Consider the following 72089-nt stretch of genomic DNA (forward strand, 5'->3'; position numbering starts at 1 on the left):
ATGCCTCGTGACCAAAACATAAAACAGAAGCAATATTGTAACAAATTCAATAAAGACTTTTAAAAAATGCTTCACATCAAAAAAAGTTAAAAAAAAAAGGAAAGGGCAGCCTCACTCCTGACTTGGGTCCATCCTGAACTGGAGTTGGTGTTGCCCATTCCATCCTGACCATCAACATTCCTTTTACCAGGGCTGCTTTGAACAGGTTTTGTGTCTCGGCTTGAATGGTACGGTGTGGGAAGGCTTTGTCCTCACCCCTCATCCCTGCATCCCCCTCTTACCCATTCCCCAATCCATCCCCCGCCTCTGCCTTAATCCAGGTGCTCTTCCACCAGCTGCTCCCCCTGCATTTGCTCTCCCCTTCATTTCATTGTCCACACTGTGGACAGTGGTCTTTCCAACATGACCCTGCCACGCCCTTGCTTTACGTCTGTGGCTCCTCATAGCTCAGCCTCCAGGCCTGTCTCCACCGTGCACTCCCTCCCTAGCTAGGTTCCTGACCTGCCCTCCAGCCACCCTGAGAGTAGACAGTCACACCTCTGTGCCTTTGCACATGTCCAGACTTGTGCGTACAAATACACCCTCCACCCCTGCTTCCCATGTCTCCTCCAAGATCAAGGTCAGGGGACATCTCACCCCCACCCTGACCTTGGTTCCCCTCTCCTTTGGCCATGACAGCAGTTCATGAGGCCCTGTGCTGGCATCTACCTCATTGTGTTAGCACCACGCTTTGTGTCCTTGTCACCTGGCACTGTGCTTGTGGGGTGGATGAATGAATGAATGAATGAGTGATTCTCTAATAATAAACCTCATCTGACTTGATAGGATTTTGTTGGGAGATTTGGGTGTGAGGAGGGGGCTTTCCTTCCTGGGAGATTAGCCTCGGTCTAGCCTGGACGGGGGAGTCAGGTTGTTTTTTGAGGCCTTCCTGCCTCCTGCCCTTAAAGACCATCCCACCTGCCTGCTCCCCTGGTGACGTGGGGACAGCCTCACTGAAACTGGCCTTCTTGTCCTCAACACTGAACAGAAATTCCCCAGGAGCACTTCTCTGTTTTCCTCTTCTGGACAAGAGGCACACAGACAGAGCCAGAGCGGAGGGCAACGAAGCACTCAGATTTGAGAAACAGGCAGGAGATTCCAGAAGCAATCAGGGGAGAAAAGAACCTACATTATCCCCCGAATTCACAATGCAGCCCTCACAAGCTGGAGCGCCTGTGATTGGATCTTCCCATCTTCCCGTGTCTCCTGCAGCCCAGGATTAGCCAGTTCGGGAAAGGATGCAGTGATGCCCACACAGCTAGCCAGGGCTTCCCCGGGGACGTGTGAGGGCGATGTCTGGGGACTCCTGGGAGCCAGGTGGTCCTTCCTGGGAGGGGAGGGCATTTATCAGGCCCCCAAATATGTCTGGTCACAAAGGACCTGAAGACAAAAGGCTGCAGACCCCTTCTGATGGCAGAGGGGCAACTTGGAAGAGATTCCTCACCAGAACCCGACCACACTGGCCCCCTGATCTCAGACTGCAGCCTCCTGAACTGTGAGAAGTAAATCCTGTTGTTTATGAGCCCCCCATTCTATGGTATCATGCTACAGTAGTCCCAACGGACTAAGACAGAAATAACCAGCACCTGTTAAAACTTACTACCTGCCGAGCACTGTCTTAAGCACCTCATGCACATTTATTTATTTAATCATTTTACCATTTCTCTAATAGGTACCATTATTCTTGTTGTCCCCATTTTACAGATGAGGAAACTGAGAGCAGGGACTTTGACTCTTTTGTCCACTGTTCAACTCCAGCACCCAAAACGGCAGGAATTCAACAAACTCATCCACTGAACAGCACCAAAATTGCTCTAATGTGGAGCCTGGGGGCCAACAATCTCCCAGATGATGATGTAGTGGGACCTTGGAGATGCACAGAGGCTCTGATGCCATTCAAGAGGCTCTGCCCCTCCCTCCTGCCCTCTTTCCTTCCATACTTATTTTTCAAGGGCTTCCTATATGTAGAACTTGTGCACAGAGAGGAATCAGATTTCCCTTCTGCCCCCAAGTGGGTTATAATTACAGTGTAATAAGCAGCAATAACCTATGCAGAAAAATTCCAGTAAAGTAATAAAAAACACAAAGAGAAGCAAACAGTGTGCTGTAACAAGTTTGTCATCCGTCCATCCATTCACTCATCCGAGGAGCATGCATTGAGCTAAGCCCTGGGATGCTGGGATGAATGGGATGTAGGTCCCCCTTCTGGTGGGTGAGGCCGTGGCTGCCTCCCTCAGGGAAGCAAAGGCTTGAGGAGAGCAGGCTCCAGGCTTGAGGTCTGCCCGCTCCATCTATCTCTGCTCTGCTCCAAGGGGCGCTTTCCCCAGAGCTGGCCCAGCCCAGACTGCAGGCTCCAGGGCTATGGCCTGTCGAGAAAAGCAGGTCAGTAAGACTTGTCCCCAGGCTTTGGGCTGACTGTCCTCTTTCAGTGTCCCTCTGGCCTCCCTCCCTCCCTCCCTCCCTGTGGTGCCTGGCAGAGGGCCTCGGGCTCCCGGCTGAGCCACTCACTCACGCACTGAGCCATCCGCACAGAGGGCGGCCGTCTCCCCCCGCCGGCCCCCAGAGCTCTGCGGGGTGATTGATGGGGCTACTCTGTTCCTGGTCCCAGAGAGCTCCTTTGAATAATAACTTGACAAAATTACTCTCTCTTTTTTTTTTTCTTTCCCTATTTTCTGATTCATTGGCTCTAAGTCATTCATCTCTTTTGAGTTAGAGGAAGAAAGAAGAATGAGGAAGAGGAGAAGGACGTGTCCCAGAGGTACAAGGGACCCTGAGCCCCACCTCCTCATTCTACAGGGGGAGCTGGAGGTGGAGCCCACCTCTGCCGTTAGGATTTCTATATTAATCCTGACCTCCGCTTGTAGAAGAGAAGCAAGTGTGGGAGGGATGGGAGGTGGGGGAGGCAGGGATCTTTCTAGGGCCCCTGCAGTTGCACCTTGAAGGCAGCTGCCCACTCTATCCACATGTAAGTCTGGTCCAGTCTGCCTGCAGGGATATTGCAGTTTGCTCATCCTTGAGGGGTCACAGGCAGAGCAGGTAGGGAAAGGAAGGAGACACAGGGGTTCGTTCAAGTGAGTTATGTCAGCTCATCAACACCAACACTTGATCACCTCCTATGTGCTAGGCACAGGGGAGACAAAGATGCATAAACCCTGTTCCTGCTCTCAAGGAGTTCACAGACATGCATAGGTAAAGCCAGTGCCTGCGACAGATGCTCTCGTGGAAGTAGGTCCCATGCAATCACACCGAGGAGGCTGTTCTTCTGCGCTGAGAGGGACCAGCAAGGAAGTCTGCATAGACGAGCTGATAAAGTGTTCTGAGATCTCAATCTGAAGGCGGGGAAGCGTGCTCCAAATGTTAGGCACCGCAGAAGCAAAGGCTGGAAGGTGTGAAATTTCATGGTGGTCGGGGAAACTCTGAGTTATATGGTGTTTTTAGAGTATGAAGGTGAGATGGATGTTGGCAAGACACAGGAGGAAGGGCCAGTAATGATACCGGCTGCAGATCTTAATCGAGTGCTCATGTGGGGAGGCCTGTGTGCCGGTCTCAGGAGTTCGATGACTGCGATAGGACAGTTATCCAACAGGAAGGGGTGTAATCAGATCTGCAACAGTGTGGAGGATGGATCAGACCCGGAGAGACTAGAGAAAGGAAGACAGCCAGGGGGTGGATGTAATTAGTCCAGGCAAGAGGCGATTGAAGGATTGAACCAAGGCCGGGCCGATGCAGGAGGGAATGGATTTGAGAAACGTGTTGACATGCTCGGTGGCTGGCTGAAGGCTGAGGATGGGGAGATAGAAGAGTCAAGGGTACCTCATGGGCCACCAGGGATCATAGCACAGAAACATTCACGAACAACTGCCAGGCACCTATTAGATGGTAGCGCCATTCCCGGCACAGAGGCACAGAGACAAATAATTCATGTCCCTTGGACGTACTTCACGGTTTCTTTAAGACAAGCTTAATCTGTATACACAGACATCCAACCAAGTTTGGGGGAATCTCAGAACTTTTTTCTTTTACCAGAAAAATAATGCACCCTTTCCCCTCCACCACACTGAAACTCCCTTCCTATTTTATTTTGTTTCCTCCAGGAGGTGACACTCACACAACTGGGATGATTCCAGGTGGCCCCACTTGTCCCGGGGTAGGATCAGGGCAGCTCATTGGGGGCCACTGCCACGTGGCTGAGGTTGGGAGCGCGAAGCTTCCTTGAGAGTCGAGTCTTTCTCTAGCCATCTCTGCCTTTCAGCTGGAGTCTCCTTCCCCCTGGGATGGATTTCCCCATAAAATAAATGTCTTGTCTGAATTAATCTGATTTTTAAAAGGAGAAAGTCATCATATTGTAAAGACAGATCATAAAAAGACGCATCAGTCTGTCAGGAAGACTGGTTAATATGAATATTTGTTTAGCAGAGACAGTGCACCCGAGGCAGCCTTTCTGGACCAGCCCTGGGCCTGGAAGGGGCCTTTCATTTGCATACTTAGAGCATCTAGAGCTGGCAGCTTTGCATTCTGAATACGGGCGCTGTAGCAGCCACACTCTGCAGAAGAGGCCGGGAGAGGCCCCCCAGCTGGAGGGACGGTTCCCTCAGTCCCAGCCATGCCCCAAACCCTTCCATTCGAGAACTAATCAATATGAGGGATCTTCAGAAGACACCTCAGACAATCTCTCCATTTTGTTTCATTCTTTAAAAAGTGACATAGGCCATCACATAAGTATGTAGATAAAAAACGAGTAGTATATGAAGTACATGGTATAAAAATTCTATGCTGTGAAACATTACACGGGTAACACATAAACACACGAAACAGAACAGAGAAAACCACAAAAGTGCGTTTGCCTTTTGCACAGGTGACCACTGTGAACTGTTTGGTGTGCATCTCAACGTCTTCCCATACATTTCTATCTGTCTCCTGCATGATACACATACACTGTTTGGTTTTTGTGAGATGGAATAGAAACATCAAAACTTGGTACTTGAATTTTTTTTTAATTAACATTCTACTTTGGGTTTCTTTTTAAAAATAAAGCTATAAAACGAATACATGTTTATCACAGAAACTTCAAAATCGATAGAGGGGTAGAAAATGCAAAGTAAGAAAGAACCCTAAAACCCTAAAAAGAAAATCTTTTCCTTCCTTTCTCTTCATTCCCACTCCCCAGAGCAAACAGATAAAATATATTTTTGTGTATCTTTTTTGGAAATGACTATGCACGTACAGGCATTTAAACACTCACATCCTCCATCTGTTCACTGAGGAAGTGAGAGCTCGGAGAGGTCACAGGGCAGATCCAAGGTCACACAGCTGACTGGGGCAGAAGCAAACGCAGAGCCGGGCGCCCCAACTTCAGAGGGCAAAGGCCTTTCGGCGGCACATTTCCAGGGAGTTTGCCCAGAGCCAGTCTCAGCTGGTGTGGCTAATCCTAACCTCCACCTCGTCTGCCAGGCGGTGACACTTCTCCATACCGCCCACGTCCCCCCGCCCCGTTCCCCCAACACTGCTGCCTCGCAGTGTGTTAACGGAATGCACTTGTGCGGCTTGCTCGGGGCGGGGGCCTGACGGTTTGTTTCACTAACACTGCTGTCTCTGCCAGAGCTGTCGTCACGGCAGAACAGCGTCATGGAGCCTCCTGGCAAAGCAATTCGTTCAGTGAGCTTGTGCCTGCGCTTTTGTTCCCCAGATTACAAGTGACAGTTACAGGCAGAAGACCCTTCCCGAGGATGATTCCATTTAAGTAATCCCTTGCCCTGGTGGGAGCTGGTATCCGGTTAGGGCTCTTGCCCCTCCCTCTACAGGAGGCTATGGGGCCACAGGCCTGCCCCCCAGGAGCTCACAGCTTGATGGAGGAGGGCAGCACACACCCTGATACACCCACCGCTGATCTGCAGGTCGCCTGTGTTCCCCCTCTGTTCTGTGTGTGTGTGTGTCGACCTTGGCCATCTTGGCCCCAGATGTGCCTACAGCATTGCCAACATCTGGGTGGAAGGAGAAAAGTCAGCCAGCCATCGGGATGTATTTGTTTCTGGTTGACGGCAGGATGGCCCCCATCTGGGCATCTAGGAAACATCTAGACGGACAGCCCGAGTAATCTGTATACCCACATATTTGATCCTGCCACCTATGACAATGTGAGGTGGCAGAGCCTGGACCAACGAACCCCACCCTCCAGCCAAGCCAGGCCTGTTCTGACCTTGCAGACAGAAAAGAGGGAAGCCCAGAACCCGCACACTGGTACAGGGATGGGAGGGGTGTGTGTGTGTGTGTGTGTGTGTGTGTATGGGGGCGGGGGGTTGGGAGGGGAGGGTTGTGCATGCATTTATGTGTTGTGGTAAGGGGCTGGCAGCTAGAGAAACTCTGATCTAGAAAATGAAGTCTCTGGACTTCACGGTTCTGCTCGAGTCTGGGGCTGCAGGTGTGGGCCAGGGCCGGGAGCTTTGGGGTGGGGCACGGTCTTCCCTGGCTCTTCCTGATTCACTACCATTCAGCAACCAGTGTCCCTCCCAGCAAAACAAAACCTCCCGAGATCGCTGGTTCCGCAGTGCCCTCCAGTGGGCAAGCAGAATATGTCTGGAGAGAACGCCTTCGCCACACGTGGTCACAAGTCACACGTGTGGACCCTTCAGGCATTTTAGAATCGAGGTTCAAGTTCCTCCACCTGCTTCCATGCCCTTTGGAAGATAAGGTTCTAAATGAACAGTTGGCTGTTTGTATAGAGGAGTGGGAGACCGGTAGAAGTCTGTAAAGAGAGAGCAAGGGACTGAGGACTGGGGCACCAGTGTTTTAGGGCATTGTGGACAGAGACTGGATGAAATGTAAAACAATGGTGACGTGTGTGTGTGTGTGTGTGTGTGTGTGTGCGTGTGTGTGTGTGTGTGTGAAGTCCTGTGCTAAACAGACTCTGCCCTGCCAACTCCCCCCGTGACTTTGCTATATCCTCTTTAGATACCCCAGCGCATCAGGACCTCCTAGCTTACCTCTCTACCCTCCGTAGAGTGACAGTTGTTTCTTGTTTTTGTTTTTTTTTGCGGTACGCGGGCCTCTCACTGTTGTGGCCTCTCCCGTTGCGGAGCACAGGCTCCGGACGCGCAGGCTCAGCGGCCATGGCTCACGGGCCCAGCCGCTCCGCGGCATGTGGGATCTTCCCGGACTGGGGCACGAACCCGTGTCCGCTGCATCGGCAGGCGGACTCTCAACCACTGCGCCACCAGGGAAGCCCGACAGTTGTTTTTTGTTCTTGTTCTTGTTCTTGTTTTTGTTTTTGCTTTTCCAAGCCTTCCCAAGTCTGATTACGAGGGGAAAACACAGACTCAGCAGGAGGAAATGGGTTCCAAGAGTGTTGCCAGTTAAGCCGGTAACAACTTCTCTTGGTCTGGGTTTCTCCACGTGAGTTGGGCGCCTATCCCAGGCTTGTTGGAAATCAAAGACGATCATGCACAAGTGCCCCAACACGAGGCCTCCCAGATATGCTGGCTCCCAGCCCCAGGAGAGGCTCCTTGAGCCCAGTCCCCCGTCTTCCTGCCCTCCATACGGCACGTGGTTGCCTCCTTCACCACAGAGCTGACGGCTGGGTCCCGCTCTTCCTCTTGTATTCTTCCTCCAGCTCCTCCCACATCTTGAATATGATGTCCTGTGTCCCGTCTTTCCTCTGTCTCAGTCCTCACTCTGCGTTGCACCCTCTGCCCCAAGATGCACATCAACATCCTCATCCACCATCCCCTTTTCTTGCTGCTTCTTTTTGAAAAGAAATTCCCACCGACTTTGTTTCATTGTCATCCGCAAGATGACTCCAAGGGTCGTCTCTGCTCGTCCTCTGCACTCCCCTCACTGGCTGCATCCAGCCGCCCTCCCCCTTTGATGCCCAGCCCTTTATAAGGGGTGTCACCATCATGGTTGTCACCAGCTTCTTTACCTGTTCTACGCCAAGTACTTCCTACCCACAGAAAAGAAAGGTACAATCGACAATCCCATTGAAAAGTGCCTGATTCCAACCCGCTGAAGGCAGCTTTGGGGAGGAGAGTTTAGGCTGCAAGGTCTAAACCAGCTGCAAGGCAGAGGATGCCCGGGAACAGTGGGGTCACCAGGGGCTTGCAGTGTGGGGCAGAGAGAAGACGCCCAGCTCGGATCCGACAGGTGAGGCTAGCCCTCCTGCGCCTGCCTGCCACCTAGGACCCCTCCTCCCCCAAGAGTCTCCTAGGGGGGCTTTTGTATTTTCTGTCCTTGCCATCCACTCCTACCCGGACAGTGACAGATGCAGACAGAGGCTGGAACACAGACCAGAGGGAGCTAGGGTGCAGAGAGAAGACGCAGAGACTCAGATGCCTGGAGCAATAAAGAGCCACCCAGGGACGGAGGATGAACGTCCTGGGCACGAATGGTGGTATATCATCTCACCCTCAGCAACCGTGATCAGGGAGGACGGGGCACCGGGCCCATACTCCAGATGAAGAAACAGGCTCAGAGAGGTTGCCAGGGCCACGTCACTGGGGCATGGCTGAACTGAGCGTCAAGTCACAACCTGCTAGATTCCTGGGCACAAGGCCTTTCTGTGACCACCATGGAGAGACACACACAGAGACGCTGTCTCCATTACTGCTTCTCTAATGACTCAGTGTGTGCAGAGAAGGGAAAACCGTCATGCAGAGCAAGGGAGGGACACACACAGTGGGGAGACACAGGGAGAAAGGCAGACAGAGATAAATAGGGAGAAAAGGGACACAGATGAATAGGGAGACGGGAAGACAACGACATAAGGAGAAGGGAAAAGTAGCTGCTTCTCTCTCCCTATGGGAATGGATTTGGGATAAAATACACATTCCGCGTCTCACCCCCTGATCTTCAGAATCGGAATTTCTGGGAGTGGGACCCAGGAATCTACATTTAAAGAAAGCTCCTCGGAGTAGCAAAGTGTGCTTTGAAATGCATCAGATAAATGGGATAGAGCTGTGCACGGCTAGAGGGAGGGATAGATGGAAAATTCCCAGTAAAGCAAATACAGCAAAATGTTAACCGAGGAATCTAGAAAGTGGGTAACACTGTCCACTGCACAATTGTTTTAACTTTCTGTATGTTTGAAAACTTTCATAATAACATGCTGAGTGTGTGGAAGTTCCTGAATGATCCTGATGATTAGGCAGGTCTGGGACCACTGTAGTAGGAGGGAAGGCATCCTCAGAGGACTTCTAGAGAAGCTGTTGCCCTGAGAAGGCCCCCTGCACTCCCCAGCCATGTCATCTCCATCCCCCGCCCCCAGTCTGACCAGTCCCACAGCAATCCCAGAACTCACAGCAGCACCGCACAAGGCCCTGCCCTTCTCCCTGGGCTCTGAAGGAAGTCCATCGGTCCCCTAGGGCCTCCTGTTCTGCACGGTGAGCAGGATTTTCTGGGTCGTCTGAGGCTGGTCTCTGCAGGGCCCTGGTAGCAATCCGATCCGGCTGGTGGGCAGTGCGGGTTTGGGCAGAGCTTGGAAAGGCAGGGCTAGAAGTTCCCTTGGAAAAACTTGAAGCCGAACTGCTTACAATGGTCCTTGAGCACCTTGGCCAGAGCTGGGAAGCCACAGAAGAAGACCTGCACCTTGCCCTTCTTCTCAGTGGCTAACTTCTGGAACACCTGGACTGCACAGGGCTGGGGGAGAGCAGAGGGAGAAGAGGGGGGACCGTGGACCCGCCCAGCGACACACCCAGTGGAGCCGAAGACGTAAGGGGCCAGGATGGCTGTCCTCCCCATGAGGAGCCCCAGGGCACAGCTGCTTGGCTTCAGCCATTAGTTTAGGAGCCGTTTGCTCAGTGAGTAACCTGACTCCGACCCCAGGGAGGGGCTGGACCAGAAAGAAATAAGATCCAGGCCCTCGGTTCAAGGAGCTGCATCCATGGGGGAGATGTGCACTAAACCAGCTGCAGTGCTGTAGCCGATGGCAGAGCCCAGAGGGTACACTGACCTCCAAAGCCCCAACCTCAGGCTAGCCCACGGGCCTCCATCAAAATGCCGCTTTCCTGAAGTCAGGCTTTCTCCCCCGGCGAGGACCCTTTTCCACCCCAAGTTCTGCTTAAGAATTGCCTTTGCCTAAAGTTCTCTTGGTGCTGAAGCCCCGCTGGCATCCCGCTCCCCCCAGACTCTCACTATCTAAACATGGATCATCTATAGCAGTTTGAAAAGCAATACCTTCTAGTCACTTCAGGCAAACTCTGCACCCCAACTGGTAAGTGCTCAGGGAGGAAAAATAATAATAAAACCAATCTGAGGAATAAAGTAGAAAGACTGCAAACTATTCTGTGGCTCTGGGCCTCAGTTTCCCTGTTTGTACCAGGAAGGGATAAGACGATGCCTCCCCGGGACTCTGTCCACTGGGGTCTTCAGACTCTGGTTTGCAGGGGGTCAGGGCTGGGAGAGGCCTTGGAGGTTATATGGTTATAACCTCCTCTGTGATCAGATGGGGAAACGGAGGCTAGGGGTGGAACAAACGGTGCTAGTGATGGAGCCAGGATGTAGGTCCCCTGCCTCCCGTTCCAGCCCTGAGATCCTGGCTGGACTCGGATGCTGGCCTCAACCTTTGCCCCTGCTTGCTTGGCCCTAATCTCCCCAGTCACTGCCTCAGACTCTCAGACCCACTAGTCCCTGCAGGCTTCAGGGCTCCAGGTGGCCTTTACCTCGTTCCAATCTGGCCGCCCAGGCTGGCTGCGTGTCTGGAGGCCCGTGATGGAATCCTTCTTCTCCTTCTTGGCCTGGAGATCGAGGGCCATCTGCAAACCAATGGCCTTCATGTCATTCTTGCCCAGCACGGAGGTCATATACATGCGCAGCTCCAGGAAACGGCCTACGTGGGGGAGGAGAGGGCAGGATTGAGGGGCCAGCACCCATGATGGGGACAGGGCAGGATGCCAGCCACCTTGTCCTGGGGCTTGAAGGAGGACTCACACTGTCGGCCAACCATATTCACCCAGTACCTCCATTTGACCAGTGCTGTAGAGAGGAAAGATGGCTCTCTTGAGCTGCTCGAGCACAGATGAGTTATCATATAGCCATTGTCTAATGTAAGTCTCACAACCACCCCAGGAGCTGGACCTTATATTTACAGAAGGTAAATGAATCCCAGGGCAGCGTGGCTGTCCTTGGTCTCTGAACTCATGCCCTTCTGTGCCTCATGGTGTCTGCTCAGCCTAGCTGGGGACACAAGCTATGCACACATGGAAAGACCGCTGAGACCAGAGAGTCAAGGGTTGAGTGAGTGGATCAGATGGCAAATGCTACTGATATACAGGGCAGGCTGAAGCACACGCAGCCGCTTCCTGGGACGGTGGGGACTGGGCGAGGTCTTGGAAGAGGGCTGAGACTCAAAGGGGAGGTGAAGGAAGCACCCTAAGAAGGGAGTAGCATGAGACAAAGGTGGGAGGCTGGAGTTTGTGGGGCATGATGTGACTGCCCGGCTGGAGCAGAGCATCCTTGAATGGGTGCAACAGCGGGTAGGAGTGGATACACAGTGAGGCCAGAATGTGAAGAATCTGGAATGCCCAGCTAGGGAATGGGGGCAGGGAGAGGGTACTGGAGCAGGGCATGATGAGATGAAAAGAGCATTTCAGGGAGGGGAGTCAGAGGACTGAAGGGACAGGGCAGAGACTGGCATCTAGGAGACCCATTAGGCCTGAGCGTCCACAGCTCTGTGTCTGCAATGGGACAGGTTTGTGAGATACTGATCCCACCAGCTCTAGGGCAATCGGTACATCCAGGTGGGCACCTCTGTGCTCAGGCAGTTTCCTCCATTCTCCCAGAGGTGGCAAACAAATGTTGTCATTTTCCCAGTGTGCCATGATGGGGAGAAGACTGGCCAGGGCTGCCCCACACCCCCGCCACAATGCAGGCCAGAAACGGCGGGGCCTGATCTACCACGTTGGATTCATGAGCTGACAATCCTTTATCCTTAAAGGATTCTCTCTCCCTAAAGGATTCAGGCCAGCCCAGCTTGTTCTCTATTGTTTCATACACCACGATTAGCCCACTTTTCCTTTGGCTCAAGATCTCAGCCATTGTTAAAATGCAAATGGCCCTAGGAGGGACACCACATTTCATTTCACACATCACTGAACTTGAGTAGTGTGGTGGTGCAGGAGGGAAGAAGACGTACCGTAAGGGATGCCCACCTGAGACAGCCCTGGCCCTTCTTCCTCAGAGTCACTGCCCCCCCATTCCCCCACACAGGGGTAAGAAAGGAGAGAATGAGACATCAGAGCGGGAGGGAGAAGGAGGCGCTGTGGAGGTTTTCGCTCTCTCCAAGACAGCGTGTTCCAGACAGTCCTCCCATTTCTGGGACACTCTCTTAAGGAAATCATCCAAAGGAAGGGGAAAACAAAACTATGTGCTCATGCATATTAATTGCAGCTTTATTTATGATAGCGGAGAATTAGGAATAAACAAAATGTCCAGTAGTAGGGGCATGGTTAAATAATTTACGGCAAACCACCGTATCCTTCATTACATAGCCATTAAATACTACTAGTACTGGTACTACTCTTACTACTAAATTTATGGAGCAATTCCTACTACTACTATTACTACTTCTGCTACTACTATTAAATTTATTGAGCAGTTACTACTACTACCATTACTACCACCTCTACTACTATTAGTACGACTTCTACTACTGGTGAATTGACTGAGCAGTTATTAAACTCCAGCCCTTATTCTAAGTGCTGTACAGATGATCTCTCACCCAATCCTCACAACAATCCCATGAGGTAGGTACTTAGTAGTATCCATATTTTTCAGATGAGGAGATAGAGGCAAAGCAATGTGCCCAAGGTTCTATACCTATTATGGGATAGAGTAAAAGACTCAACTCAAACAGCACAATTGAAGCTTAAGCTATAGAAATTAAAAATTATAAACCACAAATTCTTTGACTCAGACCTCGGTATATGATTAAAGTTGAAATCAGAGGCCGTGTGCTTCAGCTGCAATGAGAAACCTTGGAAGAAATTTGAGGTAACAAAGTTGTTGACTCAAGTGGCTTTGAGAATGCAAAGCAGTGGGTTAGCTGTTACCCTTTGCTTACACAGATTAGGAAGAAGCAAACAGCAAATATTTATATACCAGTAACTAGAAAACTTTAATTAAATCTAAACTTCTCCCTTAGGCTGTCATCATAAAAGCAAGTTTCTTATGAATTAATATACTTAAAAGCATTTAGAACAAAGTCAATGCTATATAAATATTTGCTTTAATTGTTATTTACAAGAAAGGGCAAGAAGCTTTACTACAATATTCTAGGGTTTATTTGTTCTCTTCCAAAGACTGTTGACTGGTGCTTTAAGGCTTTGGATGTTTCTTACAGTAAACTATATGTGTTTGAATGTTTTTTGTAGAAAACTGTGTCTGATTACTTGAACTTATAAACTATGTTTAGCATAGGAATTTGAATTTATTCATGGCAACCTTGTGATAATTAACCAGCCAAATAAGATCTAGTTCCAGTGGACTCAACACTGTAAAAAAACTCACCAATTCTCTTGAAGTTAGAAACATATCTAGAGATATTCCTCCTTATCTAAGATCTTCCGTAAGTAAAACATAACAAAACAAAATAATGACTAACAGATTAACTTTAAACATAGGACAAAACCTCAGTATTCCACAAAGATGTCGCATGAGGACTATTAAATAACCCAGAGAAACATGTTATCATGCAATGCTTAGTAAAAAATGTAGGATACAACACTTGCTGGGCGGGGAGGGGAGACTGCAGGGACTGGGGAGAGGACATTTAAACATTCCAATTTAATGAACGCATAAAAGAAGGGACCAAAAGAATTCGTACAAATTCGTACAAATCAGCAAAAGAATTCGTACATGCCAAGCTGTATAATTTTTATCTTAGACCATTTTCTAAACTTTTTGATTGCTACCTCATCAGGAAACATATTGAGCACACACCCCCAATAAATATATGTTTGTTCACATGTTCATTTCTACTTACAGTTTACGTCTATTAAAAATTTTATGCTTGAGTAAAAGGAACCATATTACTCTCTCACCTTGAACAACTAGAAAAATAAGCAAGATATATAAAACAATGGTTTCCAGACATTGGTCAACAGGTCATGTAGGACTGTCATTACTGAGGGAGGAAACACTGAAGTGAGCCTTACAATTACCTGGTGTTGGCCTCACTGAATTGAGGAGACAGAAATTGGAGATCAGGGAGCCAGGACAGCTACAACGTGCCAGGCACAAAACTAGAATAAGGGCAACTGCAGAGAGGAAGAGAGACCGAAGGAAGAAGAGAAAGAGGAAGGGAGGATGAGGGCTCACTAGCTCTGGAAATCTGCATAAAGTTCCCCCTCAGTCTTTGGCTCAGTGTTAATCTGTACACTTGTGAAAGAAAATTACCAGAAAACATGAGGCTTCACAGTACCTGGAGCTCAAACAGAGCTGGCAATAGTTTGTCTTCCACCATCAAGAGTGCAGAGACCTTCTAATATATAAGGCAGTAGGATGAGTCCTCAGAGGTGCAGCACCTTAGCCCTGAGGCTGAATTAGCCCCACAATAAAGCCTGCTCTGGACTCTCCCTAACAAAAGTTAAAAGCAAGTCTTGAAAGTATCCAAACCATCCTAAACAATGTCACTGTGCACCAGAGCAAAGTACAGTGCTATTTAAAGAAGTACCACAAAATCCAGAACACAACATGCAATTCACAGTACCTGCCATCCAGTAAACAATTACCAAGCATGTAAAGAAACAGGAACATATGATTCATAACTAGGAGAAAATTCGTCATTAGAAACAGACCCAGAAATGACAGAGATGATGGACTTAGACAAAGATGTTAGAGCAAATATTATAAATGTCCTTGAGAATGTAAAAACAAAACAAAGCAGCTACGATGAGAAGAGGAATGGAAGACATAAAAGATAGCCAAATGGAACTTCTAGAGAAGAACAACACAATAAGAGAAATGAAAAATACAATGGATAGGATTAATAGCTATTCTAGGTGCTTTGGTTTTTCCCTATAAATTTTAGAATAAGTTTCTTGATATCTATATTTCAAAACCTGCTGGGACATTTATTAGGATGGGAAGGATAGATAAGTTGCTGCAGAAGAAAAGATGAGTGAACTTGAAGACACAGCAATAGAAACTATCTGATATGAGGCACAGATTGAGAGGAAAAAACAACAACAACCATACTCACAATAACCTGTGAGATATCAAACAGTCTAAGATCTGTGTAATTGAAGTGACAGGAAGGAGAAGGGGAGACAGGAAAAAAACATGTAAAGAAAGAATGGCTGAAATTTATCCAAATTTGATGGAAACTATAAGCCCAGATGTCCAAGAAGTTCAATGAACTTCAAGTACAAGAAATATAAAAAAACTGTTTCTCAGAAATGTTTTGTAGTTTTTAGTATACAGATCTTGCCCATATTTTGCTAAATTTATCCTTAAGTATTTCATGGTTCTTAAAATTCTATTTAAAGATTTTCAAATACTAATTATTTGTTGTTTGTAAATAGAAATAGAATTGACTTTTGCATATTCACCTTATAACCTGGACCTTGTTGAACTCACTATGAGACTGATCTAAATAAAGAGCTAAAACTATAAAACTTCTGGGAGAAAACCTAAGAGTAAATACTCATGACTTTGAGTGAGGCAAAGGTTTTAGTTAGGACACAAAAAGCATGAAGAATAAGGGAAAGAAATCTGATAAATGGGACATCATTAAAATTTCAAAATTTTGTTCTTCAAAAGACAGTTTAAGTAAATGAAAAGACAAACCACAGACTGGGAGAATATATTTATAAAATGTACACCTGGTAATGGACCTGTTTCCATAATATATGAAGAACTCTTACAATTTAATAAAAAGAAGAAAAATATCTGGATTTAAAGAGCAGACAAAATATTTGAACAGACACTTTACAAAGAAGGCATACAAACAGCAAATAAGACCATAAAAATATCTTCAGCATCATAATTAATTAGGGAACTGCAAATTAAGAGCATATTGAGATATCCCTATACACCGCTAGAATAGTTAAAATTAAAAAGACTGCCAACATCAAGTGTTGATGACTTGGTGCTTTGTGACCACCTAGAGGGGTGGGATAGGGAGGATGGGAGGGAGGCTCAAGAGGGAGGGAATATGGGGATATATGTATATGTATAGCTGATTCACTTTGTTGTATAGCAGAAACTAATACAACATTGTAAAGCAATTATACTCCAATAAAGATGTAAAGAAAAAAATGTTGATGAGGTTGTGGAGCAACTGGAACTCCACTGCTGATGGAAATACAAAGTGGTACAGTCATTTGGGAAAAATAATTTGGCAGTTTATAAAACTTAGCACATACCATACTACCCAGCAATCCCAATTCTAAGTATTTACCCAAGAGAAGAGGAAACATATGCCCACACAGAGACTTTCATAGTCAAAAATGGCTAAAAAGTGGAAATAACTCTAACATCCATCAGCAACTGAGTGGAAAAAGATTGTGGTATATCCAGAAAATGGAACACTTCTCAGCTACAAAAAGGAATTAACTACTTACTTTAATTTAACATGCAACAGCATGGATAAATCTCAAAGGTATTATGTTTAGTGAAAGATGTTAGAAAAGACTACATACATATTATATGATTCCATTTTTATGAAATTCTAGAAAAGGAAAAACGATAGTGATCGAAAGCAGATCAGAGGTTGCCAGGAGCTGCAAGTGGAGAGAGGGCATTGAGCAAAGTGAGATGAGGGAGCTTTCGGGGGTAATAGAAATGTCCCATGTTTTGATTATGGTGATGGTTATAAAACTGGACACACTTGTCAAAATCCCATTGTCTTTACTGGACACTTAAATTGATGAATTTTATTGTATGCAAATTATCCCTCAAGGAAACTTTAAAAAAAAAAGTGTGAATACAAATCGTCTGAGAATCGTGTTAAAATGTACCTTCCCGGGCCCTATTCCCAGACAATCCGACTTGGAAGGTCTGGAATGAGGCCTGGTTATCTAACTTTTTAATAAGTGCTCATTTTGAATAAAAAGAAATGCCATAAAAAAGAGAAATGGGGTGGGGGAGGCTATACATTTTTATAAAATGTGAATAAGAAAAAATATCAGAAGGAAATCCTTTAAAATGCCTGGATACCTAGATGGGATTATGAATTTTTTTTCTCTTCTCTCTTTTAAGTTTCACAAAATATTACATTTTATTGGGGGAAAAAAGCAGGCCCCTCTCCCCCACATTTTTTTTTTTTTAGGTACGTGGGCCTCTCACTGTTGTGGCCTCTCTCGTTGTGGAGCACAGGCTCCGGACGCGCAGGCTCAGCGGCCAATGGCTCACGGGCCTAGCCGCTCCGCGGCATGTGGGATCTTCCCAGACCGGGGCACGAACCCGTGTCCCCTGCATCGGCAGGCGGACTCTCAACCACTGCGCCACCAGGGAATCCCCTCCCCCACATTTTTGATAGAATAATCTAAACACTTTCTTAAAAAGACCCCGAAACCCGCTGCCCCACCTCCATCATCCTCAGGCCCCGCCCCTCTCCTACCCTCCTGAGTCTCCTCGGCCTGGTCCATCTCCATTCTGGTCAGACTCACAAACCACTCGAAAGACCGCTAGTCTCGGTTGATCCAGATGGAGTCCACCTACGGAGAAGGGTCCAGTTCAGAGGGGGCCTACCTCATTCACTCATATCTGTGATCCCCAGGGCCCTGGTGTAACCACCCTGCTGTGAGCAGGGCACACAGTATCGCCCCCATTTAAGGGAGGGGGAGACGGAGGCTCGCAGAGGTGAGGAACATTGCCCAGGTCACAGAGCAGCATGGGATCAGAACTCGGGGTCCTGACAACCAGGTCAGGATTTTCTCTAATAATCTATTGTTTACAGCAAGCAGTATTCTGAGATCTTAAGTTTAGGACAGCCAGAAAAACATTACTTCATTGTTTTTTTTTTAGAAACTCTTTGAAGGGGCCTACACAGAATAATAAATTTTCAAACGGCAAACGTTTTCATTTTTAAAACCACCGTCAGGTCACGGCTAGCAAGCATCGTGGCTGTAACTGAATCCCGGCTGCCTGACTTTCAGGCTCCGTGTTCTTTAACGAGATGCCTGCCTTTAGGGCCCAGAATGTCTCTCTGGGGGAGCCCTGAACACAGAGATCAATGGATCCAAGCCGGGGAGGGGTCATCTCTCCCTCCCCTGCCTCTGCACAGGGGGCATGTAGCTCTGGTGTCTGGGGAGCTCCCCAGTCCTTCCTGCAGGAGGCAGTGCTCACTCACCTTGTGGAGCTTCACGTCAGCATCCTGCACACACACCCTCCCTCCCGGAGTGCTGGCAGTGGGGGCAGATGTGCGTTCTCTTCTGGTGCCTGAGGGGAGAAGAGAGGAGGGGCTCTTGAGTTTGGGGTGAGTATGAGATTTCTCAGGACCCCAGAGAACAGTGCAGGGCACAGGGAGGGAGGTGGAGTGGCAGGGCCCACCCCATGAGGAGGGGGAGGGGTGAGACCCGAAAAAGAGCAGGAGAGGAAAGAGAGAAAAGGGGAGAGGGAGCCAGGTGAAAGGAGGGAGAAGGCAGGGCGGGGAGGGGAGGCCGTCTCTCAGGACTCTGCCCTGGGATGCAGGCAGGGCCACAGCCTGTCCACCCACCTGTACAAGATGCTCTGCAGGATGGAAGCAAAGGGGGTGATGCCGACGCCTGCCCCGATGAGCACAGCATGCTCGGAGGCGAATATCCTGTGGTTGGGGGTCCTGTAAGGGCCATCGATGTAGCACTGCATGCAGGAGGGGTTAGAGGAAAGACAGGATGGGTGGGTGAGGGAGAAGCGGACCCCGACGCTTCAGGACCTCCCTTTATATACAGGCAGTCATCTCCTGGGCTGGAACCCAGGAGTAAGTGGCTCCCACTCAGAGCACATTCTACACGCTGTGGTCTGAGCCAGAGTCTGGGAGAGCCCTAGAATGTTCACATGCAGAGCTGGTGAGAGCAGGGCCCAGCCAGCACTCCCCGTGTGCCCTGGGAGGGCAGGGGTTTGGTTCCGTTATCTGGAGACCTGGGAGTCAGACCGTGGGGACTGTGGAACCCGGGTACCAAGAGCCACAGCAAGCCCTCCCCGTGGGCAGAGGCTTCGATTCCTCTGCTTGGGGTCACCCCCTTGAGCCTCTCACCTTGATGTTACAGAACTGGTGGTTCTCAGAGGACACCTCGGAGACCTGCAGGGAGTAGAGCAGAGAAGGTGGGTCTCTGGGAGTGGGCGGGCCAGGCATTTCTCAGAGGCTTCCTCACCCTTGCCAGTCTGAACAACCTTACAGAAAGGGAATTGCCTTTTCTGCCCCAACCATTCCAGGGAGCATGGGGCACTTTTGAGGGAGAACATCAGTGGTGTGCTGGTACACGGACTCCTCAGAAAAAGAAAGCACCACCACCAGCAACGACAAACTCCTGATTTTTAGTGTCTAGATTTCCAGTGTAAACACTGCCATCACGGCTCCCACCAATGACTGTGCTTAATAACTGGCTCTCAAAATTCCTGAAAATGTAACAATCGCTCTAGAGGTCCAACACAAGTCAGCTTCAGGGTGTGATGGGAGAAGACTCACCCCAGCCGCCTCTTGGGCTCAGCCACTCCCCGATAGCTTTCATGTTTCTAGACACAGCCCCGGCCTTGAACGTTCTTTCCCTGTGCCTAGAGCACGCTCTCCTCTTGCCCAGCTGGCAAATTCCTGTGCATCCTTCAGTGTGCAGCTCACTTGGAGTGGCTGCTCCTCCTGGACGCTTTGCCCAGCTGCTCCAGGCAGAAAAGCCACGAATGGGCCTGGTTCAGAGTTCGCCCCTGCCCTTGGGACCCTGCTCTGGGCTTGCTGACAGGGAGCTGCCTGAGGGCAGGGAAAAGGCCTCCTCTGCTCTGCCTAACTCCTCCAGCCCCGAGGACAGGCAGACCAGATTCCCTGAGGTCAAAGTGCTTCCTTCCTGAAGATGAAGGAAACAGAACCTCCCCCCACTCAAAGGGCTGCAGGGGCCTGTGACAGTTTCTCTCTGGTGAGGAGTGACCTTCACAATCATCCAAGCAAATCCCTTATTTCACAGAGAGAAGCCGAACCCGAGAGTGTGGAAATGACTGGCCCAAGTTCCCACAGAGCTCGGGGTGGAGCCTGGGTCTCCAGCTGCCCATCCTGCACTCACCACGTCACACCACGTTGCTTCTTTGGCGGCAACCGAATTCTGTGTCCTCCACAGTGCTGGATGTGAACTACTTGTGAGGATTATTTTAGGAAGTACACTGTGAGAGGGATACTTCTCTTACAATGTTTTAAAATCCTTCTGATTGCAAGGAGAAAGCCTTACACCATGGTTATTATATCTTTAACATCTCTCTAACACTTACTAATCCCTCCTCCTTTTTTTTTCTTTTAACAATCTGAGAAAGAAAGAGATGGAGAGCATGACAGAGAGAGAGAGAAAGAGAGAGGGAACAAGCAGTGGATGCAGCTCAGGCTCAGAGCCTCACTTAGCAGGCAGCAACATCTGGCAAGCATTTAATTACATCGTTTTTGCTTTCAGAGTTATCTTCTGTTTACGGCACGTGATAACTGGTTCTTCATTAAACATGGCAATCTAAAGAGTCCTTTTAAAATACGATTAAGTTGAAAGTAATGTTGGGATGTAAGGAGAAAGATTCAGTAGGAAATATCACCTGTGGGAAGTAAATACGGCAAAAGTTATGAAGGTGCCATGCAGGTGACTGGCTACAGGAACACCACATGGCGTGTGGTCCTTCCTGAATGTGGCCTGCCCTTGAGGCCTTCTCTTCCAAGTTCCAAGGACCCACCCACCGTTCCTGGGAAGAAAAATCATTGGCTCTCCACGCTCCAGCTCCAGCTTCCTCAGCCCTATCTGGCCCAGGTCTTCAGCTGCAGCTTCCCACTGTGCCTGAACCCCGTCCTTTGTCCCCACGTACACCAGGCCTTCATCCCCCTGCTGTGGAGTTCCCTTGGGCCTGTAGGGCATCACCTCCACAGAGACATCCTTTTTGGAGTCCATTGCACCTTGTGCCGAGGCTCCAGAGTGGATGGGCTGGGGCTGCAAACCCTGTTTGGTTTCAAAAAACCCAGTGCTTTATGATTTAAACCTCAAGATCAGTACGTGTTAGTTTTTTTTAAAAGATTCAGAAGCTACAGAACTTTAAAGAATAATGTAAAAAAGTACCCTGAATTGGAAGACACAACTTCTCTAAACATTTTCTCTGTCCTTCCAGATCTTTTTCACACACACACACAGTTTCACATAAATGGAACGTACTGTTTTGTAATTTGCCTTTTTCACTTACTACATCTTGACCAGCTTACGTGCTAATGCATATACATTCACATAGTCTTTTTTAGGCAACTTACTATTCTATTAGACGGGCGATCAGTAATTTCTTTAACTGCTTCCCTACCGTTGGGCATTTTGGTTAATCTCATTTTCTCATTCTTGTTAACAACCACGGTATATTATATAAATTAGCTCTTTCCCTTTACCCTGATTTTCTTCATAGCATTTATTACCACGTGACACATTTTATATCTATTTGGGCATTTACTGTCTATCTCCCCCTCCGGAAGGGAAGCAGTGCCAATGGCTATTTTGCTTATTGACATATCTCCAGCATCTAAAACAGTACCTGGAAAACAGTAGATCCTGTGCTCAATAAATATTTGCTAAATGAATGAATGAACAAGGTGGTTAATGTACTTCTTGTGTATGTGTCCAATCAGCTTGTTAGGCTAAATCCCTAAAAATGGCATTGCTGGGCCATTGGGTATAGATATTAAAACGCTGACACATATAGCCAGACTGCCCACCAGAAAGATTGTGCCAGTTTATTCTTTGGCAGCGGTGCTTAAGACCCCAAGGAAACACTGCTTTTAGTGTATCTAGCCACCAATCTCTGTGTGCCAAGACTCGCCCGGGTTTGAAAATCGGCTTTCTCCTTCGGGAGGTTTCCCCTGATTAACAGGAGAGAACATTCTGCTTGTTTCTACCTACCTCTCCCTTTCCCGGAGCTTTGCTCTTGGCACTGTCCTAGAAGGTCCCTCTGGTCTGACCAGGCAGGATTCCACATGGTTTTCTCCCCTGGACTTTAAATTCCACAGGGGCAAGGCAGGGCTGGGCCAGGCCTGGGGGCTTTCTTCCTTTGACCTTCAACAGGGTTTCCACATATTAACCTGTCTCCCGGCTCAGTGGTACAGCCTACTAAGTGTTCAGGCACCCTCAGCCTCCTACATCTATCCCTGCTTCCTCAGGTGCTGCTCTGATCTCTCTGTATTCCTCACAAACCTCCCAGAACCTGTATTCACTCCAGGCACTGGCAGATTGTCAATCTTGTGCAGTTCATCAGGGCTCAAAAGATAACAATGCTGATGGTGACGGTGATGGTGGCGGTGATGATGGTGATGGTGATAATGAATGATCCCTCTGGACCATGTTGCTTAGTTCACTCAATACTTGACATGCATTCATTCCATTGGTCCTTAAAAGAATCATGTGTAAAAGGAAAGCCAACGGTGGGAAGCACGTCCAGTTTGTAGATGAACAACTTTGAGGCTCAGCAAGGCTAAAAGATGTGCCCAAGGCTATACAGTTAGAAAGCGTTAGAGCAGAGAGGTGGGGGTGGGTTTTTCTCAACTCAATTTCCCCCTCTTTGCATTGTCCCCTTCTTTCTAATGGAGCACACTGGAGCGGGGAGGATCTGGCGTGGTCAGGCTTCGAGGAGGCTCTTGGACCCCACAGTCTGTAGTTGCCTCGCCCTGTGTGCCACCGTCCAGCCGGTGTACACGACAGCTGCTCAGTGGTTGCCAGCTAAGAAGGCAACTTGGTCCCCATGGGTTTGTCACCATGGTGGAGCCTTACTTCCCTGCAGTCACTTCCCTGCGGCTTCCTCTGACTCCTTCTCATCTTCAAACTCCTTGAGAGCCTCTCGGAACCATAGCCCACTGGGTCTGATTTCTTGAAGGACTCATACAGCCTGTTTATCCACTGGCCCTGGGACCGGGTGTGTAGCCAGATGGTGTCTGAGCAAGAGACAGGGAGGGAGGAAAGGGTTCAGCACTGTTCTCCAGCAGGGACAGGCCCGTCTCACTTGGAGGGATTGGGACTGGGTGTCCGCCCCTTAAGTCCTCCTTTGAATGTCCTTCCTCAGGCCCAAACTAGCAGCCACAGTCATGGGACTTGGAGAGCCGAGCTCTCTGTGCAGATCTGGCAATCTTGCTCAGTGAGGTCAACCTAAGGGTTCAGTCTCCTTTGCCAAGGCAGGGGTCAGAGTGCCCCTAAGCACACTGGGAGCTCCCTAGGGGTGGGGGCCAGGCCTCCTCCATCAAGCCAGGGTCTCACCAAGGTGGGGACCCTCTCCCTCCCACATTCAACCGGGTGCCTGACAATGGCTCTGCACACAGTAGGTGCTCAGTCAATGGTGGGAACCACAGCTTGCACTGCCCCCAGTGTCTGGGATGCAGGGGTTGCTTACTAAGGTTCCTTGTTGAGTGGATGACTGATGGAAAAGCCTGGGGGGGCTATCCCTCTGTTGAGGGGTACCAGAAAGAACCCACATGAGAGTAAGGAGGCCCCTAAGAGATCTCCTGGTCTAGGGTTCTCATCCTTTTTCTTTTATTTTAAACCACGGACTCTTTTTGGCAGTCGTATGAAGGAAATGGATAGACTCCTTCTCAGAATGTTTTTAAATACATTGAATAACATATGTAGAAATGAAACCAATTATAATGAGACAGTTATCAAAATATATCTTTTAAAATTTTGATTTAAGAATACATGTGCGTTTTTGTTAATACATGAAATACTGAGATGCAGCAGGAGTCACATGGCCACTGGAAACGTGAATTAGCAATAAGCATGAATGATATCCGAAAGTATGGACAGCAACCGTAATGTGATATGAAGAAGAACCCATGGTTTTCATTTCGAAAAAGGCACACGGGTTGGTAATGCTACTATGCATTGTTACCTGCATTCATACCTGAAGAAAATGCTAAATTTTAGTTAGCTGTTAGTGAAATCAAGATGTCACACTTTTTTGTCCACCTAAGTTCCTGAATGGACTGGTTGGACCCTGTGTTTACAGAGAGGTGAGGCATGCTCTCACAGCTTTGTGAGGAGGGGACTGAAAAGTCACGTGCTTGGATCCCTACTCCCATGCGCCTTCCTGGCGCTTCCTCACCCTGCAGGGTGCAAAGAGGCAGGAGGGCTGGGCTATGCCCTGTCGCACAGATGCACCCTGAACTGCCTCACACAGTGACTCATACGGAGAAGGTCTCTTAAATGTCAGCTGAATTCAATCAGCCGCACCTGCCAGCCTGAGTGCCACTCCTGATTCTGTAAGCCACCTCTGCAAACAAAGTTGGAGGATTTACCAGCCCCCATATAGACTCACTCAGCTCACTGCAGGGGACTCGGGCCAAGATATGGGCAGATTCCAAGTTGAGACCCTGAAGAAACCCCTTCAAGAATTGGTCAAATAAATAATACATCCATAAAATAAACATGGTCATTATAATCATATTAGTATTGATACACTGGAATAGTATGCAGCCATAAAAAGGAAAAGTTCTTCTTTTAAGAGAACTGACATGCAAAGATTTTCATGACATACTATTCATGGAGAAAAAGTGGGCTTCGAGACAGTGTGAACAGTGATCCCTTGCATGCAGCATTATCTCTGCTTCTGATTATCCATGGAGATGTATCGAGATCTGGAAGGCAATGGTTTTATTTTTTTTTTCTTTTTAAAATTTTATTGAAGTATAGTTGCTTTACAATGCTGTGTTAGCTTCTACCATATAGCAAAGTGAATCACTATACGTATACATATATCCCCTCCTTTTTGGATTTCCTTCCCATTTAGGTCACCACAGAGCATTGAGTTCCCTGTGCTATACAGTAGGTTCTCATTATGGAATCTATTTTATACATAGTATCAAGAGTGTATATATGTCAATCCCAATCTCCCAATTCATCCCATCGGCCCTTTCCCGCTTCGGACAATGGATTTCTTTGGGTGGAATTACTTGAGGGATTTTAATTTTCTTCAGGACATGTTTCTATACTGTCTGAATTTTCCAGAAGCATATCTGTTCTTTACAAAACAGCAAAGGAAAGAAAAATAGGAAGAAGGTAACCCACCCTCTCTAACCCACACCCTCACCCCATTGTACCTCCAGGCCACCACTCACATGATTCCAGGGTGGGTGTTGTGCAGCTCCGGGTGGGGAACCCTGGACTTGGGTCTGCGCCCTGAGCTGAGGGAGCTGGGCCAGGGGGTGGGAGGCATCCTGAGTGAAGCTACAGCTTTTGATGGGGGTGGGTCAGAGAACCCTGGCAACCAGAAGCCTTTATCCCTCATGAAGCCGAGCAAGGGTCTCGCTGTAACAGGCCACGCAAGGCCTCCTCTGTCAGAAGCACCGCTTGAGGTGGGAGGGCCAACGCCTGGCCAGGAGGTCAGAGGTCCAGCTTGTGGCCCGACCAACAGCTCAGGACCAGAAGGCAGGGCCACGCATGGTTGTGAGTCAGAGGACAGCTGGGCAAAGGGAGGGTCCGCTGAGCAGTTCTACGGGCGCTGGGTATCCAGAGGGAATAGGGGTGGTCCAGGGATGGGGGAGAAGGGTGCGAGGGTTTCTGCTGCCTTGACGCCCCATAGGGCTCATGCCCACATGGAGTGCGGAAGCCTGGCTTCCTGTCACAGCCCCTTTGGAAACGACCTGGTCCCCTCTCCTCTGAGCCGCTGTTCCTCCGCTTAAGACCCCTGCGGGCTCCCAACCGCCTGCGCCATCCTGCGTTCCACTCTGCGTTCGAAGTCTTTCACAGTCCCACCCTGGTTCTCATCGACTTTGCCAGCCACTCTTGTCTGCCTTTGGTCCCTTCTCTGACCCTCTCTCCCGCCCCCACTGCCCCTACTTCCTTCCTCCCTACTCCACCCAACTCTCAGCCCAAACTACAACAGACCCTCCTACGTTTCCATGTTTTCATGCTTCTCCCTCCGCCTCCACCCCCTCGTCCTTCCCTACCTAGGAAACTCCTACAAACCTTTCAAAGTTCAGCTGAAATGCCACCCTGCCCACTTCCCCCACCAGGCCAGGCCCTCGCCTGTGACAGTACAGCCCCAAACACCCCATTCGGTCAGCATCTGCACGGCTGCCTCTGTGTTCCAGAGGGAGCTTTGGGAGGTTGACTTTGTGTGTCTGGTCTTGTGCACCTCTGTGTTCCTGGTTCCCAGCCTTGCTTGGCACACGGCAAGGACTCAGTAATACCTGCTGAGTGACCAGTGGGGCTGGCGCAGGCCTACCTTTCTGCTCGGGAGCGCTGCTGATGGTGAAGGGGTGCCACTTGTGGTGCGCGACGGTGGGGATGTTCAGTTACAAGTAGTTGCCAGGCCTGTAGTGGAAAGGAGGGGGCTTCTTGATGACGAGCTGAGTGACCTGGGGAGAGAAGAAAGAGACCAGGGTCATCTGTGCAGGCCCAGATCTGCCAGGGGCCCCAAGGCCAGAGGATGGAGGCTGGGCCATCTTTCTCCACCATAAGCCAGGTCGGCCCCAGACATGAGACTCTTCTGTGCCTGTGAGCACAGAAGACTCTTCTGTGCCTGTGCCAGATGTGCCCCTGCAGCACATCTGCCAACCAGGGGGTGGGCAGTGATCAGAGAAGGGAAGTCAGGCTGTGTCTGAAGTGGGGCTCATGGTGTGATCCCACTTCTTGTGGTGTAAATACTGCTTCTCAGTGGCCCTCCCACTCTGTGAAGCCCCTGACTGCTCCAGCCCCTTTCTTGGAACTTCTGTGGCACCTGGATGGTATTCCAACCGTGAACGGGCATCTCCCCAGGATACAACTGCCTCCGGGCTAGTAGCTTCGGTTTATTGAGCACTTACTGGGTGCCAGAGCTGTGTGGAGCTCTTCTAGTGCTATCTCTAGTCCTCACAGCGACTCTCTGAGATGAATGTCATTCTTTCTCCACTTTACGCAGGAGAGGCTGAGGCTCAGAGAGGTTAAATGACTTGCTCAAGGCCACCAGCTAAGAAACCACGGGATTTGAATCCAACCACTCTGTCTGATGCCAGGGTCTAGACAGAAACCTCAGCCTCTTAGTCAACTTCTGTGTCCTCACTCTCAAGCTGTCCAGAGTCAAACCCACGCAGAACTGCCTTCCCTTTCTCCAAAAATGGCCCCAGTTACTCAGGCACCTGCAAGACAGCCTAGACGCCTTCCCCAGCTCAACCGCAAATGCAGCCAGTTACCTCTTGAGTCTTTCTGTGACATGCCCCCTCCCCACCCAGTTCAAGGTCAAGGCTCCCGTGAGCTCTCATCTACATGTATGCAACAGCCTCCCCAGTGGTCCCCTCCAAGCCATCTTCTACAGAGCGAGTAAAGAAATGCAGCTGGATGGAGTATAAAGCACCTCAATACCACTGCCCACCCATCCCTCACCCTGCTCAAGGGTTTCCCATGGCCTGCAGGGTGAGGCCACTCACCCTTAGGTCCTGCCCACCCCTCCAGCTTCTCCCTGGCACCTTGGCTCCAGCTGTGCCAAACTACCTGTAGTCCCCCAAGCACAGTATGCCCTTTCATAACTCTGTGCCTTTGCCCATGCTGTTCCTTATCCAAGCAAACCCTTCCCTGTCTTGTCTATCCAACAAACTGCTATTCATCTTTCAAAACCCTGAAAAGGCAGCTCCCCTCTCATTCTGAAGCTTCTCTGATCTCTCAAAGACAAAGAGTTTCAACACCTCCTGGGATTCTTCTCTTACCAACACAGCCCTGCACTGTAACGGAAGGGCTGCTCTCCTACTAGCCTGGATGCCCATGGAGAGCGGGACAGTGGCTGAGCCTTCTCTGCATCTCTGTCACCTAGTGCAGGGCCTGCCACCTTGCAGACACTAATATATACTTACTGAAGGTATTCTGTGCACACTGGCCTTTAGTGGTACCCTGCTTACCTGTTATTCCCCTTCCAGAAGTGTCACTCCCGGAGGGCTAGATCGAGTCTTGCACTTTGCTTATCTTCTCCACTGTGATGGGGTGCCCCATTTCCTTGGGAGCGGGGGTCTAACAGAGTACTCAGCTTCTGCACCCCACCACCTGTGACTCCCCTTGGCTCGTCAGGCCCCCTTTGCACCTTGGAAGGGAGGAGATGACTTCCACGATGCACAGGGCCTCCATGAGGGATGCGGCCAGGCCAACGGCCTTCTCCAGGAAGAACAAGATGCCAGGGACCAGCAGCTACTTCCAGAAGTTGGGCCCGTGCAGACATGGGAGGTAGGACAGGTGGGTCCAATAGAACACCTGTTGGGGTGGGGAGTAAGTTGCCAGAGTCAGGGCCTGGGGGTGGAACAGAGCCAAGGTTCACGGCCATCCTTAAAGCCAGGACTGTGCCCAGAGCCTTGGCCACACACACCCTCTCCTGGGAACAGGCTTGGGTAGGAGGTTGGGGGTGGGAAGCTTCGTTGCCTCTCTGTTCTGGGGGCTTGGTCCAGAAAGTCTGTAAGGGAAGATTCTTGGTGCTAGTGGCAAACATCTGGAACATCTGCCTGGGGGTGCTCTGGGCAGAGTGAACTGCCCCCTCTGATGGGCTCATGAGCATCAGTGTCTCAGCCCACTAACCCTTTCTCAGCAGGAAGGAAGGAAAGACAGCAATGGTGTTCTGGGAGTGGAGGAGAAAGAGCAAAGCCCTGAGGGTTTTTTTTGGTTGTTTTTTTTTTTGCAGTACGCGAGCCTCTCACAGTTGTGGCCTCTCCCGTTGCGGAGCACAGGCTCCGGACTCACAGGCTCAGCGGCCATGGCTCACAGGCCCAGCTGCTCTGCGGCAATGTGGGATCTTCCCAGACCGGGGCACGAACCCGCGTCCCCTGCATCGGCAGGTGGACTCTCAACCACTGCGCCACCAGGGAAGCCAGCCCTGAGTTTTAATACCTGCTCTGCTACTAGCTGTGGGACCTTGGTCTGGTAAGTTACTTTTCTGAGAGTCAGATTCCTCATGGGTCAAATGAGGATGCTGATTCTGACTTCAAAGGATCATTGCTGGCCCCAAGTAGGTGCTGTGCATATGTATACATATATATGTCTACTTCTGATGTGACCAGATCAGTCCAAGGGACAGTTCCTGTCTCCCAACCAAATCCTCTGCGACCTCTTGTATCTCGAGGAGGCTAGAGAGAGGAAAGCAAAACTAGACCTAATACTTTTGGACTGACCATGTGCCAGGTGTGTGTAGTTATTGGCTTCACATGTATTATCTCATTTAATTCCTAAAATATTAATAACTCCTAAGGTAGAGAATTATAGCTCCGTTTTACAGATGACGACAATGAGTGACCCGTAAGTAGTGGGGTGGGGATTAGAATCCCGAAAGCCTGTGTTCCTTCCCCTCCCTGTGCTCAGTTTAATCCAATTAGAGCAAGGGGATAAGCCAGCAAAAAAGCCAGAAGAATCTTCTAGAGCAGAACATTTTCACTCAGCAGACATAAAACTACTGCCCAATGGCAGAACCCCAAATCACACATCCATAGTACGCAGACCGCCTGGAGCTTCCTGGGCTCTGGAGTAATTTAGAGGGAACGCAGCATGAAATGAAGTTGGGAGCCCAGGATGGGACAGGCAAAGGGGCAAGGGCTGGGGCGCCTCAAAGTGGCCGCTCCTGCGGACACAGGAGCTGGAGCAGGCGGACATGAGAAGCAGCAGTAGGGCTTCCCTGGTGGCGCAGTGGTTGGGAGTCCGCCTGCTGACGCAGGGGACGCGGGTTCGTGCCCCGGTCCGGGAAGATCCCACATGCCGTGGAGCGGCTGGGCCCCTGAGCCATGGCCGCTGAGCCTGCGCGTCTGGATGACTGTGCTCTGCAACTGGAGAGACCACAACAGTGAAAGGCCTGCATACCACAAAAAAAATAAATAAATAAAAAATAAAGAATGTTACAAGAGACAAGGAAGGACACTACATAATGATCAAGGGATCAATCCGAGAAGAAGATATAACAATTATAAATATATATGCACCCAACATAGGAGCACCTCAATATATAAGGCAACTGCTAACAGCTCTAAAAGAGGAAATTGACAGTAACACAGTAATAGTGGGGGACTTTAACACCTCACTTACACCAATGTATAGATCATCCAGACAGAAAATTAATAAGGAAACACAAGCTTTAAATGACACAATAGACCAGATAGATTTAGTTGATATTTATAGGACATTCCATCCAAAAACAGCAGATTACACTTTCTTCTCAAGTGTGCACGGAACATTCTACAGGATAGATCACATCTTGGGTCACAAATCAAGCCTCAGTAAATTTAAGAAAATTGAAATCATACCAAGCATCTTTTCTGACCACAACGCTATGAAATTAGAAATCAATTACAGGGGAAAAAAGGAAAAAACAAACACATGGAGGCTAAACAATACGTTATTAAATAACCAAGAGATCACTAAAGAAATCAAAGAGGAAATAAAAAATACCTAGAGATAAATGACAATGAAAAACACGATGATCCAAAACCTATGGGATGCATCAAAAGCAGTTCTAAGAGGGAAGTTTATAGCTATACAAGCCTACCTCAAGAAAGAAGAAAAATCTCAAATAAACAATCTAACGTTACACCTAAAGGAGAAGAACAAACAAACCCCAAAGTTAGCAGAAGGAAAGAAATCTAAAGATCAGAGCAGAAATAAATGAAATAGAAACAAAGAAAACAATAGCAAAGATCAATAAAACTAAAAGATGGTTCTTTGAGAAGATAAACAAAATTGATAAACCATTAGCCAGACTCATCAAGAAAAAGAGGGAGAGGACTCAAATCAATAAAATTAGAAATGAAAAAGGAGAAGTTACAACAGACACCGCAGAAATACAAAGCATCCTAAGAGACTACTACAAGCAACTCTATGCCAATAAAATGGACGACCTGGAAGAAATGGACAAATTCTAAGAAAGGTATACCTTCCAAGACTGAACCAGGAAGAAATAGAAAATATGAACAGACCAATCACAAGTAATGAAATTGAAACTGTGATTAAAAATCTTCCAACAAACAAAAGTCCAGGACTAGATGGCTTCACAGGTGAATTCTATCAAACATTTAGAGAAGAGCTAATATCCATCCTTCTCAAACTCTTCCAAAAATTGCAGAGGAAGGAAAACTCCCAAACTCATACTATGAGGCCACCATCACCCTGATACAAAAACCAGACAAAGATACCACAAAAAAAGGAAATTACAGACCAATATCACTGGCGAATATAGATGCAAAAATCCTCAACAAAATACTAGCAAACAGAATCCAACAACATATTAAAAGGATCATACACCATGATCAAGTGGGATTTATCCCAGAGATGCAAGGATTCATCAATATACACAAATCAATCAATGTGATACACCATATTAACAAATTGAAGAATAAAAACCATATGATCATCTCAATAGATGCAGAAAAAGCTTTTGACAAAATTCAACACCCATTTATGATAAAAGCTCTCCAGAAAGTGGGCATAGAGGGAACCTACTTCAACATAATAAAGGCCATATGACAAACCCACAGCAAACATCATTCTCCATGGTGAAAAACTGACAGCATTTTCTCTAAGATCAGGAACAAGACAAGGATGTCCACTCTCGTCACTATTATTCAACATAGTTTTGGAAGTCCTAGCCATTGCAATCAGAGAAGGAAAAGAAATACAAATTGGAAAAGAAGAAGTAAAACTCTTACTGTTCACAGATGACATGATACTATACATAGAAAATCCTAAAGATGCCACCAGAAAACTACTAGAGCTAATCAATGAATTTGGTAAAGTTGCAGGATACAAAATTAATGCACAGAAATCTCTTGCATTCCTACACACTAATGATGAAAAATCTGAAAGAGAAATTAAGGAAACACTCCCATTTATCATTGCAACAAAAAGAAAAAAAATACCTAGGAATAAACCTACCTAGGGAGACAAAAGACCTGTATGCATTAAACTATAAGACACTGATGAAAGAAATTAAAGATGATACCAACAGATGGAGAGATATACCATGTTCTTGGATGGGAAGAATCAATATTGTGAAAGTGACTATACTACCCAAAGCAATCTACAGATTCAATGCAATCCCTATAAAATTACCAATGGCATTTTTTACAGAACTAGAACAAAAAATCTTAAAATTTGTATGGAGACATAAAAGACCCCGAATAGCCAAAGCAGTCTTGAGGGAAAAAAACTGAGCTGGAGGAATCAGATTCCCTGACTTCAGACTATACTACAAAGCTACAGTCATCAAGACAATATGGTACTGGCACAAAAACAGAAATATAGATCAATTGAACAGGATAGAAGGCCCAGAGATAAACCCACGCACTTATGGTCAACTAATCTATGACAAAGGAGGCAAGGATATACAATGGAGAAAAGACAGTCTCTTCAATAAGTGGTGCTGGAAAAACTGGACAGCTACATGTAAAAGAATGAAATTAGAACACTTGCTAACACCATACACAAAAATTAACTCAAAATGGATTAGAGACCTAAATGTAAGACACTATAAAACTCTTAGAGGAAAACATAGGATGAACACTCTTTGACATAACTCACAGCAAGATCTTTTTTGATCCACCTCCTAGAGTAATGGAAATAAAAATAAACAAATGGGACCTAATGAAACTTCAAAGCTTTTGCACAGCAAAGGAAACCCTAAATGAGAGGAAAAGACAACCCTCAGAATGGGAGAATATATTTGCAAATGAATAATCGGACAAAGGATTAATCTCCAAAATATATAAACAGCTCATGCAGCTCAATATTTAAAAAACAAACAACCCAATCCAAAAATGGGCAGAAGACCTAAATAGACATTTCTCCATAGAAGACATACAGATGGCCAAGAAGCACATGAAAAGCTGCTCAACATCACTAATTATTAGAGAAGTGCAAATCAAAACTACAATGAGATATCACCTCACACAGGTCAGAGTGGCCATCATCAAAAAATCTACAAACAGTACTTGCTGGAGAGGATGTGGAGAAAAGGGAACCCTCCTGCACTGTTGGTGGGAATGTAAATTGATACAGCCACTATGGAGAACAATATGGAGATTCCTTAAAAAACTAAAAATAGAACTACCATATGACCCAGCAATCCCACTATCGGGCATATACCCTGAGAAAACCATAATTCAAAAAGATACACATACCACAATATTCATTGCAGCACTATTTACAATCGCCAGGACATGGAAGAAACCGAAATGTCCCCAATAATATTGTTGCATGATTACAAAATTATAAACATTAACTGTAGAGAATTAGAAAAATACCTAAAAGCACACACACACTTTAAAAAAGATTTTTTAAAAAATCACTATAATCTACCTACCCAAATAAAATCACTGCTAATGTTGAACATCTATTTCTAGTCACATGCAGAAGGTAGCCCAGCCTGGGATTCAGAGGGGGGTTGTGTGTGATGGACTCATTCACATGAACTGGTTTTGAGGTAGGAGATAAATGGGCCCCTGGGCTGGACAGCTGGTACGTGTCAAGTGGAGGAAAACTGAAGCTTTGCTCTCACCCAGATGCTCCAAGGACAAAGCTAGTGGCAGAAGATGAGCTCTGCTGAAGTAAAGAGATAAGATGACTGCTCCGGAGGTCAAGGAAAACTTCCCTGTCTGCACATGGGCGGGAAGGCTCCTTGGGGGTCAAAAAGGGAGGGGGCGCCATCCCATAATAGGTGTGGAACATACCGCCACAGGCCTCTGCAGTGGGAACCATCTTAGCAAAAAGTTGGCAGGCATGTTGGGGAGGGTCCTAGGGCAGGTCAGGTGTGGAAAAAGAAACCAGATATTTGGCCAAAGGTAAACAAAGACCAGGAAGAAGTGTCCTATGTAAGTGATTTAAATCACCTCTTTCCTGCACTCCTCCTCATTAGGAAGGATGGCTATACCCTTTCTCCCTGGGTGTGTATTTCTGCCTTGCTTCTGACTTAAATAAATACACTCTTTCTCTGTGTGCTCTCCCATACATTGGGCTGTGTCTCTAGTAATAAACTTTGTACCTATTTTGCAGTTTTTGCCTCCTTGAAACATTCTTGCTTTCAATGGGGGAAAGAGCTAGAGGCACTTTGCTTCTAGCCTCTAGCCCCTGGTGGACTAACGGCTTGGATTCCTGGTTTTCATCCAGGCTACCCAGGTTCAATTCCTATACAGGGGAACTAAGATCTGTCTCAGAACTGCTCACTGCTGTCTCCTAGAAATCAGTGTCACCTGTGTGAAAGGGGCCACTGAGGAGAACACTGTAAGTGGAGGGCTTGGGGGTGAAACCTGGGAAGAAGGAGAGGGAAGCACGGGTCTGTTCTTCAGCTCTGCCCTTGAACTCTGGTCTGAGTTCTCTGAAGAGATAGGGAAGGCAGGGAGATCTTTGCAGGGACTGCAGGAGACTCCGGTACTGTTTGGACTTGGAGGTCTTGAATGTTTGGAAGTCCAGGAGATCACCCCTCTACTGGGAGGTGCTAGGACAGTACAGCCAGTAGGAGGGCCGCCAGGTAGTAGACAGCTCCAGGAGCACGAGATTGGTGGGATTTGAGCAGGCTGGCTCGTGAGCACATGTGAGACACCCAAGTACCTGGGGAAAATTGGGAGTGGAGTAAGCAAAGCAGTTAGCAAAAGGTGGGCATGAATGCTAATGACACTTCTTCATAGCCACAAGCCAGAGTCAGAAAAGTAAGAAGCTGAGACTTGGGACTTCTGGTTAAGACGGTATTACATTCACTCTTTGAGGCCCCCTCATCTGTACCACATACAAAGCAATGATAGATAAAAAAATTTTTTTTTAGTTTAAAAGACCAACTGATCTCAAATAAGATAAACATCTCTGTTGACCAGAGATGAAGCAGAAACATGCCATGCCCCTGCTTATGGGAGAGGGCTGGAAAAAGCTGTGTCTGACCATTGCCTGGGACTGTGATTTATATTTTGTACTTAGCCTCCTAGCCAAGAGCTGGACCACAACAACTGCTGCTTGGTGACTGGACCCATGGTATCCTCAGCTCTCCCTGGATGGGAGCCCGAGGCCACCAAGGTAAGACTAATGTTGAACTGAGGGGACCAGGAAGCTGGGTGGAAGCAATGCAGAACTTCTAAAGAAGGGCTGAACACAAACACAACACAACACAACACACACACACACACACACACACACACCATTCAAGATGAGTCAACAAGCTGGTATTCCAAAAGACCTCAAAAGAATGACTGCAAAGAAGACAGCCAATCAAACCAATAATAGGGGGAATTCATTTTGTAAGAAGTGAAAATAATAGACATTAAGCATATTTAGAATTCTCAAAGAAGGAAAGGAAAGAAAAACATTCATAAAAAAAAGAATAAGAACTTAAATAAAAATGGGCAGAAATGAAACCAGCCCAGCTGGTATGAAGAAAATGCAACTAGAAATATGGAGACACATATGGTTATTAAAATTTTAAATAATTCAATACATAATTTTTAGTCTAGACCTAATTGAAGAGTGGATGTACAATCCCTAAGATGGAATTGAATAATTCACTTGGAATAATTTTGTAACTTTTTTTCACTTACCAACATATGTTAAACATTTCTCCATATTATTAAATATGAATGTGTCAAAAATGTTGTAAACTAGTCTTCTATGTTTGGACAGTTAACTTTCTTATATTTATTCCATTACCATAAACAAGTTTTTGAGAAATCTTGTTATTAAATCTTTGTCCAAGTTTCCAATGGTTTCTCTAGGCTGGATTCCCAAAAGAGGAATTACTGCGCCCAAGAAGTATGAAATTTCCTAAGTCTTTTGGTTACAGCCAATAGCCAAACTGCTTCTCAAAGATCTTGAACCAATTTTTCACTCCCACCCATGTTTTAAGAAATGCCTGTTTAACAGAACATTTTTGAATACTAAGAATTATCCCTTAAAATATTTGTCCACTTGCGTTTCCCTCCCTCCCACCCTCCCTATCCCACCCCTCTAGGTGGTCACAAAGCACCGAGATGCAAGAGGGAAGAGATATGGGAACATATGTATATGTATAACTGATTCACTTTGTTATAAAGCAGAAACTAACATAGCATTGTAAAGCAATTATACTCCAATAAAGATGTTAAAAAAAATGAGATAACAAGACAAAAAAAATATTTGTCCATTTGGCAAAAAATGATATTTTCGATTTTTTTTTGTGGTACACGGGCGTCTCATTGTTGTGGCCTCTCACTGTTGTGGTCTCTCCCGTTGCAGAGCACAGGCTCCGGACGCGCAGGCTCAGTGACCATGGCTCACGGGCCCAGCCACTCCGCTCCACATGGGATCTTCCCGGACCAGGGCATGAACCCGTGTCCCCTGCATCGGCAGGCGGACTCTCAACCACTGTGCCACCAGGGAAGCCCAATATTTTCAATTTTTATTTGCCTTAGTCTGATTAGTAACAAAGTGAAACATCATCATGGAAGGAAAAATAGTGAAAACCTCTTTTCCTCATTTCTTGGGTAAAGTAGGACATATTTTACTGTAGAGGGGACACAGAGCTTCGTTACATGACATACTCCCAACTGGTTGTTTTTTGGCTTAGAACACTTTTCTTCTACATTTTTTTTTGTCAAAAGCATGGTATCTTCACTCCAGCCCTACAACATATTATTTGTTGATTCTTTGGGCTGATTTTAAGACCTGAGTCTGTAGCCCATGGATTTGCTCTGCTTGCTGTAGGGTGGGAACACTGCTACGGCCGCTTTCCTCTGCCAGGATGAGTCCAGAAAGGCAGCTGAGATGTGGACAAGCCATAGGGAAAATGATGGCTCACCTGCATGTGCTCCTCTCTGCAGCTGCCTCGCCCCCTGTGCCCTGAAGTCCTCATCCTCTCACCCACTTGAGGATTGTGACCTGCAATTATCTCCTTGCTTTCTGCATCATTTTCCTCTTCGTTTTCCTCTAGCTATTGCCCAGTTTCTCCTTAATAGCAAAACCTCCTGAAAGAGTTGCTTATATTCAGTCTCCACTTCGTCATTTCCCTTTTATTTTTGGAATCCACTCCAATCAGATTTCTATTGCCCAAGGAAACCTTTCTTAATAAGATGAACAACAATGTCCTCATGGCCAAGCCAAGGGGTCATTCTCAGCCCTTAGCAGTTTGACAAAGGTGAATTCTTTTTCCTTCTTGAACCTCTGTCTTCTCTTGACTTCGAGAATCCCACCCTTTCCTGGTTTCCTTCTAACTCACTGTCTCCTTCTCAGTGTCCTGACTTATGGATAGATCCTGTTCTTTTATCTGGCCTTTATAAGTTGGGCTCAGCCTATCTTTTCTATCTAAACTAAATTCCTTGTCAACTAGCTCATCAACAAGTGCATGTCTCCATTCCCAACCTTGGCCCTGAACTGTGGTCCAGTAATTCCAATGGCCAGTTAACATCTCCACTTGGATGTCAATATGCATCTCAAACTTAACACGTCCAAAACTGGACTCACGGTATCCCTAACTCTGAGCCACCCACTGTTCCCATCTCAGTAAACGACCCCTTCCCCATTCACCTCAGAACTATGGAGTACTCATCTATTCCTTTCTTTCCCACATGTCTGACATCCAACCCACAAGCAAATCTTGCTGCTTCTACTTCTACATTACAAATAGATATAGAATCTGACTGCCCCTCCTTAGGTCCCACCCTAGCCAGAGGGACCATCACTGCTCACCTGGACAGCCTCCTAACTCACCCTCTGTTCCACCCTCATCCCTTTATAGTCTGTTCTCTATTCAGGGCCCTGGAGATCCTTTTCAAATGTAAATTAATGAGCCACTCCCCAGCTTAAAACCTTTAGATGGTTTCTCATCCCACTTAGAATAACCACAAAGCCCTCCGTATTCCCCCCATGACATGGCCCCATGACCTCTGTGCCCTCATCTTGGGCTCTCCCCTTGCTCACTCAGCTCCAGCCACACTGGCCTCCTCAGTACTTCTTGAACATACCAGGCACACTTCTGCCCCAGGGCCTTTGCACTGACCATTCCCTCTGCCTGGAACATTCTTCTTCCAGAGATCTACCTGGCTAACTCCCTCCCCTCCTTCAAGCTTTTGCTCATCTCACACCTTCTTAATGAAGTCTACCCTGAGCACCCTGTCTTAAAGGTGGTTCTCACCCACCCCAAACTACTGATCCCCATTATCCTGCTCTACTCCCTTCTTTCCACAGCACGTTCCATCTTCTAATGTGCTATATAATGTGCTTCCTTATTGTTTTTTGTCTGCCTCCTCCCCCACTAGAAAGTAAGCTCCATAAGGGCGGGGACTTGAGTCTGTTTTATTCTCGAATGAATCTCAACACTAGAGCAGTGCCTGGATTATAATAGTTACTCAATTGATATTTAGTGAATGACTGTAGTAGACCAGCCACATCAGCATCCCGCAGAGGAATCTCCCCACTCCAGTCAACCGTTCCCGATGCCCAACTCCAGTTCTAAGCAGGGTCAGCAGGAACCGAAACAGCTCCAGGCATTAATCAGGAGAGGGGGCTTCTATGCCCAGGCTAACTCACTGTCTGGCCTGGGAAAGTCACCTCCCCTGTTCAGGATCCAGTCCCTCCTCTGCTCAATGGAGATTTTCTCCTGTTCTCCCTGCCTTGGCACACAGTGTAAGAGCAGACACAGGGGTATACATTTTTAGAACCATCAAAGTTGACCTCACCCACATTATGCACCTTGTGTCTGGGAGAGAGGCTCACAAGAAGCTGTTCCCTGGGGCCAAGAACAGTAAGCAGAGGCTCTATTTTCCTGCTGATGTCACTAGGGTTCATGCTAATGAGATGGAATATGGCCTATCACCCCACCCCAGTCTCACACCTTTGGGGTTGAAACGACCTTCTCATGGAAAACAGGGCAGTTAAGTTGACCTAATATCATTCCAGCAAGTTCTATTATCATTTTCAGCTGATATACAAAATCTCAGGGGATATTAAGTTTTCACCCGCTTTTCTTATCTCCTTTTTAAGCCCTGGATGGCTGGGACCCGTCTTCCTCCTCTTGTATCCCCTGTGGGGCTCCACCCACAGTAGCAGCTCCATAAACGGTTACTGATTTGGTCAGTGTTTGTTTCCTGGGCCTTGAGTCGCCATCCCTCAGCTTGAGGAAAACACAGAGAGAACAAACACTGTGCCTGCCTTGAGCAACAGGTTTCATCTTGGGATTACAGTGAATATTTGCAAAACATTTCGCAGACCGCAAAATGCTTGTGCAAACACATCCCAGGAAATCCCAACAAGATCCCAGTGGGGTAGACATTCTGACCTCCATCTGTCAGGCAGACAAACTGAGGGGCAGAGCCTGGGCCAGAACACTCTGAGCCCCGCCAGTCATGTCCAGTCTCCCTTCTCTCCAGAGCAGAGACACATCCTCTGTTGGAGACCTTGAGCGTGTTTTGCTCGTTTCCAACACGGAAACTTTGCAGGAACTGCCTCTTCAGGGCAAGCATCTGGGGGCTCCACACCCCTCAAACCGGACTCACCCCTCAAGGTCCAGCCCAAAGTCCAACTTCTTCTAGAGGCTCTTCCTGCTCTCCTCAGCCCAGAATTAGTTGCACTGTGTTCCTGCACCACAAATGCTGTCTTGCAACATGTCATACCGTTGCTTTGCATGGTAACTTGGTCCTTGGATCATTATTTAACTTTTTGTGTATATATCTCTTCCCTCCGCAATGAGCCTATCAGCTCTAGGTAGGAATCACCTCTGCTCATTCCCTATTTCATTCAAACATTCCTTCAAGAAATATTCTATGCCATCCAAGAGATAAATAGATGACCAACGGTTCCTGCCCTCACAGAACTTATATGCCTTATTTCTTCCTTATGTCCCCACAGGACTTGCTATAATCCACCTGTAACCAGCGGGCAAGAGTTAACAGTGACAGCCTCTGGCCAGCAAGTTCCAGCAGTGTGTCCCTTTGATCTAGTCAAAGCTGAGTGAGGACTATTTTTAAGTAGAAAAGCAGCAAGGACCACAGAGGTGGGGTCTCTGTGTGGCTGCCTCTGGATGGCAAACCTAGAAGGGGATTCCTTTTGGGCCCTGCTCCTGGGAGAGATTGGAAGCTCCACCCATAAAGGGTCAGGGGTCATGGGCCCTGAAGAGGGCTTAAGGCTCACCAAAGGCACCCTCATGGCATAGCTGGGGAAACTGAAGCTTGCAGTGGGCTTGTGCTTGCTCCAGTACTAGACTCCCAGCACAGCGCTCTTTTCCTAGGAGCCCACTGAGGTATAGTTTCCTGCTAAAGGGAAAGACTTGTTTTCCCTTTAGCTGTTGGAAGGCTTTCTGGCACACAGGAGCACACCGGTGGAAAGAGGGGTGGGGGAGAGCAGTTCACAACAGTGGCTTCAAATACTTTAAAATAGGCTGGAAGACACTTATGCTCTGGCTCTGAGCATCTCCTCCGTACCCAGCACTGGGTCAGGGACAGGAGGGAGGGGCTGACTGTACTCATGGAACTCACGTGGGACAATCAGCTGTTTGGCAAGTGTGGCCAGCGGGCCCCCTGATGGGAACAAGACCTGTGAGTGAGAGGGGCTAGCCTTGGCTGGAGCTCTGCCCTCCCTGGCAGCCCCCTCACCCTCTCTGAGTTCTCTGTGGGGGGTGAGGGGGGGTCTTCCCCAAATACCAAAGCACATGGTTGTGAGGATTCAATGAAACACCACAAGGAAGCACCTGACCCAGAAGAGACACTCAGTTCATTTTCACTCATTCAGAAGGCTGTTTTGATTATTCTCAACCACCTGCTTTGTTTCCCAAGTCCCAGAAAAAGAATCCTGACTAGTCTTCTTGAAGCAGAAATAGGTGAGTTCATGTGGCCCCAACTGCCTACCCAGGGGTCATGGTCCCGATGCTCCCGCTCACCCCACCGCCCCCAGAATCAGCACTTGGGCTCACCACTTGTTGCCTGAGGCCAGTGTGCTTCCTCTCCCTGTTCCCCACTTTTCTTACCTGTAGAAAGGGACTGCTCCTGAAACAGGGAAGAACAAATCTGACTCCATGTTGGGATGGTGCTTTCACTTTAACCTTTGTATTGTATTCCTTCTGCTACAAGTCAATCACTCAAGGGATATTGCCTAGAGCTTAAAGTATACATAATGGCCCATTCTCCAGGAACCCTGCCTCCCATGCCTGACTGTTAAGTTAAAATACCTTTGTTTAGCTCACAGGAACCCCCCAACACACACACACCAGGCCCACCTGTGAATGGCTGCAGGAAGGAAGAAATTATCACATCCCCTCTGGAGTCTGGCCGGAACCAGGAAATATTTCCAACAACCGATCGCCTTCTTTTTACTTTACCTCCTCACCTCCCCCTCTTTGTTCTATAAAAGGAACTAGCATCCAAACCTGGGCAAGATGGTTCTTTGGGACACGAGTCCACCATCTTCTCGTTTGCTGGCTTTCTGAATAAAATCGCTGTTCCTTGCCCCAACACCTCGCCTCTCAATTGACTGGCCTGTCGTGCAGCGAGCAGTATGAGCTCAGACTCAGTAACACTCAGACTTAGCCCCATGAGGCTGTGTGACTCCACTGAGACACCGCAAGTACACACTCCAGTGGGTCGCACTGGATACGTGATCTTGTGCCCCTTGCCTTCTCCTTCCTGGAGTGGTCTGTTCTCCAGAAAGTGTGGGGCAGGGCTTGGAGCCTGGGCAAGAACCTCTCCTCCTCAGCCACCCCACTTCCCTCCCAGCCGCTTCTGCATCCTTAGCACAGGAGACCCCCTCACTGCTCCAGCCATCAGAAACATGTGCAGCAAGAGCCAGCTGCCAGTGCCACCACCATTCAGCCCAGGAAACAGGTGACATGTGTGAGACACACTCCTTTATTAAAAGAGGGCAACGGTGGGAGGGTTGCTGCGGGCACCTGGCTGAAGCCAAACCACCTCCCTCCTCCCCACTCTGCCTCCACTTTTGAGCATGGAGAAGTCTAGAGACTTACAGAAATTAGGTCTGGGTACAGCCTTGAAGATGATTTATTCCAGTGGCTTCCAAACACTTTAAATTAATTTTCAGTTATGTGGGTAAAATTTTAACTGACTCCCCTCCCTAAAAAATGGGTATGCAGATTTTTTTCTATGAAACATCTAGTGCAACCTTTCCTTTCTAGATGGGGAAACTGAGGCCCATGAAGTGGATGTGGTCTCCTGGCGGTATCTCAGGAGTTGGTGGAGTTGGGACTAGAGCCCTGGTCCCCTAATGCGACTCTTTCCACCAGCCTCCACCCTGAGGTGGTGACTGCAAAACCCGAGGCTGGGCTCTGCATCTCAGACGCAAAGAAGAAGGCAGGGTGGAGCACATGTGGCGTAAGTGGAAAAAGAATCCTGGGCCGATCCAGGAACTCTGTAAATTTATGTCCTAATCCAATTTCCTAAGAATTGGTTCTTGGAATAAGGCTAGTAGCTATAACGCAGACTTTCTGTTGGAGAAAATTAAAATATTATTTTTGCCTTTAGCTTTTGAGAAGTGCCAAGAACCATCAGGCTTTGGGAGTCCCAGAGGAAGGAAACATGAGCCTCGAATAATCAGGCCTCGGAGGATGTCTGTGAATCATGTTCCCACTGTGAGTCGTGGCCTGAGACCTTCCCCAAAGCAAACTTGCCTGGGCTTTCCTGCTTTCTCCACCGTGCCTTGCCTTTCTTTTCTCCCCAGTCTTTTAACCCTGTCTAGTTTGCACCCACAGAAATCACAGCATGAATGGTAAGGCCTTACTTTAGGCCAGCAGTCCCGGCCTGTTCCCAGGACACTGGTTCCACAAGAGAAGTGGAGTATCTGGCAATTCGGTTCACATCGGTGTATTACAGGCTCCATCTGGACTGAACATGTCCTGGCCAGATGACAAGACAGCATCGCCTCTTTCCAGGCTCTAAGTTCACCTGAACATATGCCTTCAGTCCTGGAGACAGAGAGGGGTCAGGGCCATGGCAGCATGTAATAGTTCGGAAAATCTCTGGTCAGAGTCAGGTCCCTGGTTTTAGCACCAAGCATAGGATAGCTCGCCTTCTCATTTCTTCACCTGGTGAACTCCTACCCAACCTTCAAGGGCCACGACAAAAATTCCCTTCCCCAGCCCACTCCTCCCCAAGAGAGCTAATTTAGTTCTCTCCTCTAGTTCTCACTGCATTTTACTTTTATTCTATCAACACACACTTGAGTTGAAGCAGAAGAACCTATTGGGAATTTAATGTATCACAATAGTTTATTAAGAAATTAATTTATATCATTTATTGCCCTTGTTGACTCACCAGAAAAGAACAAAAGCTGTCTTGACATGAGCCCCACACACTGGACGGTGGCTCGATTTTCTTCTTGTGGTCAATAAGGGTTCTCCAGCCCCCTAAGAAGCAATAAACAATTCTCCCTGTTTCTGGGTCTGAGAGAGGAAGATGAATGGGCTGGGAGGGGACCCTGGTGTGAGAATGGGCTGCCCCCAAGACAACCGCTAAACCAGACTCTGTGTTTAGAAACCAGTAGAGGCAGTTAAACCAGATTATCCCAGCGGGGAGGAGAATGGGGCTTGGTGCTCCGAGGTAGAGGTTAAGATGTTTTTAGGTAAAGAACATTTGTCTTGGGAAAGCGTACACCATGCAGTGCATGCAGACCACTGAACGCAGTGTCTTCCTGAAATCACACAGCTGACTCATTCCATGCTAGCACTGATAGAGACGTCTTTTTTAACATCTGGTACCCAGGGTGGTGTGCGGGTTCCAAGCCCCCTGCTCACAGGGCTGGGAGGGCCAGGCCTGCATCTTGTGTCACCAGGAGCAACAGCTACCATGGCAACTAGAGGCTGCACAACCCCCTTTTTAGACTGCTAAGTCCCTAGAGGGCCTTTTGCAAACCCAAGGGAGAGGAGAAAGCAAGGATATGGCGATATGAGGATACAAATATACAGGATACGTTCCTTCTTGCTTAAGGAGGGTCCAAAATGATTCCATTTCCTTTTAATAAAAGCAAGTCACACACGCAGTGAAAACTGAAATAGCACAAGAGAGTAGACAAGGAGATGAGTATCCCTCCCTCCTCAGCTGCTGGTCTCACTTTCCACAGGTGATACCATTAGTGGTGTTTGTTTGTGTATGTACACATGACATCTGATTACAGAGCTGCCACACACACACACACACACACACACACACACACACATACACACACACAAGCCAGAATGTACCGTTCCGTCCTTTGCCTTCCGTCATCTGCTTTTTCCGTCATCTACGTCAGCTACCTCAGTGCGACCTCATTCTTTTTAATGGCTGAAACCACCCCATTTCTGGTCCCCTTTCAATGGATTCAATCTGACTTAGACACCCTCAGGAGTGCGACGTTAACTGCACCCAAATGTCATGGTATTATTTCATTCCTATACTTATATAGGTATTTACTATTCCTCATATTGCCAAGATTTGTATCTGCATCTCTCTCCCTCCGAAGAGGTGAGCCCCCTAAAAGCAAGGTCTGAGATGGAAAGTAGTTTAGCAGTGGCCTGAGGAATGGGGGGGTGGGGTGTGGACAACTATGAAGGGGACACAGAGGGAGGTCCTTTGCAGTGACAGAAAAGCTCCATGTCTCGATTGTATGATGGGCACACAAATCTATACCTGTGATAGCAGTACATAGAACTACACACACACACACACACACACACACACACACACACACCCCCGTACACACATTAATTAGTACATGTAAACACTGTGTGCTTGTACCAGTGTCAGTTTCCTGGTTTTACTATTACACTGTAATTTTATTCCAGATGTTGCCACTGGGGAAAACTGTGTGAAGGGCACTTGGGACCTTTCTGTACCACATTTACAACTTCTTGTGAATCTATAATTATTTCAAGGTGAAAAGCTAAAAGGTGGAGTCTGTGGCATCCTGGTATTCTGTTCCCAGGCTCTGGTGCAAGCCCTGGCACAGAGAGGTGCTGGGTAAATATAAGCTAAAGGAGTGGAGAGTCTCTCCTTTCTGGGCCTCAGTTTCCCCATCTGTACAATGAGGCCTGTGGACTAAACAGTCTTCACATTTCCAGTCCCCACGTTCTGTTCTGTGCAGTGGCATGTGGTCCTGCCCGTGAAACCAGTCAGCTGACTCTCTGAGCACTGACTCCTCACACTCTCCCTGCTCTCCCTCCCAACCCGCAGGCCCCATAGGCGGATACCCCATGTCTCCAGCAGAATATAATAGCAGTGTGACAAAATGAGTAGTCAAACTAAAATCGAAGGTGCAGCACTTTTTGAAAACTGATCTTTCTGCATACCTCTGACGTGAGCAGTGGAAGAATGTGTCAGATGTGTGTAACTAAGCCTGGTTTGTCCTACAGGCTGAAAGCACACAGCCAAGTAAAAGAATCATGTGATAATTAAGTCTGGGGTCTCTGGACGCCAAGGCTCACCTTCCTCCAAACAAGGCTGCCTTTCCATTACCTCTGTCGGCCAAGCCCTGGACTTGCTGGGACTTGAAGGAGACACTGGCTTGTCATGGACAGTGTTGGTGCTGCATCCAGAGCACCTTTCATCATTTCTGGGCCCCTGTCCACCTCCCACAGCAGCACTCCCACCTCTTCTGGGGGAGCTGCCCTCGGCTGCTGGAGTGAAGAATGCAGGGCGTGCCTGGAAGTAGGCATCCTTCTCCTCTCCCAGCGGGTCGTGGGCCACAGCATGCAAGCCCAGCTCAGCTTGGGACATCTGAGGTGTTCTTCCCACTCCAGACTTCCCTGCGGGATGGGCAGAAGCTGCCCTCATAGGCCTTTGTCTGAGGGGCCCCAGGCTTTGTCCTGCTTCCCCATCCCCTTACCTATGTCCCCTAAGAGCTTAATAAATGGCTTGCTACAAATTCATGCCTCTCTATCTGCTTCAGGGCAACCCATTTGAGCAATGCTATACCTCAACAGTTCTAGCCATTGAGACTTTTCTCAATGCCACTCCTAAAGGAAGGGAGTTTGCCCCTCCCAGACTGAGGCTCAGTGAGCAAGATGGTTAGAGGAGCAGAGAGCTAGGCCTAAAGAGGAAGAAGTAGTTTCTCCATCAAAGCTAACATCAGCTACAAGTTTAACTTGCTATTGACAAGCCATGACCCAGCAAGAGGTCTAGGACCCTCCAGAAGAGCTGGGGAGAGGAGCCTCGGTTCGCCTCTCATGGCCAGTCTGGCCTCTACATGAAGCTGGCCTGTTGACCTTTGCCCCCCACTCTCTGTTTCATCTTCCACTCCCCTCCCTGCCGCCCCCCAGCTTTAGGCACAGGGATCTCTCCAGACTATATTATTTAAATAGTGCTATTAAGGTAAGAATACATATAATGAACTACAAATATTTCAAATGTACAATTTGATATGCTTTGACATATGTAGAGATCCATGAAACTGTCACCACAATGAAGACAGTGAACATATCCATCACCCCCAAAAGTCCCCACTGGCTTTGACACTGAGTCAGTGTCAGAAAGACACAGCAACGTGAGAGTATCAACAGTGAGAGTCCAGGGATGGGGTGCCAGGTTGCATCCTGATCACACTGTTCCTGAAGGTGAATTTGCTGTGTTCCTAGCCACTAGTTTCCTCTTGGTGTGTAATGATTCTTACGCTGGCTTTCTAAATTCTCTATCAGTTCTGTTAATGTACCAGTAGTCTTCTAATCAGTGTTGCTTAAGTTACCCAGAGCTGGTATCTGTTGCTCATAACCTAAAACCTTGACTGACAGATGGTGGGGGTAGAGGGTGATTGTAAACAGATCACTGGACAGAGAGTTCTAAACAGGGGTTGCCCCAGGGCCCTTCAAATCCATCAAGACAGGTTGCTCCAGAAGGTTGCCTCCCACCTAGGATCCAGCTCTTCCGTGAGCCCTTTATAGCTCTCAAGTGGGGCTGCTTAGGACCAGGACCAGAGACACGGCTCAGCTCTCCCACCTGACCTCTGCCCTCACATGGGAGCTTATGGGGACACCAGACTGCCCTGCCCCTGCCTGCTAATGTAATAAAAATAATAAGGCAACTACTCAATAATAATTGAGGCAGATCAGAGTGGAGGTTGGGAGTGCAGCCTTTCAGATTGGCATGCCTGAATTCTTAATCCTGCCTCTGTTATTTTAATTGCGTGTACTCAGGTCTCCGTTTCCTCATCTGCAAAATATAATAGCACCCGCCTCACAGACTGTGCTGAGATTTAATGAGATGATCCATGTACAGTGAGTGCTTAGGTGTGTGCCTGACCATGATAAAGCTACCTGATATTTGTTTTGTCAGGTAAGGTAAGACATGCAGACATAGAGACAACTGTCACAAAGGAAGAAGAGTGTTATACTCACAGATCCCTAGAAACAGGAGGCACCCCACAACTCGCAGGGCCACACTGGGTAACACCAGGGCCAGTCAGGACAGAGAGAGCAGAGGAAACTGGGCAAGAGCCTTTATTGCAGTTTCCATGGGAAGGATGGGTGAGGCAGGGTAAGCAGGCTTAGGACTGGCCTGTTTGAATAATTCTAGCAGGCTCTGGGGCACAGGGGCTGTCCCTAGCTATCTGGTACTTGCTCCTGGAATGATTAGGGCAGGGGGACAGATACAGCAATCCCTCAGCCACCAAAGGGCTACATGAGGACATCTGTGAGGCCAGCGATGCTGTTAGGGCTGAAAGTCACCGCCCAAGAGACTCAGCTCCCTTTGTGGATCTGGAAGCCCAGCGGGGGCCATGGTCTGGACACAGGAGCAGCAAGGGTCAAGGACCTGCGGGGATGTGTAGGAGTCGGGGAGAGGCTGGCTGCGTGTGCGTGTATATGCGTGTACGCATTGAGTGGTGGCAGGGGAGCAAGGGGCCTCGGAAGCAGATGCATTAAATCGAGGACTCATTTCCAAATCCTTCCCCCACCGTGTTCACCTGAAGAAAAGGTCTGATTTGTACATTCTGCAGGACCCCATAGATGGGCATCGTTGGTCAACAGCTAACTTACCCGATAATGGGCTGTATCATTATTTCCTGGGGTTTCTCTTGTCTTGATGGAGCCTTGCCACCTTAGCTTAAACAGACATGCTCTTTCTCTGTTCTCCCCGTGTATGAGTCTCACTTCCCCACATCATCAGGCAGGTTGCTGAGGGCCAGCAAGGGCTTGCCTGGGCCTGCCTCTTGTCATCATTCACCTGGACAGGGACAGAGCTTTCAGGCTCAGGCAAAACCACTGTTCATACTCTCATCAGCTGAGAAAAATCAAGGGAGCCTTGAAAAATCAAGGGGCCTCAAATCCAAATCGAAGTGAAAGGACCCCCTTTTGTCCTCTTGAGGCTGAACTGTCCCAGACACAGGAAGACCAGGACTTTCTCTGTTTAGCACTGAACGGCCTGTGCCCCGCAAAACTCCTGGATCCCGGCTAGCTGGGACAGTTGGTCCCCCTACTTGGACACTAGTGATCCTTGCCCTTCAAGCCTTTGCCCAGGACTTCTGAGGGCAACTGGCAGGGAACAGATCCTCCTGTGGGACCTGCTGTGTCTATACCGAGGTGTCCCAGGCACAAGTCCCACTCACAGCTCCCTGCCTGTTAGCTCTTGGCATCAGCAGCAGGTTCAGTTCCTCAGAAGTCTGGGTTATATCCCATCAGCTGGAGTGACTCAGAGGGCCACCAAGGGACCAGAAGATCATGCTGATGGAATGACATGAGGTCAGTAAGGAAACAGACTGAATGAGGTTCTGTTGAAAGGCGAGATCTTGGCTTGGGACAAGCAATGTGACAGGATGCTCCGGGAGACAGGAGGCTTGCATGTGTGTGATGAAGACAGGAACAGACGACCTCCCCCACATGGCTAAGAGCTTATCAGACAGCTGCATGCTCAGGCAGTGGTCCATGAGCCAGGACTGCCAAATAAGACTTACCAGCAGACACAGTGCACTGCTAAAGTAAGATGGAAATGCTGTAAAGACTCTGGTTTCTGTAGAAAAATTAAAATGTCAACTAAGAATTTGAAAGCAAGGGGGCAAAGATAAGGAAGGTGGGTCTGAAAGAATTCAGAAGCAAGTCAGGAAAGTCCAGCCTGGCTTGAGCTGAATGAACAGAGGCGTAGGAGAAGAGAACAATGAGAAGGTAAGGCCCTGGGTCCTGGGAGAGGGACATCTCCACCAAGGGGAGGGGCAACTCACTGAGAACCAAACGCCCACCTGACCAAGGCCTAGCCCCAGTACAGAGCTTTACAGTTAGCAAAAGCCTCCACAAGCATGTGGTCATTTGATTTGATCTTCACAGTGACCCTGTGATGTAGGAAGGCAGTGGTCACCCCACTTTATGGGTGACATCAAAAGAAACACTCCCATAGCCGCAGTGATGAGCCTCATGAGACTTCAGATGCAGACGGAAAAGTTTGGAGAGATCACCGCCCACCTTGGCCACCAGTGTGTCAGCTCACATCTTCCGTTACACTGTGACAGTGGCTGGTCCAAGCTGCCTGGGTTTTCCATCCTTGTCTGCAAAATCTTCAAAAATCCACCCTATGCTGTCCCTGATCCCTAAAGCAAAAACACAATCACTGAAGCATGTATAGCTCAGGTTCATGGAAGAACTGGGAACAGTTGGAACAAAATGAAAAGCAAGAGGCTCATTTCAGCCAAAAAATCATTAAGGGCTTGGAAGCAAGCAGAGGACATGCTCTCGGCCTTTGTGTCAACAGATTTCTACAGATTGACTGGACACCGGCTACGAGCCAGACCCTGGTCAGACACAGAAATGAGTAAGACACACATCATAACTGTGAGAATCTTCCTATCCAGAAGGAGCAGACACAAAATGGACGGAGAGCTATCATCGTGGCTAAGATTATAGCTATTATCTGCTGAGCCTGAGTCCATGCCGGGTCAACACTTGGTGTTATCTCATTTAACTGCCACCACAACCTGGTGGGACAGCACTGTGATCAGTTGAAACTGCATGTGAGGCACTGGGCCTGGGCAACAGTGAGCAGGTGATAAATACTAGCTATGGTTTAAAATAACTAATATTCCTTTTTAGAGAAGAGAGAAATGAAGCTTAAAGGGGTTAAAGTGATAGGCCCAGGATTCCACGCTCTGTACTGTTTGATTCCAAAGTCCCTTAATCTTGATACCATTGATACCAGTGGTTCTTTTTTTTTTTTAACTTTTTATTTTATATTGGAGTATAGTTGATTAACACTGTTGTGATAGTTTCACGTATACAGCAAAGTGATTCAGTTACACATATACATGTATCTATTCTTTTTCAAATTCTTTTCCCATTTAGGTTATTACAGAATAGTGAGCAGAGTTCCCAGTGCTATACAGTAGGTCCTTGTTGGTTATCCATATTAAATATAGCAGTGTGTACATGTCAATCCCAAACTCCTGACACCAGTTGTTCTTAAATTTGTTTGTTAAAAATACTGCTTCTTGGCCTTCCTGTTGGAGGCTTAGATTTTGTCAGTTTGATGGGGGCAGGGTGGTCATGATGACAAGAAGAGGTATAACTGGTGTTTAAGAGCCACGGCTTTGGCCTGAGAACCAGCTCTGCTCCTTACTAGCCTTGTGCCCTTGCTTAATCTCACCAAGACAGTTTCTTGGTCTGTAAAATGGGGTAGTAATTGTTACCCATTATGCTAATATCCCCTAAAGGCAGTTTAATCAAATGGTTGAGAGCATGAACTCCAGAGTCAAACTGCCCAAATTCAAATCTGGCTCCACCACTTACCAGCTCTATGACCTTGTGCTTTTCTGTGCCGCAGTTTCTTCATCTATAAGATGACAGTGATACTAGTATCTCCCTCAAAGGGCTGTTAGATTTTAAAGTGTTCATACTCGTAAAGTTTAGAACAGGGTCTGGTGAGCAGTAAGGGCTCAATCAGTGTCAGCTGCTGCTATCATTAATATTATTACCATCATCACCATCCTGGCAAGACGACAAGAGGCCTTAACTAAGGCAGTGGTAGTGGGACTAGATAAGAAGGAACAAGGGCACAGAATTCAAAAGATGAGCTCTGGGCTTCCCTGGTGGCGCAGTGGTTGAGAGTCCGCCTGCCGATGCAAGGGACGCGGGTTCGTGCCCCGGTCCGGGAAGATCTCACAAGCCACGGAGCGACTGGGCCCGTGAGCCGTGGCCACTAAGCCTGCGCGTCCGGAGCCTGTGCTCCGCAACGGGGGAGGCCACAGCAGTGAGAGGCCCGCGTCCCGCAAAAAAAACCAAAAAAACAAAAAAACAAAAGATGAGCTCTGAGGAGAAGCAAGAATAAGAAAAGGAGAATGTGCGGACCTTCGTCCCCAAACTGGTGGTGAGGGCAGTGGGTGGACTTGGGGCAGTCCTGGTTGTGCCACTGGCTTTCAGGGTGACCCTGAGCAAGGCCTCCCCTCTTGTGACCTCTGTCTCATCATCTGTAAAGTGAGGGGCTGGGTTCAGCCTAGCTCGTAGATCTCCTCCAATTTTAACACACTGAGAGTCTAAGAAATTTCGCAGTTGAAAACATTTTAATGTTTTTTAAAAATGCTCTTGTGTGCTGGTGGGTTAGGGCATCCTCCTGTGTTCACAAGTTGTAATATTTTAGGCTTTCTGAAGGTCACGTTGATTTTCACCACCACACGGGAACAGATCTATGAAACCTGGGCAGGGGAGGCTGTTTTGTGACTGAAAGTGAAGCCCAAAGGCTACTGGTTGACACATCCTCCAGACCCCGTCTTGGTGACCCAGACCAGAAAACTCATCTGACAACCCCTGCCTCCTTCAAGAAATGTCAGTGACCGCTGGGAAGTTTGTAAGAAGTTTGGCCCTATCCCCATCTCCTGCCACCTACATAGGGACAAAGTACCCAGGACTGAGGAAGCCCAGTCAATGGAACTGGCCACCGGGGTTAGTTGCCTGCTCAGCTCACTCCTGCAGAGCTGAATAAGGATATAAGGAACCCCAACCCACTCTAGTAGAGACAAATCCAGAAGCCTGCCTCCAGACTCCTAGTCATTCCTTCAAAGCAAGAACACAGAGATGTCCAGAGCAGCCGAGGTATTTGGCAGTAAACCCTGCCTTTGCTCCTGAGTGGGCTAATTTAGTATTAGTTTTCTAGCCGATGTTGAAATGGTGAAGTTGCTCACCCCTGCTACAGTTAGAGATGCAAATGGGAGACCAGGCCCTTCCCATGACTCATGGAACACGCTCCACAGAGAAGGAAAATTCTCTTTCCATAGTGGGAGAGGTACTCTGCCTAAAATAATTATATTAAAAACCAAAAACCCCCCAAAATCTACAGAGCCAAAGCTACTGCCAGTTCTTTGTGCTGCTAAACACAGACCCTGAGGAGACTGACAAATATTTATCAGGGTCTCTTGATGCATTTTGACCTGTGAAGGACTCAGAGCTTGATGTAGAATTGGGTTGGAGAGCTGGAAGGTGCTGGAATTTTGGGTTGAAGTAGGCAGCTAAAAACAAAAGAGTTGTGGAGTAGATGTGGAGGATCCAAGATGATGGTGGCAAGCTGGCCAAAGAAGGGAAGTTTCTAAGTATGTTGGGGAATTTAGAAAATCACACACATACTTAGAAAAGACCTGAGAAGATCCTAAACCTTCACTTCTGGCTAATTTCTAGAATTGGTACAAGCAAGAAGCGAAGGCTAAGGCTAAACAGCTTGCCCCAGCACAGAGCTAATCTGTGAAGACTAGGAGAGGTGGTTTGCTTGTTTGTTTGTTTGTTTGTTTTTAGCTCCTAATATTCAAGGAAATCTCTGTCAAAACACTAGCTAACCATAAGCTAAAGGAATGTAGACTTCAACAACAAAACATGGCAAGGAATATAATCTTTGAAAAAATAATTTGGAAAAGTCACTAAACCATAGGTGACTGAAGCTTCAAAGAGACAATCCAAAATGGCAAATCCTGGGGAAGAGGAGATTTAATTTCCAAAGTTTCCACATTGTAATATTCAAATGTTCAGTTTTCAACAAAAGTCACAAGACATACAAAGAAGCAGTAAATCCAGGCATTGGACAAAAAGACATAGACTTTATATCAATTATCTTTAATATGATCAGAGAGCTAAAGGAAACCATGGTCAAAGAACTAAAAGAAAGTAGGAAAATAAAGAACAAAATGAGAATACCAATAAAGAGATATAAATTATGAAAAGGAACCAAACAGAAATTCTGGAGCTGAAAGGTACGATACTTAAATGAGAAATTCACTAGAGAGGTTCAACAGCTCTGAACAGGCAGAAGAATTAATGAACCTGAAGATAAGATTATCGAAATTATAAAAGTCTGAAGAACAGAAATAAAAAGTATAAAGGAAAGTGAACAAAGCCTAATGGACCCATGGGACACCATCAAATGTACCAATACACACATTTTGGGAGTCCTAGTAGGATGTGAGAAAAAGAAAGAAGTAGAAAGAATATTTGAAGAAATAATGGCTGAATACTCGCCAAATTTTATTAAAGACATGGATCTTCATATCCAAGAAGCTCAATGACCTCTAGGTATGATAAACTCAAAGAGATCCATACTAAGTGCTATAGAATGAATGTTTGTGTCCCCACCTTCTCCAAATTCATGTTGAAATCCTAACCCCCAATGTGATGGTATTAGGAGGTGGGGCCTATGGTAGGTGATTAGGTCATGAGAGCTTTTCCCTCATGAATGGGATTAATGCCTTTATAAAAGAGAACTCTGAGAACTCTCTTGCCTCTTCTGCCATGTGAGGACACAGTGAGAAGATGGCTGTCTATGAACCAGAAGCAGACTCTCACCAGAGAGTGAATCTGCCAGCACCGTGATCTTGGACTTCCCAGCCTCCAGAACTGTGAGAAATAAATTTCTGTTGTTTTTAAGCCATGTAATCTATGGCATTCTGTTATAGCAGCCCAACAGATTAAGACACTGAGACATAATCAAACTGTTGAAAGACAAAGAGAGAATCTTAAAAGCAGCAAGAGAGAAGTGACTTATTATGTACAATAGATCCTGAATAAGATTAGCAGCCTATTTCTTAGAAGAAACCATGGAGCCAAAGGCAGTGGGATGACATAATTAAGTACTGAAAGAAAAATAGCTGTCAATCGAGAATTCTACGTGTGGCAAAATTATCCTTCAAAAATGAGGGAGAAATTAAGGCATTCACAGATAAAAGCTGAGGGAATTCCTTATCAGTAGATGTGACCAACAAGAAATGCTAAAGGGAGTCTTTCAAGTTGAAATAAAAGGACAGTTGTTAGTAACACAAAGCTGTATGAAGAAATATAGGGGGCTTCCCTGGTGGCACAGTGGTTGAGAGTCCGCCTGCTGATGCAGGGGACGTGGGTTCATGTCCCGGTCTGGGATGATCCCACATGCCGTGGAGCGGCTGGGTCCGTGAGCCATGGCTGCTGAGCCTGCGCCTCCAGAGCCTGTGCTCCACAATGGGAGAGGCCACAACAGTGAGAAGCCTGCGTACCGCAAAAAAAAAAAAAAAAAAAGAAACATACGTCTCCAGTATAAGTAACTACATGGGTAATCATGAAAGCCAGCATTACTGTAGTTTTAGTTTCTAACTCCACTTTTTATTTCCTACATGATTAAAAGAAAATGCATTTTAAAAACTATAAATCTATTATTGAGCACACAGTGTATAAAGATGTGATTTGTAACAACATTAACATAAAGGGGTGAAGACAGAGCTCTATAAGAGCAGAGTTTTTGTATGCTGTTGAAGTTGGTATCAATTTAAACTAGATCATTATAAATTTAATATGTTATATGTAATCCCTTTTATAACTACTAAGAAAATATCTAAAAATTATACACAAAGGGAAATTAGAAGTGAATCAAAAAAGTTCACTACAAAAATCAACTAAACACAAAAGAAAAGAGTAGTAGAGGGAATAAGAGACAAAAAGATATTAGACATACAGAAAATAGCAAAATAGCAGAAGTAAGTCCTTCCTTATCAGTAATTGCTTTAAATGTAAGTGGATTATATTCTCCAACCAAAATGCAGAGGTTGGTAGAATGAGTGAAAACAAACAAACAGGATCCAATTATATGCTGTCAAAAAAGATTCACTTTAGATCTAAAGGCATACATATGTTGAAAGTAAAAGAATATAAAAAGATATTCCATGCAAACAGTAACCAAAAGAAATGTGGGCCGCTATCTGCTATCAGATAAAATAGACTTTAATTGAAAAACTGTTACAAGAGAAAAAGCAGAACATATATTCACAAAAGGGTCAATTTGTCAAGAAGATATAACAATTATAAATATATACACACAAAATACCAGAGCTCCCAAATATATGGTGAAAATGTTGAAGGAATAGAATGAATAATAATAGAGACTTCAATATCCCACTTTCAATAATGTATTAAGCATCTAAATAGAAGATTAATAAGGAAAGAGAACAGAAAGAAACTTGAACAACACTATAATCAAACTAGACCTAACAGACATATATAGGATATTCCACCCAACAACAGCAAAATACCTGTTCTTCTCAAGTGCACATAGAACACTCACCAAAGTAGACAATATATCAGTCCACAAAAAAAAAGTCTCAGTAAATTTTAAAAGATTGAAATCATTCAAAATATTATCTCCAAACACAATAGAAAAGAACAAGAAATCAATAACAGAAGTAAAACTGGAAAATTCACCAATATGGGGAAATTATACTATGCACTTTCAAACAACCAATGGATCAAAGAAGAAATTACAAGGGAAAGTAAAAAATACTTAGAGACGAATGAAAATGAACATACAATATACGAAAATGTCTTGGATGCCATGAAAGCAGTGCTGAGAGGGAAATTTATAGCAGTAAATGCCTGCATTAAAAAGAAGAGGACTTCCCTGGTGGCGCAGTGGTTGAGGGTCCACCTGCCAGTGCAGGGAACGTGGGTTTGAGCCCTGGTCTGGACGGATCCCACATGCTGTGGAGCAACTGAGCCCATGCACCACGGCTACTGAGCTTGCGCTCTAAAGCCTGCGAGCTACAACTACTGAGTCTGTGTGCCACAACTACTGAAGCCCGCACACCTAGAGCCCATGCTCCGCAACAAAGAGAAGCCACCGCAATGAGAAGCCTGCACACCACAACAAAGAGTAGCCCCTGCTCGCCACAACTAGACAAAGCCCGTGCGCAGCAACAAAGACCCAACGCAGCCAAAAATAAAAATTAATTAATTAATAAAAAAATAAAAAGAAACATCTGGAATAAATAATTTAGGGGCTTCCCTGGTGCCCGTGCTTCCAATGCAGGGGACATGGGTTCCACCGCTGATCGGGGAACTAGGATCCCACATGCCGCGTGATGCAGCCAAAAAATAAAAAATAATAATAATTATTTAACATTACACCTTAGCCCTTTCCTCAGCTGCCGCTAAGGTGCTTGGTCCTTCCAAGGAAGCTAAGGCTGCATTGGGGTGAGGCCCTCACTTCATCCGGCGACTAGCACTGCGCCTGGCAGCCCCTGCCTAGCACTGGCCCGCACCATGGCCTCCGTCTCGGAGCTCGCCTGCATCTACTCAGCCCTCATCCTGCACAACGATGAGGTGACGGTCACAGAGGATAAGATCAATGTCCTCATTAAAGCAGCTGGTGTAAATGTTGAACCTTTCTGGCCAGGCTTGTTTTCAAAGGCTTTGGCCAATGTCAACATCGGGAGCCTCATGTGCAATGTGGGGGCAGGAGGACCTGCCCCAGCAGCTGGTGCTGCACTAGCAGGAGGTCCTTCCCCCTCCACCACTGCTGCCCCAGCTGAGTAGAGTAAGTGGAATAAAAGAAAGAAGAATCTGAAGAGTCTGATGATGACGTGGGCTTTGGTCTTTTTGACTAAACCTCTTCAGTAACATGTTCAATAAAAAGCTGAACTCTTAAAAATAAAATTACACCTTAAAGAACTAGAAAAAGGAGAACACGGTCAACACAAAGCTAAAAGGAGGAAGGAAATAATAAATATCAGAGTGAAGATAACAGACTTAGAGAATAGGAAAATAGAATCGATGAAAATAAAGTTAGTCCTCTGAAAAAATCAACAAAATTGACAAACCTTTAGCTAGAATGACACAGAAGGAGAATGAGAAGATTCAAATAACTAAAATCAGAAATGAAAATAAGGACATTACTACCTACTTTACAGAAATAAAAATAATTATAAGAGAATACTATGAACCATTGTATGCCAACAAATTAGACCTAGATGAAATGGACAAGTTCTTAGAAACACAGATACCAAAAACAGACTCAAGAAGAAATAGAAAATCTTGACAGACCTATAACCAATACAGATTTAATCAGTAATCAAAAACCTCCCAAGAAAGAAAAGTTCAGGACCAGATGGCTTCACGAGTGAATCTACGAAAGATTTAAAGAAAAATTAACGACAATCTTTCACAACTCTTCCAAAAAAAAAAGAAAAGGAGGGAATACCTCCTAATTCATTCTATGAGGTCAGATAAACACATTACAAGAAAAGAAATCATGGCTCAATATCCTTTATGAATGTAGGTGCAAAAATCCTTAACAAAATACTAGCAAACAGAATCCAGCAGCATATTAAAAAGATCAGACACCATGTCCAAGCAGGATATATCCCAAGAATGCAAGTGTGGATCAACATAAGAAAATCAATCAGTGTTATACACCACATTAATAAAATAAATGAAAGAACCATGTTATCATCTCAACTGATGCAGAAAAAGCATTTGACAAAACTCAAACACCCTTTCATGATAAAAACACTCAAAAACTAGAACTGATTGGAACTTTCTCAACATGATAAAGGGCATTTATAAAAACCCCACAACTAGCATCATACTCAATGGTGAAACACTGAAAGCTTTCTCCTTAAGATCAGGGAGTAGATAAAGATGATCACTTCATCATCATCATCATCACCATTGCTATTCAACATTTACTGGAAGTTCTAGTCAGAGTAATTAAGCAAGAAAAAGAAATTAAATGCACCCAGAAGGAAAAGAAGTCAACCTATCTGTATTTGCAGACGACATGATCCTATATATAGAAATCTCAAATAATCCACAAAAGAGCTACTATAACTAACAAATAAATTCAGAAAAGTTGCACAGTAGAAGGTCAACACCAACAAAATCAGTCGTGTTTCTATACATCAGCAATGAACAAGTTGAAAACAAATCCATTTACAATAGCATTCAAAAGAATGAAGTACCTGGGAAAAAATTTATCCGAAGAGGTGAAAGGCTTTTACACTAAAATATACAAAACATTGTTAAAAGGCATTAAAGAAAACCTAAATAAAAAAAATCATCCTTTGTTGATGGAATATTGCTATTTTAAGACAGAAATACTACCCAAAGATATCTACAGATTCAATGCAATCCCTTTTAAAATTCAAACAGCCGTTTTTTTTCAGGAATGAAAAAGCCAGTTCTCAAATTCATATGGAATTACAAGGTGCCCTGAATAGCAAAAACAATCTTAAAAAAGAAAAACAAAGTTGGGGGACTCACATTTCCCATTTCAAAACTTACTACAAATCTACAGTAACCAAAATAGTGTCATAATAGCATAGGAATAAACATATAGATCAATGGAATAGAATTGAGAGTCCAGAAATAAACTCATTTATCTATTCCAGTTGATTTTCAACATTGGTGCAAGACCATTCATTGGGGAAAAATAGTCTCTTCAACAAATGGTGCTGGGACAACTGGATATCCACATGCAAAAGAAGAAAGTTCAACTTCTACCCCACACCACATACAAAAATTAACTCAAAATGGATCAGTGACCTAAATATAAGAGCTCATACTACAAAACTCTTAATAAAATTTACACTATCATATGCACCTTGGAAAGCAAGGACTAAAGAAAGAATTTTCAAATGAACAAACAAAAAGAGCTAACACTGGGACTTCCCTGGTGGTCCATTGGTTAAGACTCCAAGCTCCAAGCTTCCACTGCAGGGGGCACAGGTTCGCTCCCTGGTCAGGGAACTAAGATCCCACATGTCATGTGGTGTGACAAAAAAAAAATATATATATATATATATATATATATTTCACCAAAATATGAACACATAAAACAGTATCTTAAAATACCTTAATCCAATGTAAACATTTTCTCAAAATAGAGTTTCAAGCACTTTGCCAGAATATAAAGGAGATATTTTGAATGTTCTCAAATCATGCTATACGGCACTGGCCCTATATAACCATAGAAAACCTCTTTAAAGCTGCAAGTAACACAAAGTTATCATTTATTAAGCACTTAGTATGTACTAGTCCCTTCACATATGCTATTGCTTTTAAACCTTCTAACTCACTCAATATCAACAGGTATTCTACATCACTAAAAAAGACAATAGAAGCTACACTAAAAAAAAATAGAAGCTACAATCTGGAATTCCCTCAGTTTTTTGCTACCGAACCTATAAGCCCACCTTTATCTCAACCCATTCTTTCTCCTTCCCTCCTATTGCAATAAAGGAGATGTTAAATCTTTTCATCTAAAGTAAAAATCCTCTACCAGTGCTCTGGATCTCATTTGTTCCATTAACTATCTTCAATCTCTCCTTTTCTACTGGCTCCTTCTCATCAGCTCCTAAACATGACTTAGTCTCACCTATCTGAAAATAACAAACAAATAGTTTCCCTGGGTTTTACTTTCCCCTCCAGATATCATCTTTTTTTCTCATTCTAGTCAGTTAAATACTTCATGAATTGTCTACATTTTCTATTTCCATTTTCTTATCTCAACTTACTCTTCCAATATGCCTTCCTCATCAACACCTCTACCACAACCATTTTTGCCCTAATTGGGTAGATGATTTTCAGACTTTATCTTGCTCAATTTCTCAGTTACAACAGTGTTAACTCCTCCTTCTTTCTTTAAATATTTTGCCTTTGGCTTCTATATAACTATACTTTTCCTAGTATACCTTCTACTTCTCTATTCTTACCCCCAGTTGCTTTAGGAGCTCCTTTTCCTTATTTGTCTCTTTAAATTAGAGTTCCTTAAGCCTTAGCTCTAGGTCTTCTTCTCTTCCCTATATACTATATAGAGAATCCCCCCACATCAATGGCTTAAATTTCCATTTATATGCAGATAGCTCCCAAATACTTATTTACAGCTATTTCTTAAGCTCTAGACCAATATATCTAACTGGAACACGTCTCATAGGCATCTTAAATTTAATGTATTCAAAAATAACATTTCCAAAATCATCTCACCCATAAACATGCTTCCTCTTAAATACAGTGTAATACGTTAATACTTACTGAACATATAATTATGGGCCAGGCATTGTGCTAAGTGCTAGGATTACGGCAATGAACAAAACTCTCATGGCCCCTGCTCTCCTAGACTTAGTCTGGTGAGGGGAGACAAACATTAAACAAATAATTATACAAATAACTATAAAATTATAATTATGATAAATGCTATTAAAAAAACAAAGTACACTACCATGTACCCAATGGCTCAAGTCAGAAACATCGAAATCATTCCTGACTCCTTGCTTTGTCTTGTACATCAATCACCAAATTCTATTGATTCCTAATTCCTAAATATCTCTCAAATTCAACTACTTATTTCTACTTCCTCTGTTACCATCCAAATCCAGAACATCATCATCTTTGACCAGATTCCTATAAGTCTCCTAACTGGCCTCTACTTCCAGTCTTGTTCCTTCCTATCCTTTATCTACACTGCAGCCAAATAGAATGATTTGTTAAAAATGCTTAAAATCTTTAAAAATATTCTTATTGTCTTTAGGATAAAGTACAAACTCTTAAACACAACTAAAATCCCTGGACATCATATATAAAACAGACATAAGTAGACTCTAAAAGGTGGACCAAAAAAAAGGTATACTGGCTAAAGACCTCTGAACCCAAGAAATGACATGGTACTGCATTCTCCAGATTTCTTTCTTTGCCTCATATATCCCAGACTTGGAGCTAAAGAAGCTGACAACCCAGAAACAGGAGAAGGCACATACATAAAAATCTCATAAAAGCCACTCTCTTTAGCCAAAGGATCTGGAAGGGGCAGGCTAGCAATTTAGAAAACTTTTAGCCAGTAACCACTCTATTCCAGCCAAATAGTACAGAAAAACTGTGACCTCCAATCCAACCATCTCCACTAGCAAAAGCCAAGTAGGGATGCTGCCCTCACCAGCGTGGTGTCAGAGAAGGCTGAGTAAGAAGCCAGAACTTTCACCCCTGTTGGGTGTACTGAATCCCCCACTACATGTTAGTGGAGACCATATGGAGAGCCTGGACTTCCATCTCCGTTCAGCAATAATAAGTCATCCTTCTTGCTCACCACTACCGTGGTATCAGAGGAGGCCTAGTGGACAGTCAGAACTTTCACCACTACCCAGCAGGAATGATAATCAACTGATGTCAACACCAAGATAACAGAGATGTTAGAATTATATGATAAAGATGTTAAAGCAGTCATCATAAAAATGCTTCAATGAACATTATAAACATGATTGATATCAATGAAAAAGTATAAAATCTCCCCAAAGAAATAGAGTCTTAGCAAAGAATTAGAAGATATAAAGGAGTACCAAATGAAAATTTTAGAATTAGAAAATAACTGAAACAAAAAGCTCTGTGAATGGTCTCAACAGAAGAATGTGGGGCAGGGGGTGGGGAACAGAGGAAAGAAAAAGTAAACTTGAAGGCAGAATAATAGAAATTATCCAAATCTGAATGAGAAAGTAAACAAAAAATAAATGGAGAGAGTCCCAGGACCCATGATACTATAATAGAAGATCTAGCATGCCTGTCATTGGAGTCCTAGAAAAAGAGAAGAAGGTAGAGTTGAAAAAGTACTCAAAGAAATAATGAATGAAAAGTTCTCAAATCTGGCAAAACCCATAAACCTATAGATTCAAGAATCTGAACAAATTCCAAACAGGATAAATCCAAAATAATCCACACAAAGACATATTATAGGCAAACTTCTCAAAATTAAAGTGAAAGAAAAACCCTTGAAAGCAGTGAGAAAGAAGTGACATCTTACCCTAAGAAAAAACAAAACAAATGACAGTGGGTTTCTCATCAAAAACCATGGAGGCAGGAAAAAAGCAGTACATTTTTCAAGTGATGAGAGAAAATAAACTATCAATCCAGAAGCCTATGTCCAGCAAAAATATCCTTTAGAAATGAAGGGGAGGCTTCCCTGGTGGCACAGTGGTTAGGAATCCGCCTGCCAATGCAGGGGGGACGGGTTTGATCCCAGGCTCGGGAAGATCCCACATGCCATGGAGCCCACAACTACTGAGCCCGTGAGCCACAACTACTGAAGCCTGTGTGCCTAGAGCCTGTGCTCCACAACAGGGGAAGCCACAACAATGAGAAGCCCGCACGCTGCAGGGAAGAGTAGCCCCCACTCGCTGCAATGAGAGAGAGCCTGCATGCAGCAACGAAGACCCAACACAACCAAAAATAAAAAATCAATAAATTTAGAAGAAAAAGAAAGGAAGGGGAAATGAAGGTATTTTCAGACAATGGAAAACTAAGGGTACACTAGAGAATTCTACCCAATGTTGAAAGAATTAACACCAATTTACGCAATCTTTTCCAGAAAATAGAAGAAAGAGAAACACTCCCAACTCATTTGATGAAGCCAATATTACCCTGATACCAAAACTTGTAGACAAGGACAGTACACACACACACACACACACACACACACACACACACACACACACACACAAAGAAGAAAACTACAGGCCAATAGTTTTCATTAATATAGATGCAGAAATCCTTAATGAATATTATTAGCATATAGAATTAAGCAATATGTTAAAAAAAAGATTAGGGGGCTTCCCTGGTGGTGCAGTGGTTAAGAATCCGCCTGCCAATGCAGGGGACACAGGTTCAAGCTCTGGTCTGGGAAGATCCCACATGCCGCGGAGCAACTAAGCCACAACTACTGAGCCTGCGCTCTAGAGCCTGCGGGTCACAACTACTGAGCCTGTGTGCCACAACTACTGAAGCCCACGCTCCTAGAGCCCATGCTCTGCAACAAGATAAGCCACCACAATGAGAAGCCCACGCACTGCAATGAAAAGCAGCCCCCGCTCACCGCAACTAGAGAAAGCCTGTGCGCAGAAACGAAGACCCAGCGTGGCCAAAAATAAATAAATAAATTTATTTTTAAAAAAAATTAGGGACTTCCCTGGTTGTCCAGTGGTTAAGACTCCATACTTCCACTGCAGGGGGTGCAGGTTCAATCCCTGGTTTGGGGACCTAAGATCCCACATGCCCTGCAGCACAGCCAAAAAAAAAAAAAATTAAACACCTTTGCTATTTCAGTTTCCTAGGGCTGCCGTATTAAAGTATCACAAACTGGATGGTTTTAAACAACAGAAATTTATTCTCTCATGGTTTTGGAGGTTACAATTCCAAAATCAAGGTGTTAGCAGGGCTATTCTCCCTCTGACACTCTGGGTAGACTCTTTCTTCTTCCTTGCCTCCAGTGGTGCCTGTTGATCCTTGGCATTCTAATCTCTGCCTCTGTCCTCACATGGTGTTCTCTCTGTGTCTCTGTTTTCACATGGCATTCTTATCTCTTTGTAACAGGACACCAGTCATACTGAATGGGGGACCTTGCATTTGGCAGTTGTTCCTTAGATATAACACCAAAGCACAAGTAGCAAAAGGAAATATAAATTTGACTATCAAAATTTAAAACTTTTGTGCTGCAAACAATACCATTTAAAAAGTGAAAATACAACAGATAAAATGGAAGAAAATATTTTCAAATTATGTATCTAATATGGAACCAGTATCCAAAATATATAAAGAATTCTTATAACTCAATAATAAAAAGGCAAATAACCTAACTTTAAAATTGTAAAGGATCTAAACAGACTTTCCTTCAAAGATGATATACAAATGGCAAATAGACACATGAAAAGTTACTTGACATCATTAGACATTAGAGAAATTCAAGTGAAAACCACAATGATATACCCATTTTACTCTCACAAGGATGGCTATAATAAAAAAAAGCAGACTTTGACAACTGTTAGGAAAGATGTGGAAAAACTGAAACCTCATACATTGCTAGTGGGAAAGTAAAATGGTTCACTCCTTTGGAGAACAGTTTGGAAGTCCCTCAAAAAGTTATACATAAAGTTACCATATGACCCAGCAATTCTGCTCCTAGGTATACACCCAAGAGAATTTAAAACATATGTCCACATGTACATATATAACAGCATTATTTCTAATAGCCAAAAAGTGAAAACAACCCAAATGTCCATAAACTGATGAATGTATAAACAAAATGTGGTATATCCACATAATGGAATATTATTCAGCCATAAGCAGTAATAACGTACTAGTACATGCTACAATATGGATGAACTTTGAAAACATTATGTTAAATGAAAGGATACTGTATGATTATATCAAGTATCCAGAATAGAAAAATCCATAGAGACATGACACAGATTAGTGCTTGCTAGGGGTTAGGGGAGAGACATAGGGTTTCCTTCTGGGGCAATGAAATTCTGGAACTAGCTAGTGTGATGGATGTCAGACTTTATGAATATACTAAAACCACTGATTTGTACACTTTAAAATAAACATTAAATAATAGTGATAACACAAAATGCCTACAAGGTTTCAGAGAAACTCATATATTTCTGGTGGCTATATGAAATGATACAGCCACTCTGGAAAACAGTGGGGAGTTTCTTATAAAACTGAATACAACACAGCAGTTTCATTCCTGGGCATTTATGCCAGAGAAATGAAAACTTATGTTCAAACAAAAACCTACTAATGAATGTTTATAGGAGCTTTGTTTGTAATAGCCAAAAACTGAAGAGATGCTTGACCTGTTTAAGAACAAGAGGTTCTTAAACAGGTGAATGGTTAAACAAACTGTGGAGTGCTACTCAGCAATAAAAAGGAATTAATGGGGCTTCCCTGGTGGCGCAGTGGTTGAGAGTCCGCCTGCCGATGCAGGAGACGTGGGTTCGTGCCCCGGTCCGGGAAGATCCCACATGCCGCGGAGCGGCTAGGCCCGTGAGCCGTGTCCGCTGAGCCTGAGCGTCCGGAGCCTGTGCTCCGCAACGGGAGAGACCACAACAGTGAGAGGCCCGCGTACCGCAAAAAAAAAAAAAAAAAAAAAAAAAAAGGAATTAATAATACATGCAACAACCTTGATAAATCTCTGGAGAACTGAGTGAAAAAAGTCAATCCCAAAAGATTATGTACAGTTTGATTCTATTTATATAACGTTCTTAAAATGACAAAATTATCAAAATGGAGAACAGAACAGTGGTTATCAGTGGTTAGGGAGAGGTGAAGGCAGGACGAAAGTGGGTGTGGCTATAAAGTGACTGTATGGGCAATATGAGGGATCATTGTGTTGATGGAAATATTCTGTATCTTGTATCAATATTTGTATATTAGTTGTGATACTGTACTATAGTTTTTAAAGGTATTACTATAAGTGATATGAGTAAGGAATACATTAACTAGATTTCTTTGTATTATTTCTTACAACTGCATATTTACTTATATTTATCAAAAAATAAGAAGTTTAATTAAAAAATAATAGGTCACAATAATGAGACTACTACACACACCTATTAGAATGGTAAAAATTCAGAACACTGACACCACCAAATGCTGGTGAGGATGTGGAGAAACAAACTCTCATTCACTGCTGGTGGGAACACAAAACGGTACAGCCACTTTGGAAGACAGTTAGTTAGTTTCCATTGAACTAAACATACTCTTACCATATGATCCAGCAGTTGTGCTCCCTGGTATTTACTCAAAGGAACTGAAAACTTGTGTCCACATAAACGCTTGCATGTGGATGTTTACATAAACTTTATTCATAATTGCCAAAACTTGGAGGCAACCAAAATGTTCAATAGGCAAATGAATAAACTGAGATACATTCAGACAATGGAATATTATACAGAGCTAAATGAGCTATCAAGCCATGAAAAGACATGGAAGAACCTTAAATGCATATTACTAAGTGACAGAAGCCAATCTGAAAAGCCTACAAACTATATGATTCCAATATGACATCCTGGAAAAGGCAAAACTATGGAGAAAGTAAAAAAGATCAATGGTTGCCAGGGATTAGGGGGAGGGATGAATAGGCAGAACACAGAGGATATTTAGGGCACTGAAACTACTCTTTATGATACTATACACTTACCCAAACACAGAGAATGCACAATACCAAGAGTGAACTCAAAGGTCAACTATGGATTTTGGGTTATAATGATGTATCAAAGTAGGCTCATCAATTGTAACAAATATCCCACTCTGGTGGGGGACGCTGATATGGAGGAGGCTACACATGTATGGGGATAGGTGATATAAGGGAAATCTCTATCTTCTGTTTAATTTTGCCTAAAACTGCTCTGAAAAATAGTCTGATTTTCAAAAGGTAAAACCATTAAAACACTATAATAGAACAGAGGAATTTCGTAAAATCTCAGAGTGGGAAAGGCAAGACACAAAACATAAAGACACCCAAAGAAAAAATGTGTAAATCTGATTTATAAATGTTTTAAATTTCTACATGGAAACACCAAAATACAAATAATAAACTAGACAAAATATCTGTAAAACTATGACACAAAATTCCGATTTTCTTATTATATTAACAGGTTGTATGCATCACTAAGAGCAAACCAGTAGAGAAGTAGAAATGAATAGATCATTTCTACAGATAAAAATATAAATATGAAAAGAAGTCCAACTCATAATTAATAAATATACACTAAAACAACAACTAGCTAGCATTTTTCATCAATCACATTGGCCAAATGTAAAAGTTTGTTAAAGTTATCGCCAAATGTAAAAGTTTGTTAAAGTATCTCACTTTCAAAGTGTGAAAAAACTGGCACAACTGAAAATGTATGTCCACACAAAAACATGCACACAGATGTTTATAGCAGCTTTATTCATAACTGTCAAATCTTGGAAGCAACCACGATGTCCTTCAATAGGTGAATTGATAAACTATGGTACATCCGTACAATGGAATGCTATCTAGTACTAAAAGACATGAGCTCTCAAGCAACAAAAAGACACGGAGGGATCTTAAATGCATATTGCTAAGTGAAAGAAGCCAATTTGAAATGGTTATATACCATATGATTCTAACTATCTGACATTCTGGAAAAGGCAAAAGTATAGAGACAGTAAAAATATCTGTGTTGCCGTGGGCTGGAGGGGTGGGAGAGACAGAGATGAATAAGTGGAGCACAAGGCCTTTTAAGGACAGTGAAACCATTGTGTATGATATTGTGATGGTGGATACATGTCATTTTACATTTGTCAAAACTAATAGAATGGGGCTTCCCTGGTGGCGCAGTGGTTAAGAATCCGCCTGCCAATGCAGGGGACACGGGTTCAAGCCCTGGTCCGGGAAGATCCCACATGCCGTGGAGCAACTAAACCCGTGCACCACAACTACTGAGCCTGTGCTCTAGAGCCCGCGAGCCACAACTACTGAGCCCACGTGCCACAACTACTGAAGCCCGCATGCCTAGAGCCCGAGCTCTGCAACAACAGAAGCCACCGCGATGAGAAGCCCGTGCACCGCAAAGAAGAGTAGCCCCCGCCCGCCGCAACTAGAGAAAGCCCGTGCACAGCAACAAAGACCCAGTGCAGCCAAAAATAAATAAATAAAATAAATAAATTTAAAAAAAAACAACAAAACTGATAGAATGTACAACACAAAGAGTAAAACTTAATGTAAACTATGGACTTCAGTAATGATAATGTATCAACATTGGTTCACCAATTGTAACAAATGTACCACACTAACACAAGATATAAATAATAGGGGAAACTATGGGGGAAGAGAGGGAGGTATGTGGGAACTCTGTACTTTTTAATTTTTCTGCAAGCCTACAACTGCTCTAACAGAATAAAGATCTAATTTTTGAAAACTGGGCACCATTGGAAGATTCTATGAACAAATTGTTTTGAAAACTGTTAAACACAGAGCATGTGATACCTTTCCAATACACACTGGACTACTGCGGACTCAAACAACATATGGAAGGAACTTTCTCTTTATAGACATATTCCAGCTAATAAAGGAAGGAATGATATCCCCTTCTTGTAACATTTGATCAATTTATCTACGTAATAATCATCATAGGCTGCTAATAATACAAAAAGAAACATACCAGATTGAGGAATACATCAACATCTTAACAAAAACAAACAAAAAAACCAACCTGAGTCTGATAAAGCCTCTCTAGAGTCAACTACCAACTTACCAAAAACATACTAAATGGCACTATGGGGATATAATAAGCAAAATCTGTGCTGTGTAAAACCATAGGTCCAATGACCAATTTCGCTGACAAATAAATCTCAAGAGGAAAAAAAGAGGTGTAGTTTAAAAGAGACTTAACGAGTCAAATCAACCAATCTCAACGTGTAAACTTCATTTGGATTTATTTAGTTTGTTTCATTCAAACAAACTAAATTTTTTAAATTATTAGACAATCAGAAATGTGAACATTGACTAGATTTGATGATTTAAAGAATTAGTAAATTTTTATGTGTGATATTGTGGTAGTGGTTTTTTAAAAAGCTTATAGAGCTTCGCACTCCTATACTTACAGATGAAATGAAAAAGTATCTGGCATTTAATCCAACATAAAATAGAAAAGAGGGAAAGCGGTTTAGGTGGAATAAGACTGGTCATTAGTAGATAATTGTTGAAACTGGATGATGGGTACATGGGTTTATTAATCTGTTTATTTTGCACGTTTGAAATTTCCCATAGCAAAATTATTTTTTAAAAATAAGCAACAGTAGGGCTTCCCCGGTGGCGCAGTGGTTGAGAGTCTGCCTGCCGATGCAGGGGACACGGGTTCGTGCCCTGGTTCGGAAGGATCTCACATGCCGCGGAGCGGCTGGACCCGTGAGCCATGGCCGCTGAGCCTGCGCATCCGGAGCCTGTGCTCAGCAACGGGAGAGGCCGCGGCAGTGAGAGGCCCGTGTACCGCAAAAAAAAAAAAAAAAAAAAAAAAAGCAACAGTAGTAAACGGTAAAAGTGTTATTATGAAATAAAACATTAGTAGTCCTTTTTGTAATATAGCTAATTGTGTGTGAATTATTTCTGATCCCTGCTACTCGCTCAGTCACCATATCCATTCAATCACCAAATCTTGTTGATTCTACCTCTTAACTGCCACTTCTTTCCATCTTAGTCCAAGCTAAATTTGGCCTGGGCACAGTACACTTCAACTTTTGCCTACGTTCAAAACCGTAGCCAGAGTGGGTTTTTTTTTTTTAACACAATTTTGATCATACCTAGCCTTTGCTTAAAATCTACTAATGGCTTCTCATTGATCATGGGATAAAGGCTAAAATCTTTAATATGCAATTTGAGGCCTTGCAAGATCTATTCCAACCCTGTGTACCTTACCAGCTCCATCTTAAGATGCTCTCCATTGCCCTTCTATACTGCAGCTACTTCTTGAACTTGCCATACTCATTCTCAACTCAGAGCACTCACACGTGCTGTTCTCTCTTTCTGGAATGCTCCCTTCTCCCTTACACACACCCTCATCCTTCAGATCTCACTTTAAATGCTACTTTCTCAGGATAGCTTTCCCATTATTCTTGGTCTTGGTGAGGTCAAATTTCTCATACTTCTATAACAACTGAAATTTAAAAATTGTTGAAGTTATGTCTGTCTTTGCTGCTATAATACGATTTCAAACAGAGAAGGAACTAAGTATCCCCAAATCCAGCATTTTGTCCTGCACATAGTAAAAGGTCAATAAATATTTATTAAACTATAAATGACTCACTTGATAAGTGAATAAATAAATGAATTTAAATATAATACCAGTCAAATCATGAAACAGAATTACCTGTACCATAATTACAATATTACAGTTAACCTAAATTGTGTTAGTCATACTCCCAAATAAAAGATTTGCAAAGCTTCAGTGTATATGTATATAAACAAACAAAAAGAGAAAATAAGTGAGAATGATTTCATTACAAATCCCGGTTACAGTCCCTCACTGATACTCCAAAAGTATTTAACAACAAAGGAACAGGGATGTATCTTAATGTATCATCCACCTTTCAGAGGAGGCACATATATATTCAAATAAAAGTAGTTCTGATACATACTCCAACTATGCTATTCAGATAGAAAACTCAGATCCTCTGAAAGAGTAATAAAGACCACATATCCTAAAATTTTACATTTATATGCAATTATTGAAAACCAGCGACATATACAGACTGCACAAGTCTCTTAAGTCTTATAAAATGGATGAATTTACTAACCTATTCAAGTAAAATCAAAGCTTAAACATTTTATGGATTAGATCTTTATAACTTTTAAAATTAATGAGAAAAAACTACAAACTCCTGAACCAAAATTTTATTTTAAATTGTTAGGTTTTAGTGTATATGAAAACTTTTCATAATACATGACACATAAAGATGTTAGCACATTGAACTACAATAGAAAATATTTTTATACAACTTTTGAATCACTAATATGCTTATTTCCCCTGTGAATGAATGCACAGTTAGCTTAGATCAACTTTGTCATGAATATCAAGTAGTTTTTAAAGTTTTATATTATTGTTTAATAACTTCCTAATGAGGTTTTGAGTTTCTCCTTGACTTACACATAATATTGTTTTTAATATATTGAATACTGCAGTAGCTTTTCCTCTCATCTCTGGTGGAACATATTTAATATCTAAATATTCAGGTAATTTAGATCTAGAATTATACAGCATGTTAATAACAGTTTCAATGTCATCAACTCCATCACTGCTTTGTCCTAGTGGTAACATCTGGGATTTATACATTTTTTCTAATTTACGTTCTGCTGCTGTTGCTAGAGCAAGGCTTCGTTTTAGGTGTTCTTTAGAGGCTCGAATGTCTTCTCTATATTCTGGCTTGAAACTCTCAGGAAGAGGTACCTGTTGCACCTGTGAGCCAATATCTTCAATTTTTTTCAAAATGTCTTTATTATACAAATTGTGTGGTTCAGGATTTTCCATTTCATAGTTGCCTGAGAGCTGAGGAACACCTTCTGTGGCAATATCCAAGTCAGTGTTCCTACTTAAAGAGGTGACACCTTGACTTGTAAATGATTCAGTAACAATTGGCAATTGCTCTGGTGCCTCAGTTTGACTTACAGTTGGCTCTGGCTCTGGCTCTTCTTTCTCAATATAAGGTTCTTTTGCATGTAAATCAACAGAAATGTTATTTGGTTTAATTGACCAGAAAGCTGTACTTTTAGTATGGTTTTTTTTATCTATTTCCAGTGTGAAGCCCCTAGTAGGGAAAGTTGTAGTTTCTTCACTGACAGGATTGATTAAAACATCATTCTCAGCTGGAGCTTCATCATGTGTAAACTTTACCTCCTTAAATTTTGATACCCTCGATCCTACAGAATCAGCATTATTTGGAGACTCTGATCTTTTCTGATGACCTGGCTCCTTAGTGGGAATACTTAGTACTAGGTTCTGTAAAACTTGTACATAATGATTCAATTTTTGTTCTTCATCAGGCGTCACAGTTATTCCTTAAGGGGAAAAATCCAAACAATAAGTAACATTTATTATTATGTATGACATATTGACAGAATCTACTCACCTAAATTTACTTCATATGCCATCACTTAAAAGTTGAGATAAAGAACCAAGAAATAAAGCACCTTTGACACAGTCAACTCTCATTTAAAGGAACAAAATTATTTTTTCAGATTCTTATTAAAACAGATGAGCAAAATTAGTGCAAAAGTTACATATTAACACAATTCTCTATATCTCTTTGCTTTTACTCTCCCATATAACTTATGATTCAGTAGGCAACTTACTAAAACAAAATTCTTGGTTATGTCCTCTAACACAGTGGTGTGCCGTAGTAGGCTTAGAGTGGCTCACCAGAGCCAATTATTAAATTTTTAGGAATTTTGTGAGCCAGATGGTAAACACAGACATTGTTAAAAATTAAATTATCTGAATTTACAATTAAGTAAATGTATTCAAAACAAGGTAATATTCAAAACTTAT

General features: G+C 44.9%; 3 protein-coding genes across 3 annotated transcripts; 1 reads left to right on the forward strand and 2 right to left on the reverse strand.

The window, feature by feature from the left end:
* Positions 1–9519: 9519 nt before the first annotated feature.
* On the reverse strand, positions 9520–40941 carry NOX5 (NADPH oxidase 5). The gene is given in 13 exon segments (XM_060002840.1): positions 9520–9651; positions 10689–10855; positions 17588–17684; positions 18320–18349; positions 18351–18408; positions 18686–18810; positions 19205–19249; positions 22929–23089; positions 26371–26503; positions 28195–28211; positions 28214–28361; positions 29697–29766; positions 40931–40941. Coding segments are annotated over 13 exon segments (1194 nt in total).
* Positions 40942–56520: 15579 nt separating this feature from the next.
* On the forward strand, positions 56521–56864 carry LOC132419819 (large ribosomal subunit protein P1-like). Its single transcript, XM_069540403.1, is given in 3 exon segments — positions 56521–56607; positions 56668–56788; positions 56791–56864. Coding segments are annotated over 3 exon segments (282 nt in total).
* A 13764-nt stretch (positions 56865–70628) lies between these two features.
* SPESP1 (sperm equatorial segment protein 1) lies at positions 70629–71692 on the reverse strand. Its single transcript, XM_060002854.1, has 2 exons — positions 71671–71692; positions 70629–71599 (listed from the first exon to the last, which is right to left on the reverse strand). The coding sequence occupies exons 1-2, from the start codon at positions 71690–71692 to the stop codon at positions 70629–70631; spliced, it is 993 nt and encodes a 330-aa protein (XP_059858837.1).
* Between the last annotated feature and the right edge of the window lie 397 nt (positions 71693–72089).

This window comes from Delphinus delphis, chromosome 2 (assembly GCF_949987515.2).
Source record: "Delphinus delphis chromosome 2, mDelDel1.2, whole genome shotgun sequence".
NCBI classification, from domain to species: domain Eukaryota; kingdom Metazoa; phylum Chordata; class Mammalia; order Artiodactyla; family Delphinidae; genus Delphinus; species Delphinus delphis.

Coding starts and splice junctions, on each gene's coding strand:
- SPESP1 (XM_060002854.1), bottom strand. CDS start 71,692: ATGGCATATGAAGTAAATTTAG. Junction 71,600..71,670: donor GGCATATGAAGTAAATTTAG/GTGAGTAGATTC, acceptor TTTCCCCTTAAG/GAATAACTGTGACGCCTGAT.